Below are 72,089 nucleotides of genomic sequence, written 5' to 3'. Positions count from 1 at the left end.
AGATTTATTTTATTTTACCTGGGAGAAAAAAAAAATAGGCAGGTAAATGAAATTAGGAAAGAAACCATTATCTCCAAGGGAACAGTTTGTTATAGTGATTTGAGTCTAAGAATTTCAAACATAAAATTAAAATAGGAAATACAGTCTATCAATAGCTTCATGGCAATATTGTTTGCTCTCCTCATGAAGAATCTAACAACACCATATTCTGCTTTGTCTAATTGCCCATGTCATCTGAAGTAGATGAAAGCAAAGATATAGCAGAGGTAAATTTTTGGGCTTGAGTTCCAAATCAATAGGTTTATTTCATGGTAATGCAAAGAAACTTGAAAGGCAAGAATTTTCTTTAATTAGGACGATTAATGTTACAATTCAGAAAGTTAAGCCTTGAAGTCAGCTGTTTGTAAATCTAATATCATACTACAAAAACAAAAATCATAGAAGTACTGTGTTATGTAATCTGAACAACTAGATCTGAATTGACCAAATTAAAACTTTGACAAAATTACTGTTCTTTTCTCCAATTTCTAATTTTTTCCTTTTTATATATTCTTCTCTCACATCATTCATCCTGACAGCAGCCTCCATTTCTTCTCTTCCTCCAATCACACATGCATACCCACTTCAATCCATTGCTGCATCATTTTCCTTCATAAAAGTGCAGGCCTCCCAGAGATATCAGCCAAACAGGCATAACAATATTCAGTAAGACTATAAAGAAACTCTCATATCTAGGCAGGACAAAGCAACCCAATAGGAAAAAAGGTACTAGAGCAGACACAATAAGGTGCAATACCCCTTTATGAAGAGTAATTTGAAGCTTAAGATTTTTTTTCCTATTGGTTATTATTTATTTATTTATTTATTTATTTATTTATTTATTTATTTATTTAAACTCCAGATTTTATTCAACTACTGGTCCACCCTCTGACCATACCACCTCCCATATCTTCTCACTGTCCCACCTGTCTCCACAAGCATGTCCCTACCACCCACTCCCAACTCTACAAGTCCTCTAAACTCCTTGGAGCCTCCAGTCTCTGAAAGGTTAGGTCCATCTTCTCTGACTAAACTCAGACCCAGCAGTCCTCTGCTGTATATGTGTTGGGTGTCTCATAACAAGTGGTACACGCTGTTTGGTTGGTGGTCCAGTGTTGAAGGATCTTGGGGGTCCAGATAAATTGATACTCCTGGACCTCCTACAGGGCTGCCCTTCTCCTCAGCTTCTTCCAGCTTTTCCCTAATTCAACTACAGGGGTCAGCAGCTTCTGTCCATCGATTGGTGCAAAAATATAAATCTGAATCTTTTAGCTGCTTATTAAATTTTTTGGAAGCTTAACAAAATTTTCATGAGAGTAAAGAAAAAGAATCTTTTCTTTTACATTTAAAATATTAAAATTTTGGCATGTTAAATTGAATGTTGGTGTACAGACTCTATATGTTTATAAAAGTAACACAGAAGTAGTTTATAGAGGATGCACAATAGTTATCTTGGAAAATATCATTTAATTTGATGATTGTGATGAGGTACATTTTATCTACTTCATAACTTCATTTTGGCTGTGGTTGGGTTCCTTTGAGACACAATGGATTGTGTCATTAAAATGACTATATGTTTCCAGATGTGTGCAGGGGAACAAACAATAAGTTAGTATTCTAATGTTTTTCTTACAAACTGAAAAGTATTATTGCATATAAACTATAGTGGAGTGAGACCAAAGAATATCAAATGTATAGGGTCACCATAAGTATATTGAATAAAATGGTTCTCTGGTTTTATTTTTCTCTTGGTGTAACAAACACCATAAACCAAAATAATTTAGATGTGTAACACATGTTTGTGTGCTTTGTGGTGTTTTTATTCACTAAGTTTTATTCTCCTCTTTTACTCTTCTGTGTATCATTTCTGCTGAATTTTAAAATTTAGGATGATTTTATATTGAGGTTATTATTCTTCCACAAATAATGAAGAAAACAACATACTACTGTTTCTGTTTGTTTTGTTCATTTTATCTTGTACAGAAGTCTATACTAGATTTATACAATATTGAAAGTGTCATTCTCTCATCATTTTTATTCAAAAATGCTGGTCACAAGTAATATTATAATTTTACTTCTTATAGCATCATTATCTTTCCTGAAAGTGAGTTGTTCATGTCTGTTGTCCTTTTCAGAAGTGTCTTGGCTAATCTTTGAGTTTAATTTTTACATAAAATTTTATAACCAGCTTATAACCTACATAAAAATCCATTCAATCTCTGGTACAGTAGCATTAAATCTATGAATTAAGTTGGCAGAAAATTGTTACTATCATGATATTGTATCCTACTCAGGACAGGAATATGTTTCTCTTTTTAGATCCTCTTTAATAGATCAATAATGTTTTATTATTTCCTATATAGAATTGTTAAAAATAACGAGGTAAAATTTCAGCTGCCTTTAAATTCAAAGTTCCTTTTTATCGAACATTTTGTATACTCATAGTACTCTTATTTCAAAATGTAAGGCAGACTATAGGACAAGGTAATTAGCTGTGTTTTTGTTTTTGTTTTTGTTTTATTCTAAACCTGGGTATTTTTCACAATCATCACTGATTTTTTTTTCCCTACAGCATGCCAAGAATGAAGAAGGTTAAAACTCTATTATCCTCATTAACCTGTTCTGGTCAGACACTCCTCTAGAAAGCTGTTTATTTATTTAGTTTTTGAAAACACCACGTGAGTGCTTCATAATTATGATTATGATTATACAGAAATTCAGGTGAAGTACAGATGGCCTAACAGCAGAAACCTGTTCATCAACCTAAATTACAGTAATGCTTTAGATCCCATGACCTCTATACCATACTAGCCCCCACCTAAAGTGTCTATCTATGATTTTCATTTAGTTTATCATTGTGTTGCTGTCACAAATAGTTTTTAAGTAAAGGACAAATGTTTATTTTTACAGTATGACATACAGGCATATTTAGGAGAAGCTAGAGAATGGCAAAATTTCATTTCTTTATACTTTGTTTCATATTATTTAAGATAATTGCATTTTTTATTGTAAAACATATTAGTGGCAGAGACTTTTAATTTCCATGAGATTGAATCATAGATTTTATGCTTAAAACTCTGAGAGTTCAGTTTGTTTCTTATAATATTTCCTTCTAATGTCCTCTTTAAAACTCATGCTACATCCTTCAGAGGTCTCATTTTCCAGTGGTAAATAATGTGTCAGAGGCAATATAAGGTATAGAAATATTGACAATTTTTAAAATATTTTATACTAGGTATTATCTTCATTTACATTTCAAATGCTATCCCAAAGCACTCCATACCCTTAGCCCCCAATCCCCTACCCACCTATTCCCACTTCTTGGCCCTGGTGTTCCCCTCTACTGAAGCATAAAAAGTTTGCAAGACCAAGGGGCCTCTCTTCACAGTGATGACTGACTAGGCCATCTTCTGCTACATTTGCAGCTAGAAACACGAGCTCTGGGGTTGCTGGTTAGTTCATATTGTTGTTCCACCTATAGAGTTGCAGACACCTTTAGCTCCTTGGGTACATTCTCCAGCTCCTCCAATGGGGGCCCTGTGTTCCATCCAATAGCTGACTGTGAGAATCCACTTCTGTGTTTGGCAGGCACCAGCATAGCCTCAAAAGAGACAGCTATATCAGGGTCCTTTCAGCAAGATCTTGCTGGCATATGCGATGGTTTCTATGTTTGGAGGCTGATTACGGGATGAAACCCTGGGTGCTGTAGTCTCAAGATGGTCCATCCTTTCGTCTCAGGTCTAAACTTTGTCTCTGTTACTCCTTCCATGGATGCTTTGTTCCCAGTTCTAAGAAGGGGCAAAGTGACCACACTTTGGTCTTCGTTCTTCTTGAGTTTCATAATGTTTTGCAACTTGTAATTTGGGTATTCTAAGTTTCCGGGCTAATATCTACTTATAGTGAGTACACATCTTTTGAGTTCTTTTGTTATTGCATTACCTCACTCAGGATGATACCTTCCAGATCCATCCATTTGCCTAAGAATTTCATAAATTCATTTTTTTAATAGCTGAGTAGTACTCCATTGTGGAAATGTACCACATTTTCTGTATCCATTCCTTTGTTGAGTTCTTTCGAGATTCTGGCTATTATAAATAAGGCTGCTTATGAACATAGTGGAGAATGTGTCCTTATTGCCAATTGAAACATCTTCTGGATATATGCTCAGGAGAGGTATTGCTGGATCCTCCAGTAATACTATGTCCAAATTTCTGAGGAACCGCTAGACTGATTTCCAGAGTGGCTATACAAGCTTGCATTCCCAACAACAATGGAGGAGTGTTCCTCTTGCTCCACATCCTCACCAGTATCTGCTGTCAACTGAATTTTTTATCTTAGGCATTCTACAGATGTAAGGTGGTATCTCAGGGGTGATTTGGTTTGCATTTCCCTGATGATTAAGGATGCTGAACATTTTTTTTTCTGGTGCTTCTCAGCCATTCATTATTCCTCAGGTGAGAATTCTTTGTTTACCTCTGAGCCCCATTTTTTAATGGGGTTATTTGATTTTCTAGAGTTCACCTTCTTGAGTTATTTATATATATTGGATATTAGTCTCATATCTGATTTAGGATTGGTAAAGATACTTTCCCAATCTGTTGGTGGACTTTCTGTCTTATTGAAAGTGTGTTTTGCCTTACAGAAGCTTTGCAATTTTATGAGGTCCCATTTCTCGATTCTCGATCTTATAGCACAAGCCATGGCTGTACTATTCAGGAATTTTTTCCCTGTGCCAATATCTTCAAGTCTTTTCCCCAATTTTTCCTCTATAAGTTTCAGTGTCTCTGGTTTTATATGGAGTTCCTTGATGCACTTAGAGTTGCCTTAATACAAGGAGATAAGAATGGATCTATTCACATTCTTCTACATGATAACATTCAGTTGTGCCAGCACCATTTGTTGAAAATGCTATATTTCCACTGGATAGTTTTAGCTCCCTTGTCAAAGATCAAGTCACCATACGTGTGTAGGTTCATTTCTGCATCTTCAATTCTATTCCATTGGTCTACTTGTCTATCGCTAAACCAGTACCATGCAGTTTTTATCACAACTGCTTTGTTGTACAGCTTCAGTTCAGCCATAGTGATTCCACCAGAGGTTCTTATATCATAGAGAAGAGTTTTTGCTATCCTACATTTTTTTGTTGTTGTTTTGTTGTTGTTGTTGTTGTTATTCCAGATGAATTTGCATATCGCCCTTTCTAATTCTTTGAAGAATTGAGTTGGAATTTGATGGGTATTTCATTGAATCTGTAGATGACTTTTGGCAAGATACCAATTTTTACTATATTGATCCTGTCAATCCATGAGTATGGGAAATCTTTCCATCTTCTGAGATCTTCTTTGATTTCTTTCTTCAGACACTTGAAGTTCTTATCATACAGATCTTTCACATCCTTAGTTAGAGTAACACCAAGCAAGAAATTTTATATTATTTGTGACTATTGTGAAGGGTGTTCTTTCCGTAATATCTTTCTCAGCCTGTTTATCCTTTGTGTAGAGAAAGGCCATTGAATTGTTGAGTTAACTTTATGTCCAGGTACTTCACTGAAGCTGTTTATCAGGTTTAGGAGTTCTCTGGTGGAGTTTTTAGGGTTACTTATATATACTATTATATCATCTACAAATAGTGATATTTTGACTTTTTCCTTTCCAATTTGTATCCCCTTGATCTCCTTTTGTTGTCAAATTGCTCTGGCTAGGACTTCAAGTACTATATTGAATAGGTAGGGAGAAAGTGGACAATCTCGTCTAGTCCATGATTTTAGTAGAATTGCTTCCAGCTTCTCAATGTTTTCTTTGATTTTGGCTACTGGTTTGCTGTAGAGTGCTTTTGTCATATTTAGGTATGGGCCTTGAATTCCTGAACTTTCAAAGACTTTTCTCATGAATGGGTGTTGGATTTTGTCAAATGCTTTCTCTGCATCTGACAAGATGATCATGTGTTTTGTATTTTTTTTGAGTTTGTTTATATAGTGGATTCCTTTGATGGATTTCCATATATTAAACAATCCCTGCATCGCTGGAATAAAACCTACTTGTTCAGGATGGATAATTGTTTTGATGTGTTTTTGGATTCAGTTAGTGAGAATTTTATTAAGTATTATTGCATCATAAGGGATTATTAGTATTATTGCATTCATAGGGGAAATTGGTCTGAAATTCTCTATCTTTGTTGGGTCTTTATGTGGTTTAGGTATCAGAGGAACTGTTGCTTCACAGAATGAATTGGGTAGAGACCTTCTGTTTCAATTTTGTGGAATACTTTGAGGAGAGCTGTAATTAAATCTTCCTTGAAAGTCTGATAGAACTCTGCACCAAACCCATCTTGTCCTGGGATTTTTTGGTTGGAAGACTATTATTTACTGCTTCTATTTCTTTATGGGATATAGGACTGTTTAGGTCATTAATCTGATCCTCATTTAAAATATGCTATCTGGTATATGTCTAGAAACTTGTCCATTTCATTCAGGTTTTCCAGTTTTGTTGAGTATGGACCTTTGTAGAAGGATTTGATGGTGTTTTGGATTTCTTCAGGATATGCAGTTATGTCTCCCATTTCATTTCTGATTTTATAAATTAGGATGCTGTCCCTGTGCCTTGTAGTGAGACTGGCTAAGGGTTTATCTATCTTGTTTATTTTCTCAAAGAACCAGCTCCTCCTTTGGTTGATTCTTTGAATAGTTCTTTTTGTTTCTACTTGGTTGATTTCACCCTTGAGTTTGATTAATTCATGCTGTCTACTCCTCTTGGGTGAATTTTCTTCCTTTTTTTCTAAAGCTTTTAGATGTGTTGTCAAGCTGCTAGTATGTGCTCTCTCCAGTTTCTTTTTGGAGGCACTCAGAGATATGAGTTTTCCTCTTAAAAGTGCTTTCCATGTGTCCCATAAGTTTGGGCATGTTGTGGCTTCATTTTCATTAATCTCTAAAAAGACTTTAATTTCTTTGTTTATTCCTTCCTTGACAGCATTATCATTGAGGAGAGTATAGTTCAATTTCCAAGTGAATGTTGGCTTTCTATTATTTATGTTGTTGTTGAAGATCAGCCGTAGTCCGTTGTGGTCTGATAGGATGCATGGGATAATTTCAATATTTTTGTATCTGTTGAGGCTTGTTATGTGACCAATTATATGGTCAGTTTTGGAGAAAGTACCATGAGGTGCTGAGAAGAAGGTTTATCCTTTTGTTTTATGATAAAATGTTCTTTAGATATCTTTTAAATCCATTTATTTCATAACTTCTGTTAGTTTCACTGTGTCTCTGTTTAGTTTCTGTTTCCATGATCTGTCCATTGATGAAAGTGGTGTGTTGAAGTCTCCCACTATTATTGTGTGAGGTGCAATGTGTGCTTTGAGCTTTACTAAACTTTATTTAATGAATGTGGCTGCCCTTGCATTTGGAGCATAGATATTCAGAAATGAGCATTCCTCTTGGAAGATTTTAACTTTGATGAGTATGAAGTTCCCCTCCTTGTCTTTTTTTATAACTTTGGGTTGTAAATTGATTTTATTCGATATTAGAATGGCTACACCAAGTTGTTTCTTCACACCATTTGCTTGGAAAATTGTTTCCCAGCCTTTCACTCTGAGGTAGTGTCTGTCTTTTTCTCTGAGATGGGTTTCCTCTAAGTAGCAAAATGTTGGGTCCTGTTTGTGTAGCCAGTCTGTTAGTCTATATCGTTTTATTGGGGGATTGAGTCCATTGACATTAAGAGATTGAAGGAAAATTAATTCTGTCTTCCTATTATTTTTGTTGTTAGTGTTGGCATTCTGTTCTTCTGGCTGTCTTCTTTTAGGTTTTTTGAAGGATTACTTTCTTGCTTTTTATAGAAAGGGCGTAGTTTCTGTCCTTGTATTGTTTTTTTTTTTTTTTTTTTTCTGTTATTATCCTTTGATGGACTGAATTCATGTAAAGATATTGTGCGAATTTGATTTTGTCATGGAATAGTTTGTTTTCTCCATCTATGGTAATTGAGAAATTGTCTGGGTATAGTAGCCTGGGCTGGCATTTATGTTCTCTTATTATCTGTATAACATCTGTCCAGGATCTTCTGGCTTTCAAGGTCTCTGGTGAGAAGTCTGGACTAATTCTAATAGGCCTGTCTTTATATGTTACTTGACCTTTTTCCCTTGCTGCTTTTAATATTTTGTCTTTATTTAGTGCATTTGTTGTTTTGATTATTTTGTTTTGGGAGGAATTTCTTTTCTGGTCCAGTCTTTTTGGAGTTCTGTAGGAAACTTGTATGCTCATAGACATCTCTTTCTTTAGGTTTGGGAAGTTTTCTATAATTTTATTGAAGATATTTGCCGGGCCTTTAAGTTGAAAATCCTCATTCTCATCCACTCCAATTATCCATAGGTGTGGTCTTCTCATTGTATCCTGTATTTTCTGGATGTTTTGAGTTAGGATCTTTTGCATTTTCTTTTATTGTTGTGTCCCTGTTCCCTATGGACTCTTCTGCACCTGAGATTTTCTCTTCTATCTCTTGTATTCTGTTGCTGATGGAACCAGTCTGGTGGTTCCTCAGAAAACTGGACATAGTAGTACAGGAGGATCCTGCAATACCTCTCCTGGGCATATACCCAGAAGATGTCCCAACCGTTAAGAAGGACACATGCTCCACTATGTTCATAGCAGCCTTATTTATAATAGCGAGAAGCTGGAAAGAACCGAGATGCCCCACAACAGAGGAATGGATACAGAAAATGTGGTACATTTACACAATGGAGTACTACTCAGCTATTAAAAAGAATGAATTTATGAAATTCCTAAGCAAATGGATGGACCTGGAGGGCATCATCCTGAGTGAGGTAACCCAATCACAAAGGAACTCGCAAAATATGTACTCACTTATAAGTGGATATTAGCCCTGATACTTAGGATACCCAAGATATAAGATACAATTTGCTAAACACATGAAACTCAAGAAGAATGAAGACCAAACTGTGGACACTTTGCCCCTTCTTAGAAATGGGAACAAAACACCCATGGAAGGAGTTACAGAGACAAAATTTGGAGCTGTGACAAAAGGATCAACCATCTAGTGATTGCCATATGCAGGGATCCATCCCATAATCAGCTTCCCAACGCTGACACCATTGCATACTCTAGCAAGAGTTTGCTGAAAGGACCCAGATATAGCTGTCTCTTGTGAGACTATGCTGGGGCCTAGCAAACACAGAAGTGGATGCTCACAGTCAGCTATTGGATGGGTCACAGGGCCCCCAATGGAGGAGCCAGAGAAAGTACCCAAGGAGCTAAAGGGAACTGCAACCCTATAGGTGGAACAACAATATGAACTAACCAGTAGCCCGGAGCTCTTGTCTCTAGCTGCATATGTATCAAAAGATCGCCTAGTCAGCCATCACTGGAAAGAGAGTCCCTTTGGACTTGCAAACTTTATATGCCCCAGTACAGGGGAACAACAGGGTCAAAAAGGGGGAGTGGGTGGGTAGGGGGTTGGGGGGTGGGCATGGGGGACTTTTGGGATAGCATTGGAAATGTAAATGAGGAAAATACCTAATTAAAAAAAAGAGAAAAGAAATGGGGTACAGAACTAAATAAAGAATTCACAACTGAGGATTAGTGAATGCCTGAGAAGCACCTGAAAAAAAATGTTCAACATCCTTAAGCATAAGGAAAATGCAAATGAAAACAACCTTGAGATTCCACCTCACATGAGTCAGAATGGCTAAGATCAAAAATTCGGGTGACAGCAGATGCTGGCAAGGATGTGGAGAAATTGGAACTCTCCTCCCTTGTTGGTGGGATTGCAAGCTTGTACAACCACTCTGGAAATTGGTCTCGTGGTTCCTCAGAAAACTGGACATAGTACTACTGGCAGATCCAGCAATACCTCTCCTGGGCATATACCCAGAAGAAGTTCCAACTGATATTAAGAACACATGCTCCACTGTGTTCATAGCAGCCTTATTTATAATAGCCAGAAGCTGGAAAGCACCCAGATGTCTTTCAACAGAAGAATAGATATGCAGAATGTGACACATTTACACAATGGAGTACTACTCAGCTAATAAAAACAATGAATTTATGAAATTCTTGGACAAGTGAGTGTATCTGGAGGTTATCATCCTTAGTGAGGTAACCCAGTCACAAAAGAAGTCATTATATATGCACACACTGATAAGTGGATATTAGCCTAGAAACATAGAACACACAAGATACAATTTACAAAACAGAAGAAAATCAAGAAGAGGGAAGACCAACTAGTGGTTACTTCATTTTTCCTTAGAATATGGAACAAAATACCCATGAAAGGAGTTACAGAGACAATATTTGGAGCTAATATGAAAGGATGTACTGTCCAGAGACTACCCCACCCGGGGATCCATCCCATAATCAGCCACCAAACCAAGAAACTATTGCATGTGCCAGCAAGATTTTGCTGAAGGGACCCTGGTATCGCTGTCTCGAATGTGGCTATGCCAGGTTTGCCAGGTCCAGGCATAGCCTCACAAGAGACAACTATATTAGAATCCTTTCAGCAAAATCTTGCTGGTGTATGCAATGATGTCAGAGTTTGGAGGCTGACTTTGGGATGTATCCCTGGGTATGGCCGTCTCTAGATGGTCCATCCTTTCATCTCAGCTCCAAAGGAAGTTTTGAAAATAACAATAAGAATGTCTGTAAAAGGTTCAAGAGATCATACTATTAATTACTAACCTAAAAAGCACTTAACTCCATGTGTACACATTGATATATAGTTCTAATGATCTTCTCTCATATGGGTTGATAGTACTTTCTACAAGACCCAAATACCCCCTAATGAAAACCTCAGTGATAAGTTCCTGAGATGTTGGCCAGGATGTCTAAGATTTTCCCAAGACATACAATCTATTGTTATTGCAGTTCATTATCCTCAAAGGTAGAAACAATTGATAAAGTTATCATGCACTTCAGAAACATTACTTAGAATCCCTTGAGATATATTGTATCTTTTACAGATCTCTTGACCATAATGCTTCTTCCCTGAGGGATAGCTTTCACGGTACCAAAAACCATGAAAGCTGGCAAAAGACAAAAAGGATAACCATCTGTCCTATGAGCTATGACACCTATGAACCACATCAGTTACCAGCATAGCATGATATCCTTAGTGGTGCAACAGTGGCACAGTTACCTTCATGATAGCCAACAACCTCTAATTGGAATTAGGACCCAAGAGGGAAACTGTTTCTTGGACTGGAAACCTAGCTAACGATTCAATGTTCATGAAGTCAGGGTTACTGGCAGAAAATCTATAACTACCAACTTACTAAACGATAATAATCCATAATATAAATCTATATGCACTTGTTCTTTTTTTCTTTTTTTTCCATTTTTTATTAGGTATTTAGCTCATTTACATTTCCAATGCTATACCAAAAGTCCCCCATATCCTCCCACCCCCACTCCCCTGCCCACCCACTCCCCCTTTTTGGCCCTGGTGTTCCCCTGTACTGGGGCATATAAAGTTTGCAAGTCCAATGGGCCTCTCTGTCCAGTGATGGCCGACTAGGCCATTTTTTGATATATATGCAGCTAGAGTCAAGAGCTCCGGGGTACTGGTTAGTTCATAATGTTGTTCCACCTATAGGGTTGCAGATCCCTTTAGCTCCTTGGCTACTTTCTCTAGCTCCTCCATTGGGAGCCCTATGATCCATCCATTAGCTGACTGTGAGCATCCACTTCTGTGTTTGCTAGGCCCCGGCATAGTCTCACAAGAGACAGCTAAATCTGGGTCCTTTCAATAAAATCTTGCTAGTGTATGCAATGGTGTCAGCGTTTGGATGCTGATTATGGGGTGGATCCCTGGATATGGCAGTCTCTACATGGTCCATCCTTTCATCTCAGCTCCAAACTTTGTCTCTGTAACTCCTTCCATGGGTGTTTTGTTCCCAATTCTAAGGAGGGGCATAGTGTCCACACTTCAGTCTTCATTCTTCTTGAGTTTCATGTGTTTAGCAAATTATATCTTAATCGATCCATACTTATCTCCTTGTACTAAGGTCAAATCTAAGTGGATCAAGGAACTTCACATAAAACCAGAGACACTGAAACTTATAGAGGAGAAAGTGGGGAAAAGCCTTGAAGATATGGGCACAGGAGAAAAATTCCTGAACAGAAGAGCAATGGCTTGTGCTGTAAGATCGAGAATTGACAAATGGGACCTAATGAAACTCCAAAGTTTCTGCAAGGCAAAAGACACCGTCAATAAGACAAAAAGACCACCAACAGATTGGGAAAGGATCTTTACCTATCCTAAATCAGATAGGGGACTAATATCCAACATATATAAAGAACTCAAGAAGGTGGACTTCAGAAAATCAAATAACCCCATTAAAAAATGGGGCTCAGAACTGAACAAAGAATTCTCACCTGAGGAATACCGAATGGCAGAGAAACACCTGAAAAAATGTTCAACATCCTTAATCATCAGGGAAATGCAAATCAAAACAACCCTGAGATTCCACCTCACACCAGTTAGAATGGCTAAGATCAAAAATTCAGGTGACAGCAGATGCTGGCGTGGATGTGGAGAAAGAGGAACACTCCTCCATTGTTGGTGGGAGTGCAGGCTTGTACAACCACTCTGGAAATCAGTCTGGCAGTTCCTCAGAAAATTGGACATAGTACTACCGGAGGATCCAGCAATACCTCTCCTGGGCATATATCCAGAAGATGCCCCAACTGGTAAGAAGGACACATGCTCCACTATGTTCATAGCAGCCTTATTTATAATAGCCAGAAGCTGGAAAGAACCTAGATGCCCCTCAACAGAGGAATGGATACAGAAAATGTCGTACATCTACACAATGGAGTACTACTCAGCTATTAAAAAGAATGAATTTATGAAATTCCTAGCCAAATGGATGGACCTGGAGGGCATCATCCTGAGTGAGGTAACACATTCACAAAGAAACTCACACAATATGTACTCACTGATAATTGCATATTAGCCCCAAACCTAGGATACCCAAGATATAAGATATGCACTTGTTCTTAAACCCACAGATAAATTTAGCTTTTACCTCTCATCTATGTAACTACTCTTTGAAGCAGAGACCACTCTAGAAAAGTCCAACCAATCAAAGTGCAGACTCTTAGTAGATACATTTATAAAACACATTTACATAAAATGTTCAGGAATCATTGCAGAATGAAGGGGTGAATATATTATAAATCACGGAATTTTCTGTGAGAGTTTTTTTTCTCATGATATATATATATATACCAATAGGACTGCCCAAACATATACTGAACAAGGACAAAAGACATGTAATATTATATGAAGAAAAGGCCATGAGACTTCAACCCTACACTAAGAAATACAAGCAACTAAGTAAATCTGGCAGTAAGAGAGGTAAGGAATGAGTATACCAATTAGTTGTATAGTGTCAAATGGTCAGCACTGAAAACATACGTACAAGTAACATGTCTTAATTAGTGTTATGTTGGTGTGAAGAGACACCCTCATCATGTCGTTTCTTTTTTTTTCTTTTTTTTAAAATTTATTCATTTATTATATGTAAGTACACTGTAGCTGTCTTCAGATGCTCCAAAAGAGGGAACCAGATCTCGTTAGTGATGGTTGTGAGCCACCATATGGTTGCTGGGATTTGAAATCCAGACCTTCGGAAGAACAGTCGGGTGCTCTTACCGACTGAGCCATCTCACCAGCCCCCCTCTTTTGACTCTTATCTCAAATAATGTATTATTATTATTATTATTGAGACTACTCTATATTATGAAAAAGGACAAGGTCTTATATTTTACAAATAGGTAATATTCTTTTTTGTATGTATACCACAGTTTCTTTATTCATTTGTGCTTCAAAGAACATGGAAACTATTTTATTACTTTAAATATGTGTACAAAGCTGCAATGAACATGTATATGCAAGTATCATAAGAGGATAATCATTTTGTTTCCTTTGGGTACATCTAAGAATTATACATAGGTTATGCAGAAATCCTATTTCTAATAACTTCAGGTATTATCATACTGTTTTCATCAAGGCCAGTTGAAATCTCTATTTTTTTTTCCTTTTTTCCTTTTTTATTAGGTATTTTCCTCATTTACATTTCCCATGTGCTACGCTCTCCAGTTGAGTCAACTGGACAAGCCGAAAGGCTTAAAAGTCACTCGTGAGGCAAAAGAGTTTTAAGGAAACTCTCCTCCTGGAGTCTAGTGTTCTCTACCCATACATTAATTTTTCATTCCCAAGTTCCATTACCGCGCTAGTCTAGATTATGGATCCACGTGCTCTCTTTCAGTATTTTCCTATTATAAGTGCTCTGACATGGCTAAAGCCTTCTGCCAGTGTTCCAACAGTACAAGGGCGTCCTTGACCAAGATCAAGGGTTTAGAATTCAGCAAGATTGTAAAAGTTAAGTCACTCCCTTACACAGGAATTTACCATCACTTAGAAAGAAGGAAGTTTCAGACCAAAGGAGAAACCAGAATAGATACTATAGCAGAGTTACACCCATACACACGTATTTACAATGGCCTAAGGGGAAGGTGGACTATACAAGAGACTAAAATAGGAACTGTGGCAAGGATGCGAAGCCATTGACCCTGGCTTCTAAGATTAGTGAATTTTAGTTGGAGCCCTTGTTGATCCCAGCTGTTATCAATGTATTCTATCCTGGGTGGTTCCCATTAGACCTTTTGTGTTTGCATTCCTCTGTTTTATGTAAGATTCCGGTTACCTCAATTGTACCTTGCGAATATGTCACCCAACTTCCTTATTGTCCTCTGCATAAAAAGTCTGATGCTCGAGTTGTAAAATTACACTCAGATTCCACACGAACACTCCTGTGTGTGTGTCTGTTTGTCGCTCATCCACGCTTTGCCCACCTGCGTCAAGAGACCCCGTTCCACGCAGACACAGGGACCCAGAAGGTCTGCGGCACCCATGCTATCACAAAAAAACCCATACCCTTTCCCCACTCGCCTACCCACTCATTCCCACTTTTTGGCCCTGGCATTCCCCTGTATTGGCGCATATAAAGTTTGCAATTCCAATGGGCCTCTTTCCAGTGATGGCCAACTAGGCCATCTTTTGATACATATGCAGCTAGAGTCAAGAGCTCCGGGGTACTGGTTAGTTCATAATGATGTTCCACCTATAGGGTTGCAGTTCCCTTTAGCTCCTTGGATATTTTCTCTAGCTCCTCCATTGGGGACCCTGTGATCCATCCAATAACTGACTTTGAGCATCCACTTATGTGTTTGCTAGGCCCCGGCCTAGTCTCACAAGAGACAACTATATCAGGGTCCTATCAGCGAAATCTTGCTAGTGTATGCAATGGTGTCAGCGTTTGGAGGCTGATTATGGGATGGATCTCTGGATATGGCAGTCACTAGATAGTCCATCCTATTGTCTCAGCTCCAAAATTAGTCTCTGTAACTCCTTCCATGGGTATTTTGTTCCCAATTCTAAGAAGGGGCAAAGTGTCCAGACTTTGGTCTTCGTTCTTCTTGATTTTCATGTGTTTTGCAAATTGTATCTTATATCTTGGGCATTCTAAGTTTATGGGATAATATCCACTGATCAGAGAGTACATATCATTTGAGTTCTTTTGTGATTAAATTACCTCACTCAGGATGAGGCCCTCCAGGTCCAACCATTTGCCTAGGAATTTCATAAATTCATTCATTTTAATAGCTGAGTAGTACTCCAATGTGTAAAGGTACCACATTTTTTTGTATCCATTCCTCTGTTGAGGGGCATGTGGGTTCTTTTCAGCTTCTGGCTATTATAAATAAGGATGCTATGAACATAGTTGAACATGTGTTCTTCTTACTTGTTGGGACCTATTCTGGATATATGCCCAGGAGAGGTATTATGGGATCCTCTGGTAGTACTATGTCCAATTTTCTGAGGAACCGCCAGACTGATTTCCAGAGTGGTTGTACAAGCTTGTAATCCCACCAACAATGGAGGAGTGTTCATCTTTCTCCACATCAATGCCAGCATCTGCTGTCACCTGAATTTTTGAACTTAGCCATTCTGACTGGTGTGAAATGGAATCTCAGGCTTGTTTTGATTTGCATTTCCATGATGATTAAGGATGCTGAGCATTTTTTCAGGTGTTGCTCAGCCAGTCAGTATTCCTCAGATGAGAATTCTTTGTTTAGCTCTGAGACCCATTTTTTAGTGGGGTTATTTGATTTTCTGGAGTCCACCGTCTGGAGTTCTTTATATATTTTGGATATTAGTCTTCTATCTGAATTAGGATTGGATTAAGATCCTTTCACAATCTGTTGGTGGCCTTTTTGTCTTATTGACAGTGTCTTTTGCCTTACAGAAGCTTTGCAGTTTCATGACGTCCCATTTGTCGATTCTTGATCTTACAGCACAAGCCATTGCTGTTCTATTCAGGAATTTTTCCCCTGTGCCAATATCTTTGAGGCTTTTCCCCACTTTCGCCTCTATATGTTTCAGTGTCTCTGGTTTTATATGGAGTTCCTTGATGCACTTAGATTTGACCCTAGTACAAGGAGATAGGAATGGATCAATTTGCATTCTCCTACATGATAACCACCAGTTGTGCCAGCACCATTTTTTGAAAATGCTGTCTTTCTTCCACTGGATGGTTTTACCTTCCTTGTTGAAGATCAAGTGAACATAGGTGTGTGGGTTCATTTCTGGGTCTTCAATTCTTTTCCATTTGGTCTACTTGTCTGTCACTATACCAGTAGCATGCAGTTTTTATCACAATTTCTCTGTAGTAAAGCTTTAGGTCAGGCATGGTGATTCCACCAGAGGTTCTTTTATCCTTGAGAAGACTTTTTGCTATCCTAGGTTTTTTTGTTATTCCAGATAAATTTGCAGATTGCTCTTTCTAATTCATTGAAGAACTGAGTTGGAAATTTGATGGGTATTGCATTGAATATGTAGATTGCTTTTAGCAAGATAGCCATTTTTATAATATTGATCCTGCCAATCCATGAGCATGGCAGATCTTTCCATCTTCTAAGATCTTCTTTAATGTATATCTTCAGAGACATGAAGTTCTTATCATACAGACCTTTTACTTCATTAGTTAGAGTCACACCAAGATATTTTATAATATTTGTGACTATTGAGAAAGGTTTTTGCTTCCCTAATTTCTTTCTCAGCCTGTTTATTCTTTGTGTAGAGAAAAGCCATTGACTTGTTTGAGTTAATTTTATATTCAGCTATTTCACCGAAGCTGTTTATCAGGTTTAGGAGTTCTCTGGTGGAATTTTAAGGGTCACTTATATAAACTATCATATCATCTGCAAAAAGTGATATTTTGACTTCATTTTTTCCAATTTGTATCCCCTTTATCTCCTTTTGTTTTCAAATTGCTCTGGCTAGGACTTCAAGTACTATGTTGAAGAGGTAGTGAGAAAGTGGACAGCCTTGTCTAGTCCCTGATTTTAGTGGGATTGCTTCCAGCTTCTAACCATTTACTTTGATTTTGGCTACAGTTTACTGTAGATTGCTTTTATCATGTTTATGTATAAGCCTTGAATTCCTGAACTTTCCAAGACTTTTATCATGAATGGGTGTTTGATCTAGTCAAATGCTTTCTCTGCATCTAATGAGATGATCATGTGGTTTTTGTCTTTGAGTTTGTTTATATAATGGATTACGTTGATGGATTTCCATATATTAAACCATCCCTGCATCCCTGGGATGAAACCTACTTGGTCAGGATGGATGATTGCTTTAATGTGTTCTTGGATTCTGTTAGCAAGAATTTAATTGAGTATTTTTGCATCGATATTCATAAGGGAAATTGGTCTGAAGTTCTCTATCTTTGTTGGATATTTCTGTGGTTTAGGTATCAGAGAAATTGTGGCTTCATAGAATGAGTTGGGTAGAGTACCTTCTACTTCTATTTTGTGGAATAGTTTGTGCAGAACTGGAATTAGATCTTCTTTGAAGGTCTGATAGAACTCTGCACTAAACCCATCTGGTCCTGGGCTTTTTTTGGCTTGGAGAATATTAAGGACTGCTTCTATTTCTTTAGGGGATATGGGACTGTTTAGATCGTTAACTTGATCGTGATTTAAGTTTGGTACCTGGTATCTGTCTAGAAATATATCCATTTCGTCTAGGTTTTCCAGTTTTGTTGAGTATAGCCTTTTGTAGAATGATCTGATGGTGTTTTGGATTTCTTCAGGATCTGTTGTTATGTTTCCCTTTTCATTTCTGATTTTGTTAATTAGGATTTTGTCCCTGTGCCCTCTAGTGAGTCTAGCTAAGGGATTATCTATCTTGTTGATTTTCTCAAAGAACCAACTCCTCGTTTGGTTAATTCTTTGAATAGTTCTTCTTGTTTTCACTTGGTTTATTTTGCCATTGAGTTTGATTATTTCCTGCTGTCTACTCCTCTTGGGTGAATTTTCTTCCTTTATTTCTAGAGATTTTAGGAGTGTTGTCAAGCTGCTAGAGTGTGCTCTCCCTAGTATCTTTTTGGAGGCACTCAGAGCTATGAGTTTCCCTCTTAGAAATGCTTTCATTGTGTCCCAAAGGTTTGGGTACGTTGTGGCTTCATTTTCATTAAACTCTAAAAAGTCTTTAATTTCTTTCTTTATTCCTTCCTTGAGCAAGGTATCATTGAGAAGAGTGTTGTTCAGTTTCCACGTGAATGTTGACTTTCCTTCATTTATGTTGTTATTGAAGATCAGACTTAATCCTTGGTGGTCAGATAGGATGCGTGTGACAATTTCAATATTTTTGTTTCTGTTGAGACCTGTTTTGTGACCAATTATATGGTCAATTTTGGAGAAGGTCCTGTGAGGTGGTGAAAAGAAGGTATATCCTTCTGTTTTAGAATAAAATGTTCTATAGATATTTGTTAAGATCATTTGTTTCATAACTTCTGTTAGTTTCACTGTGCCCCTGTTTAGTTTCTGTTTCCATGATCTGTCTGATGAAAGTGGTGTGTTGAAGTCTCCCTCTATTATTGTGTGAGGTGCAATGTGTGCTTTGAGCTTTACTAAAGTGTCTTTAATTAATGTGACTGCCCTTGAATTTTGAGCATAGATAGTCAGAATTGAGAGTACCTCTTGAAGGATTTTACCTTTGATGAGTTTAAAGTTTTCCTCCCTGTCTTTTTTGATAACTTTGGGTAGGAAGTCGATTTTATTCGATATTAGAATGGCTACTCCAGTTTGTTTCTTCAGACCATTTGCTTGGAAAATTGTTTTCCAGCCTTTCACTTTGAGGTAGTGTCTGTCTTTTTCCCTGAGATGGGTTTTTGTAAGCAGCCGAATGTTGGGTCCTGTTTGTGTAGCCAGTCTGTTAGTCTATGTCTTTTTATTGGGTAATTGAGTCCATTGATATTAAGAGATATTAAGGAAAAGTAATTGTTGCTTCCTTTTATTTTTGTTGTTAGAGTTGGCATTCTGTTCTTGTGGCTGTCTTCTTTTTGGTTTGTTGAGGGATTACTTTCTTGCTTTTTCTAGGACGTGATTTCCGTCCTTGTATTGTTTGTTTCTGTTATTATCCTTTGAAGTGCTCTATTCCAGGAAAGATAACGTGTGAATTTGGTTTTGTCGTGGAGTACTTTGGTTTCTCCATCTATGGTAATTGAGAGTTTGGCCAGGTATTTGGCATTTGTGTTCTCTTAGTATCTGTATAACATCTGTCCAGGCTCTTCTGGCTTTCATAGTCTCTGGTGAAAATTCTGGTGTAATTCTGATAGGCTTGCTTTTATATGTTACTTGACCTTTCTCCCTTACTGCTTGTAATATTCTCTCTTTATTTAGCGAATTTGTTCTTATGATTATTATGTGTCGGGAGGAATTTCTTTTCTGGTCCATTCTATTTGGAGTTCTGTAGGCTTCTTGTATGTTCATGGGCATCTCTTTCTTTAGTTTTTGGGAAGTTTTCTTCTATAATTTTGTTGAAGATATTTGCCAGTCCTTTGAGTTGAAATTTTTTGTTCTCATCTACTCCTATTATCCATAGGTTTGGTCTTCTCATTGTGTCCTGGATTTCCTGGATGTTTTGAGTTAGGATCTTTTTGCGTTTTTTATTTTACTTGATTGTTGTGCCGATGTTCTCTATGGAATCTTCTGCACCTGAGATTCTCTCTTCCATCTCTTGTATTCTGTTGCTGATGCTTGCATCTATGGTTCCAGATTTCTTTCCTAGGGTTTCTATCTCCAGCATTGCCTCACTTTGGGTTTTCTTTATTGTGTCTACTTCCCTTTTTAGGTCTTGGATGGTTTTATTCAATTTCATCACCTGTTTGGTCCTGTTTTCCTGCAATTCTTTAAGGGATATTTTGTGCTTCCTCTTTAAGGTCTTCTACCTATTTAGCTGTGTTCTCCTGTATTTCTTTAAGTGAGTTATTAAAGTCCTTCTTGATGTTCTCTACCATCATCATGAGATATGCTTTTAAATCCGGGTTTAGCTTTTCGTTTGTGTTGGGGTGCCCAGGACTAGGTGGGGTGGGAGTGCTGCGTTCTGATGAAGGTGAGTGGTCTTGATTTCTGTTAGTAGGATTTTTACGTTTGCCTTTCACCATCTGGTGTTCTCTGAAGATAGTTTTTATAGTTGTCTTTGGTTAGAGCTTGTTCCTCAGGTGACTTTGTTAGCCTCTATCAGCAGACCTGTGAGACTAGATCTTTCCTTAGTTTCAGTGGTCAGAGTATTCTCTGCAGGCAAGTTCTCTTCTTGCAGGGAAGGTGCCCAGATATCTGGTGTTCAAACCTGCCTCCTGGCAGAAGTTGTGTTCCACTCACTAGAGGTCTTAAGATCCCATGGAGGGTCCTGTGAGGAATTTGGGGGTGTCTGGAACCTCCGCACACAAGGAACCCTGGTGCTGGAATGGACCGGAAGGGAATTGTGCCCCTGATCAGGCCGGGTTATCTGTTTCCCTAGTTAATGCAGTCTCAGGTCCCGAGCGATTGGTTTGGAGCAGATGCTGTGTTCCACTCACCAGAGGTCTTAGGATCCCATGGTGCATCCTGTGTGGGTCCTTGTGGATATCCGAAGACTCCACTGTCAAGGCACCCTGGTGCTGGAGTGGACCAGAAGGGACTTGTGCCCCTGATCAGGCCGGGTTATCTGCTACCCTAGTTAATGCAGTCTCAGGTCCCACGTGGTTGGATTGGAGAAGATACTGTGTTCCACTCACCAGAGGTCTTAGGATCCCATGGGTGATCCTGTGTCGGTCCTTGCGGGTATCTAGAGACTCCCTGGGTAGGGTACCTCAGTGCTGCAGTGGATGGGAAGGGATTTGTGCCCCTGATCAGGCAAGGTTTTCTGCTTCCCTCATGTCATTTCTTATAAGGAAAAGATTAAATTTAGGCTTTTAATTGAGGCTTCATAGGTTACAGTTTCATAGGTTTATACCATTATCCTCATAGCAGGAAAGATAGTGGAGCTCAGGAAGATGATAATTCTAAATTTAGATCTATAGGTAGAGGTATTGGTACTGTCTTGACCTTTTGAAACCCAAAAGCCCACACTAGTTTCACATTTCTTCAAAAAAGGTCACACCTACTCCAACTTCTTCCAAATCCCTCTTAAGAAGTGCCTAATGAAGGGGCAAAGTGTCAACACTTTGGTCTTCTTTCTTCAGTTTCATGTGTTTTACAAATTGTCTCTTATATCTTGGGTATTCTAAGTTTCTGGGCTAATATCCACTTATCAGTGAGTACATATCATTTGAGTTCTTTTGTGATTATGTTACCTCACTCAGGATGATGCCCTCCAAGTCCAACCATTTGCCTAGGAATTTCATAAATTCATTCTTTTTAATGGCTGAGTAGTACTCCATTGTGTAAATGTACCACATTTTTTGTATCCATTCCTCTGTTGAGGGGCATCTGGGTTCTTTCCGGCTTCTGGCTATTATAAATAAGGCTGCTATGAACATAGTTGAGCATGTGTCCTTCTTACCGGTTGGGACCTCTTTTGGATATATGCCCAGGAGAGGTATTATGGGATCCTCCAGTAGTACTATGTCCAATTTTCTGAGGAACTGCCAGACAGATTTCCAGAGTGGTTGTACAAGCTTGCAATCCCACCAACAATGAAGGAGTCTTCCTCTTTCTCCACATCCTCGCCAGCATTTGCTGTCACCTGAATTTTTGATCTTAGCCATTCTGACTGGGATGAAATGGAAACTCAGGGTTGTTTTGATTTGCATTTCTCTGATGATTAAGGATGCTGAGCATTTTTTCAGGTGCTTCTCAGCCATTCGGTATTCCTCAGGTGAGAATTCTTTGTTTAGCTCTGAGCCCCATTTTTTAATGTGGTTATTTGATTTTCTGGAGTCCACCTTCTTGAGTTCTTTATATATTTTGGATATTAGTCCCCTATCTGATTTAGGATAGGTAAAGATTGGAGTTACAGAGAAAAAGTTTGGAGCTGAGACAAAAGCATGGACCATCTAGAAACTGCCATATCCAGGGATCCATCTCATAATTAGCCTCCAAATGATGACACCAAAGGACGCTGATATATCTGTCTCTTGTGAGACTAGGCCGGAGCCTAGCCAACCCATAAGTGGATGCTCACAGTCAGCTATTGGATGGATCACAGGGCCCCTAATAGAGGAGATAGAGAAAGTAACCAAGGAGCTAAAGAGATCTGTAACCCTGTAGGTGCAACAACATTTTGAACTAACCAGTATCCCGGAGCTCTTGACTCTAGATGCATATGTATCAAAAGATAGCCTAGTAAGCCATCACTAGAAAGAGAGGCCCATTAGACAGGCAAAGTTTATATGCCCCAGTACAGGGGAATGCCAGGGCCAAAAAGTGGGAATGGGTGGGTAGGGGAGTGGTGGGGGGGAGGGTATGGGGGACTTTTGGGATAGCATTGGAATTGGAATTGAGGAAAATACGGAAAAAAAAATTGCCTGATGGAGATAAGCAGAAAACCCGGCCTGATCAGGGGCACAAGTCCCTTCCCGTCCCTAGCAGCACCTGGGTTGCTTGAGCACGGAGTCTACAGAAACCCGGGAGCTACCTCTAGGACCCTATCCAGGATCTTAAGACCACTGGTGAGTGGAACACAGCTGCTGCTCCAATCCAATTACAGAGGACCTGAGACTGCATTAATTAGGGAAGCAGAAAACCCGGCCTGATCAGGGGTACAAGTCTCTCTGGTCATGCCAGCACTGGGGTACCTTGGGCATGGAGTCTGGAGCAAACACATGCAAAGTACCCACAGGACACTCCACGGGATCTTAAGATCTCTGTGAGTGGATCACAACATCTGCCAGGAGGCAGGTTCGAACACTAGATATCTGGGTATCTTCCCTGCAAGAGGAGAGCTTGCCTGCTGGGAGTACTCTGAACAATGAAACTCAGGAGAGATCTAGTCTCCCAGATCTGCTGATAGAGGCTAACATAATCACCTGAGGATCAAGCTCTAAACAGAGACAACTACAACAACTAACTCCAGAGATTACCAGATGGTGCAATGCAAACGTAAGAATCTTACTAACAGAAAACAAGACACTCACCATCATCAGAATGCAGCATTCCCACCCCACCCAGTCCTGGGCCACCCCAACACACCTGAAAAGATAGTCCCTGAGTTAAAAGCATATCTCATGATGATGGTAGATGACATCAAGAAGGATGTTAATAACTCACTTAAAGAAATACAGGAGAACACTGCTAAACAGGTAGAAGACCTTAAAGAGGAAGCACAAAAATCCCTTAAAGAATTGCAGGAAAACACAACCAAACAGGGGATGGAATTGAATAAAGCCATCCAAGACCTAAAAAGGGAAGTAGACACAATAAAGAAAACCCAAAGTGAGGCAATGCTGGAGATAGAAACCCTAGGAAAGAAATCTGGAACCATAGATGCAAGCATCAGCAACAGAATACAAGAGATGGAAGAGAGAATCTCAGGTGCAGAAGATTCCATAGAGAACATCGGCACAACAATCAAGTAAAATAAAAAACGCAAAAAGATCCTAACTCAAAACATCCAGGAAATCCAGGACACAATGAGAAGACCAAACCTATGGATAATAGGAGTAGATGAGAACAAAAAATTTCAACTCAAAGGACTGGCAAATATCTTCAACAAAATTATAGAAGAAAACTTCCCAAAAACTAAAGAAAGAGATGCCCATGAACATACAAGAAGCCTACAGAACTCCAAATAGAATGGACCAGAAAAGAAATTCCTCCTGACACATAATAATCAGAACAACAAATGCACTAAATAAAGAGAGAATATCAAAAGCAGTAAGGGAAAAGGGTCACGTAACATATAAAGCAGGCCTATCAGAATTACACCAGATCCTTCTACAAAAGGCTATACTCAACAAAACTGGAAAACCTGGATGAAATGGACAAGTTTCTAGACATATACCAGGTACCAAAGCTAAATCAAGATCAGGTTAATGATCTAAACAGTCCTATATCCCCTAAAGAAATAGAAGCATTCATTAATAGTCTCCCAAACAAAAAAAGCCCAGGACCAGATGGGTTTAGTGCAGAGTTCTATCAGACCTTCAAAGAAGACCTAATTCCAGTTCTTCAAAAACTATTCCACAAAATAGAAATGGAAGGTACTCTACCCAACTCATTCTATGAAGCCACAAATACTCTGATACCTAAACTATACAAAGAACCAACAAAGATAGAGTACTTCAGACCAATTTCCCTTATGAATATCATGTAAAAATACTCCATAAAATTTTTGCTAACCAAATCCAAGAACACATTAAAACAATCATCCATGCTGACCAAGTAGGTTTTATTCCAGGGATGCAGGGATGGTTCAATATACATAAACCCATCAATGTAATTCATTATATAAACAAACACAAAGACAAAAACCACATGATCATCTCCTCTAGATGCTGAGAAAGCATTTGACAAAATCCAACACCCATTCATGATAAAAGTCATGGAAGGATCAGGAATTCAAGGCCCATACCTAAACATGATAAAAGCAATCTACAGCAAACCAGTAGCCAACATCAAAGTAAATGGTGAGAAGCTGGAAGCAATCCCACTAAAATCAAGGACTAGATAAGGCTGCCCACTTTCTCCCTGCCTCTTCAACATTGTACTTGAAGTACTAGCCAGAGCAATTTGAAAACAAAAGGAGATCAAGGGGATACAAATTGGAAAAGAAGAACTCAAAATATCACATTTTGCAGATGATATGATAGCATATATAAGTGATCCTAAAAATTCCACCAGAGAACTCCTAAACCTAATAAACAGCTTCGGTGAAGTAGCTGGATATAAAATTAATTCAAACAAGTCAATGGCCTTTCTCTACACAAAGAAAAAACCGGCTGAGATAGAAATTAGGGAAACAAAACCCTTCTCAATAGTCACAAACAATATAAAATACCTTGGCGTGACTCTAACTAAGGAAGTGAAAGATCTGTATGATAAGAACTTTAAGTCTCTGAAGAAAGAAATTGAAGAAGACATCAGAAGATGGAAAGATCTCCCATGTTCATGGATTGGCATGACCAACATTGTAATCATGGCTACCTTGTCAAAAGCAATCTACAGATTCAATGTAATCCCCATCAAAATCCAACTTAATTCTTCAAAGAATTTGAAAGAGCAATCTGCAAATTCATCTGGAATAACCAAAAACCTAGGATAGCAAAAACTCTTCTCAAGGATAAAAGAACCTCTGGTGGAATCACTATGCTGGACCTAAATCTTTACTACAGATCATATGTGACAAAACCGGCATGGTACAGGTATAGCAACAGAGAAGTAGACCAATTAAATAGAATTGAAGATGCAGAAATGAACCCACACACCTATGATCTTTGACAAGGGAGCTAAAACCATCCAGTGGAAAAAAGACAGCATTTTCAACAAATGGTGCTGGCACAACTTGTGGTTATCATGTAGAAGAATGAGAATTGATCCATTTCTATCTCCTTGTACTAAGGTCAAATCTAAGTGCATCAAGGAGCTCCACATAAAAGCAGAGATACTGAAATGTATAGAGGAGAAAGTGGGGAAAAGCCTCGAAGATATGGGCACAGGGGCAAAATTCCTGAATAGAACAGCAATAGCTTGTGCTGTAAGATCGAGAATTGACAAATGGGAACTCATGAAACTGCAAAGCTAAAGACACTGTCAATAAGACAAAAAGGCCACCAACGGATTGGGAAAGGATCTTTACCTATCCTAAATCACATATATGACTAATATCCAATATATATAAAGAACTCAAGGAGGTGGACTCCAGAAAACCAAATAACCCCATTTAAAAATGAGGCTCAGAGCTAAACAAAGAATTCTCACCTGAGGAATACTGAATGGCTGAGAAACATCTGAAAAAGTGTTCAGCATCCTTGATCATCAGGGAAATGCAAATCAAAACAACCCTGAGATTCCATATCACACCAGTCAGAATGGCTAAGATCAAAAACTCAGGGAACAGCAGATGCTGGTGTGAGGATATGGAGAAAGAGGAACACTACCCCATTTTTGGTGGGATTGCAAGCTTGTACAACCAGTTTGGAAATCGGTCTGACAGTTTCTCAGAAAATTGGACATGGTACTACTAGAGGATCCCCCAATACCTCTCCTGGCATATATCCAGAAGATGTTCCAACTAGTAAGAAAGAAACATGCTCCACTATGTTCATAGCAGCCTTATTTATAATAGCCAGAAGGTGGAAAGAACCCAGATGCCCCTCAACAGAAGAATGGATACAGAAAATGTGGTACATCTACACAATGGAGTACTACTCAGCTATTAAAAAGAATGAATTTATGAAACTCCTAGGCAAATGTTTGGACCTGGAGGGCATCATCCTGAGTGAGGTAATCCAATCACAAAAAAGAACTCAAATGATATGTACTCAGTGATAAGTGGATATTAGCCCAGAAACTTAGAATACTCAAGATATAAGTTATAATTTGCAAAACACATGAAATTCAAGAACAAAGACCAAAGCTTGGACACTTTGCCCCTTCTTAGAATTGGGAACAAAACACCCATGGAAGGAGTTACAGAGACAAAGATTGAAGCTGAGACAAAAAGATGGACCTTCTAGAGACTGCCATATCCAGGGATCCACCCAATAATCAGCTTCCAAATGCTGACACCATTGCATACATTAGCAAGATTTTTGCTGAAAGGACCCTGATATAGCTGTCTCTTGTGAGACTATGCTTGGGCCTAGCAAACACAGAAATGGATGCTCACAGTCAGCTATCGGATGGATCACAGGGCCCCCAATGGAGGAGCTAGAGAAAGTACCCAAGGAGCTAAAGGGATCTGCATCCTTATAGGGGGGACAACATTATGAACTAACCAGTACTCCTGAGCTCTTGACTCTAGCTGCATATGTATCAAAAGATGGCCTAGTTGGCCATCACTGGAAAGAGAGGCCCATTGGACTTGCAAACTTTATATGCCCCAGTACAGGGGAATGCCAGGGTCAAAAAGTGGGAGTGGGTGGGTAGGGGAGTGGGGGGGCGTTATGGAAGACTTTTGGGATAGCATTGGAAATGTAAATGAGGAAAATACCTATTAAAAATTTTTAAAAGTGCCTGATGACCATATAGGAATTCCAATATATGAATCTTAGTGTGTTGGGGGGAATATTCTTATTCAATCCACTACAAACTTGATAAGAACTCAAAATGTTATGTTTAGGATTATATTTGCATACAAATATATATTAAAAAAGAAAAAAACCTTGCTAAAGGATGCTTTCATCAGTCTTGTGTGTCAAGCTTCTTTCAAATGATTTTTGTTAATCATGTGTATGGATGGTTTCTTGCATGAACATATATACAGCACATTCATTCCTGCTATCAGATGTGAGCAACATACATGCCAAATAATCTGTAAGTTGAATTAAATTTGATCTTATGCTTTCATGCTGGTGCTAGAAACACAACCTTGATCCTCAGGAAGAACAGACTGTGTTCTTAAATTCAGAGACATCTTTCCATTACCAATTGCAATTTTCTAATCAAAATTCTATTAGTTTTAAAATATTCGTGCTATATAGACATTATTTAAATCTAGCCTTCGGTATTTTTTAAATTATTTATGAATAAATTATCACTACAGAGACAAAAGCAGAGGACCAAAGATAAGTAATGTATTAATAAATCTATCACACTTATGTTTTAAAGCCATAATACTAATTCTTTTGCCCATGCTTTTAAACACTTTTTGATATGTTCTTTCAGCAAACTTTAAGAAATATTTTTGAGGTATTAATGAATGACTGCAACCTTATTTTTTTCTTAGCAATTGTGTTGATTATTACAAAGGAAGAATTGTCAGGAAGGTACACTTGAAATTTTGAGTTGAATTTAAGATGCTTAACAAAATACAAGTAATATAACCAGTATTTCTGGATGTTACATTGGATTTTTTTTTTATAATGTATCTGTTTTGTCAGACTGCCAACTTTAAAAATTAATGATTTTGCTTCTCTTATTATATATGTTCTTTGCAGGCATTGGCAAATTTTGGAGAAGTGTCCTCTTGGGAGATTAGGCATAGAATTTTCTTCCATGTCTTAAAAAATTACTTGTACTTCAGAGCCATATATTTTTTAATCAATATGCTATCAAAGTCTTTAGGATCATGTGTCAGATACTAAATTAAAACACTTCTGCTTTACACACACACACACACACACACACACACACACACATATATATTACACTTTTCACTCTCCACTTATCATGTACCACTTATCAACTTATACCTCCTCTATGATAAATAGCTTCTCTCTATAGTGAAAGAAAATTTATATATTATATATAGAAACTTTAAGTGGATGCTATATGTACCCATGATGAATTTAATAATCTTTTATTTAATAAAAAGTTTTAATTTATGTCTTAAGTCTAACATTTATATTTAAGAATGAGAAGCTTGATGTTATTTGCATAATTTTCATTGTTTTATTTTAATTTTCATTAAGAATTTTTCATTTCTGAAAAAATATTCAGCACAAAATGCTAGCTGTATTTATTAATGGAACACATTTATTCTTAGATTTAATGGGAATTTATGGAATTCCTATATTAGTTCTAAGTGTCTTTGTGTGAATGCTTGAAATGATTAAATTTCCCCCATTAGACTTACAAAAATTAATTTTATTGAATTCTTTACTTATTCACGTTATGCCCATTCACTACCCCCACCCCATGGTCAACTCCTCCAACAATCATTTCCTCATCCCCCTCCACTTCTCCTTTGGATACCAGGTGGTTCACCTCGGTATCATCCCATCCCTGAAAATTCAATTTTCTTCAATGCTAATTGCTTCCTCTCCCACTGAGTCCAGATAAGGCAGCTCAATATGTAGAACAGATCCTACTTATACACAATAGCTTTTGGGATAGTCCCTACTCCAGTTGTTCAGGATCCACATGAAGGTCAAGCTTCACATTTGCTACACATGAGCTAGGAGGCTTAGGTCCAGCCTGTGTATTTTCTTTGGTTGGTGTTTTAGACAGTGAGATCCCCAAGGATACAGGTTAGTTGACTCTTTTGTTCTTCTTCTGGAGTCCCTATCCCCTTTGGAGTTCACAATCCTTCCTCCTATTCTTCCATGATTCCCTAAGCTCAATTTACTGTTTGGCTGTCGGTGTCTTCTCTGTCTGAGTCAGATGCAAGATGGAGCCTCTAAGAGGACAACATGTTCCTGTCTACAAGCATAACAGAATATCATTAATAGTGTTAGGAATTGGTACTTGCCCATGGAATAGGTCTCAAGTTGTGCTAGTTATTGATTGACCACTACCTCAGTGTCTATTCCATCCCCTGTGCCTGTGTTACTTGTAGACAGGATAAATTTTGTGTGGAAAATTTTGTAGGTAGGTTACTTTCTATATTGTCCCATTGGGGTTCATTTCTGGCTACAGGAGGTGAGCTCTTCATGTTCCATATCACTGCCAATGTAGTGAGTCAGAGGTAAAGTCACCTGCATTGATTCTTGGGCACCTCTCTTATCCCACATCTGTGTTTATTCCTAAATATGTCTCCTACCAGCCTTCTCACTCCTGACAGTTGCAGATTTTTATCATTTCCTAGCCATCTCACCTGTCATTTCCCATACCTGATTCTGAACCTCCTATTCCCCTCCCGCTCCCCTTCATTCCAAGCTCCCTCTCTCTATCTGCCTCTTATGACTATTATAATCGTTATTATAAGTAAGATTCAAGCATCCTCTCTTGGGCCTTCCTTCTTGTTTCATTTCTTTGGGTCTGTGGAATGTAACATGGTACCTGTATTTTATGGCTGATACCCACTTATAAGTGAGTACAAGCCATGCATGTAACTGTGGGACTAGGATCTCTGACTCAGAATGATATTCTCAAGTTAAATCTTTTTTACTGCAAAATTCAAGGTATCTTGGGTTTTGTTGGTGGTGGTGGTGGTTTTTTGTTTTGTTTTGTTCTAATAGCCAAATACTATTCCATTGTATAGATTACTGGAGTTGCTTTATCCATTCTTCAGTTGAGGGACATCTAGTTTGTTTCTAGTTTCTGGCTGTTATGAATAATGTGGCTGTCAACATATTTGATTAAGTGTCTTTGAGACATATTGGAACATCTTTTTGGATATATTCACAGGAGTATTATTGCTGACTCTGGAGGTATAACTATTCCAACAGTTCTGCGAAACTGCCAAATTGATTTCCAAAATAGTTATACAGGTTTATACTTCAACCAGCAAGGGAGGAGTGTTCCCCTTGCTATATATTCTTGCCAACATATGCTATCTCTTGAGTTTTTGATCTTAGCCACTCTGAGGTTTGTAATATGGATCATCAAAGTTGTTTTGATTTATGTTTCCCTGATCACTAAGGTCTTTTTTTTTATTTTTTTATTAGATTATTTTCTTTACTTACATTGCAAATTTGATTCCCTTTCCACATTTCCCTTTTGAAACACCCCATCCCCTCCCCCTGTTCAATAAACCACCCATTCCCAGTTCCCTGTCATGCCATTCCCCTACACTGGGACATTGAGTCATCACAAGGCCAAGGGCCTCTCTTCTCTTTGATGTCTCACAAGGCCATCCTCCACTACATATGTGGCTGAAGCCTTGAGTTTCTTTGTCTGTATTCTTTTTTGGGTGGTTTAGTCTCTGAGAGCTCTGGAATACTGGTTCATGTTGTTCCTCTTATGGGGCTGTAAATCCTTCACCTCCTTGGGACCTTTCTCTATCTCCTCAATTGGGGACCCTGTACTCAGTCCAATGGATGGCTTTAAGCCTCCACTTCTGTATTTGTCAGGTACTGGCAGAGCATCTCAGAAGACAGCTATATCAGGCTACTGACATCAAGCTGTTGCTGGGATCCACAAAAGTGTCTAGATTTGGTAGTCGTATATGGAATTGATCCCAAGGTAGGACAGTCACTGGATGATCTTTCCTTTAGTTGCTGCTCCAAGATTTGTCTCGGTATCTCCTCCCATGGGTATTTTGATACCCCTTCTAAGAAGGAACAAAATATCCACATTGTGGTCATCTTCATTCTTCTTAAGCTTCATGTGGTCTGTGAATTGTATCTTAGGTATTCCAAACTTTTGGGTTAATATCCACTTATCAATGAGTTTATACTATGTGTGTTCTTTTCTTATTTGGGTTACCTCACTGAGGATGATATTTTTCTAGTCCCATTCATTTGTCTAAGAACTTCATGAATTCATCCTTTTTAATAGATGAGTATTATGCCATTGTGTAAATCTACCACATTTTCTGTATATGTTGAAGAACATCTGTGTTCATAGCTGCTATGAACATAGTGGAGCATGTGTCCTTATTACATTTTGGAGCATCTTTTGGTTACATGCTCAGGAGTGGTATAGACTGCCTCTCAGGTAGAACTATTCCCAATTTTCTGAAGAATCAACAGACTGATTTCCAGAGGGGTTGACCAGTTTGGAATCCTACCAGCAATTGAGGACAGCTCAATTCTCCTTTCTCCACAACCTTGCCAGCTTTTGTTGTCACCAGAATTTTGGATCTTAGCTATTCTGACTGGTGCGAGGTGGAAGCTCAGTGTTGTTTTGATTTGCACTTCCCTGATGACTAAGGATGTTAAACATTTCTTTAGGTGCTTATCAGATATTTGGTATTCCTCAGTTGAGACTTATTTGTTTAGTTCTCTACCATATTTTTAATAGAGTTATTGGTTCTCTGGAGTCTAACTTCTTGACTTATTTCTGTATATTGGATATTAGCCCTCTAATGGATATAGGGTTGGTAAAAATCTTTTCCTAATCTGTTGGTTGCCATTTTATCCAATTGATGGTGTCCTTTCCCTTATAGAAGCTTTGCAATTTTATGAGGTCCTTTTTGTCAATTCTTGAGCTTACAGCATAAGCTATTGGTGTTCTGTTCAGGAAATTCTTCCCTGGGCCCAAGTGCTCGAGGCTCTAACTTTCTTTTCTATTAGTTTCAGTGTGTCTGGTTAGATGCTGAGAAAGCATTTGACAAAATCCAACACCACTTCAAGATAAAAGGATTAGAAAGATCAGGAATTTGAGGCCCATATCTATACATAGTAAAAGCAATATGCAGCAAACCAGTAACCAACATCAAACTAAATGGAGAGAAACTTGAAACACTCCTACTAAAATCAGAGACTAGACAAGGCTGTCCAATCTCTCTCCCTACATGTTCAATATAGTACTCAAAGTCATAGCCAGAGCACTTAGACAACAAAAGGAACCAAAGGGATACAAATTGGAAAGAAAGACATCAAAATATCACTATTTGCAGATGATAGGGCAGGATACGTAAGTGACACAAACAATTCAACCAGAGAACTCCTAAACCTGACAAATATATTCTCCAAAATGGCTGGATATAAAATTAACTCAAACAAACCAGTGGCCTTTATCTGCTTAAAAGATAAACAGGCTGAGAAAGAAATTATGGAAACAACACCTTTCACAATAGTCACAAATAATATAAAATATCTTGGTGTGGCTCTAACTAAGCAAGTGAAAGATCTGTATGACAAGAACTTGAAGTCTCTGAAGAAAGAAATCAAAGATCTCAGACTATGGAAAGTTCTCCCATACTCATGGATTGGCAGGATTAATATAGTAAAAATGGCCATTCAATTGAAAAAATATACAGTTTCAATGAAATCCCCATCAAAATTACAACTCAATTTTATAAAGGGTTAGAAAGAGTAATTTGTAAATTTATTTTGAATAACTTTTTTGTTATTCAAAATAACAAAAAAGCCAGTGCAGTGAAAACTGTTCTCAATATTAAAACCACTTCTGGGGGAATCACCATCCCTGATCTCAAGCTATACTACAGAGCAATCCTGATAAAAACTGCATGGTATTGTTACAGTAACAGGTACATAGGTCAATGGAATAGAATGGAGGACCCAGAGATGAACCCACATACCTATAGTCCCTTACTTGATCTTTAACAAAGGAGCTAAAACCATCCAGTGGAAAAAAAGACAGCATTTTCAGCAAATGGTGCAAACTGATCAATTCTTATTTCCTGGTACAAAGCTCAAGACTTTGGATATTTCTTTAAGTGTTTCTCAGCATTCTAGATTCCTCTGTTGAGAATTCTGCTTTGTTGTGTACTCCATTTTTCAGTTAGTTTATTCAGGTTGTTGGTGTCGAACTTCTTGTATTCTTAGTACATTTTGGATATTATTCCTCTGTCAGATATAGGGTTGGTGAAGATCCTTTGAACTGATTTGAGCAGATGTCCAATCTGTGGGCTGCCTCATTGTACTATTAACTGCATCATTTGCCTTACAGAAGCTTTGCGGTTTCATGAGTTCCATTTGTCAATTGTTGATCTCAGATCTTAGAGCCTGAGCTAAGGTGTTCTATGCAGGAACGTGTCCACAGATTCATTGCATTCAAGGATACTTCCCACTTTTTCTTCTGTGATTTTATATTGAGGTTCTTGATCCACTTACTTGGATTTGAGTTTTCTATTATCATTCTTCTACATGTGGACATCCAAATAGATCATAACCAGTTGTTGAAGAGGTTATCAATTTTCTATTTTATGGTTTTGGCTTCTTCATCAAAAATCAACTGTTCATAGATGTATGGGTTTATTTCTGTTTCTTCAATTCATTGACATTTATCAACATGTGTGTTTCTGATTCAATACCATGCAGCTTTTGTCACTATTGCTCTGTAGTACAGCCTGAGGACAGGGATATATGTTAATTCTTCCTAAAGTTCTTTTCTGGTTCAGGATTATTTTCCTGACCTAGGTTTTCCATTTTTCAATAGGAAATTAAGAATTCATCTTTCAAGTTCTATAAAAATTTGTGTTGGAATTTTGATGGAGATTGCAAAGAATCTGTAGATGGGTTTTGGTAAAACAGTTTTTTTCTCTATGTTAATCCTACCTATCCATGATCATGAGAAATCTCTTTCCATCTTCTCTTTAAAATATTATTTATTAATATTTTCTTCATTTACATTTCAAATGCTAACCCAAAAGTCCCCAATACACTGCCCCTGCCCTGCTCCCCAACACACCCACTCCTGCTTCCTGGACCTGGCATTCCCATGTACTTGGGCATATAATCTTTGCTAGACAAGGGCCTCTCCTCCCAATGATGGTGAACTAGGCCATCTTCTACTATATATGCAGCTAGAGACATGAGTCCAGGGGGTACTGGTTAGTTCATATTGTTGTTCCTCCTGTAGGATTACAGACCACTTCTGCTCCTTGGGTACATTCTCTAGCTCCTCCATTGGTGATCCTGTGTTTTATCCAATAGATGACTGTGAGCATCCACTTCTGTATTTGTCAGACACTGGCATAGCCTCACATGACTCTATATCAGAGTCATGTCAGCAAAATCTTGCTGGCATATACAATAGTGTCTGTGTTTGGTGGCTGATTATGGTATGGATCCCCTTGGAGGGGCAGTCTCTGGATGGTCCTTCCTTCCATCTCATCTTTCCATCTTTTGATATCTTCTGTAATTTCTTTCTTCAGGGACCTGAAGTTCTTGTCATACAAATATTTCACTTGCCCTTTAAGAGTTACACCAAGATTTTTTTATTATTTGTGGCTACTGTAAAGAGTGTTATTTCCCTAATTTCTTTCTCAGCCCATTTGTCATTTGTACAAAGGTGGTCCACTGATTTTTTTTTTTTTAGTTAATTTTATATCGAACCCCATTGCTGAAGGTGTTTATCAGCTTTAGTAGTTCTGCAGTAGAAGTTTTGGGGTCACTTACCATTCATCAGCAAGTAGAGGTATTTTGACTTTTTCTTTACAATTCCTATCCTTTTGATATCCTTTAGTTGTCTTATTGCTCTGGCTAAAATTTCAAGTACAATATTGAATAGCTAGGGAGAGTGGGAAGCCTTGTCTTACCAATAATTTTAGTAGAATGTTTAAGATTTTCTTCATTTAGATTGATGTTGGCTATTGGCTTGCTGTATATTGCTTTTATTATATTTATGTATGTGCCCTGTATCCCTGATTTCTCTTATACCTTTAACATGAAATCATATTGGATTTTTTCAAATGATTTTTCAGTGTCTAATGAGATATTCATATGATTTTTCTTTCAGTTTGTTTATATGCTGGATTATGTTAATGGTTCTTCATATATTAAACCATCACTTCATGTCACCTATGAAGTTTGCATGATCTTAATGGATGGTATCTTTGATATGTTGTTCCTGGATTCAGTTTGTGTATATTTTTGCAACAATGTTAAGAAGAAAAATAAATATGAAATTTTCTTTTTTGTTCAGTCATTGTGGTTATTGTGTGGTTTAGGTTTCAGGATGGCTGTAGCCTCATAGAATTAGTTTGATAGTGTTCATTCTGTTTCTGTTTGGGGGAAATAGAGGAGTATTGGAATTAGTTCTTCATTAAAAGTCTGATAAAATTCTGCACCAAATCCATCTGGCCCTGAGCTTGTTTAGGTTGGGAAAGATTTATGACTTTGTTGAGAATATTTTCTGGGCCTTGGAGCTTGAATTTCACCTCCTTCTAATTCTATTATTCTTAGGTTAGGTCTTTACTAAGTATCCCAGATTTGCTGGGTGTTTTGTTCCAGGATTTTTTTTTAAACTTTAGCATAGTCTTTAACTGATATATCAATTCCTTCCATTGGATCTTCTGGGCCTGAGATTGTCTTTTCCATCTCCTGTATTCTGTTGGTCTAGCATCTGATTTTCCTCTTTTCTTCCCTAGGTTTTCCATCTCCAGAATCTCCTTAGTTTGTTTTTTCTTCATTGATTTTATTTCCACTTTCATGTCTTGCACAGTTCTATGTACTGCATTCACCTGTTTAACTGCATTTTCCTGTATGTCTTTAAGGGATTTATTTGTTTTCCCTTCATGGATCTCTGTTTGTTTGATTGTATTTTTCTGTGTTTCTTTAAGGTATATATCCATTTCCACTTTAAAGTCTTCTCTCATCTTGATAAGATTGAATTTAAGGTCATTTTCTGGAGTTTCAGTTGATTTATGATATCCAGAGTTGCTCTAGTTGTGCCACTGTACTTTGGAGGTGTTAAATTCCCCTGGCTCTTATTGATTGTTTTATTTCTAGGGCCTATAGCCAACTAGATGGTTTCAGTCCCTGCATGTTCTTGTTGTAGCAGGTATTGGGAAGAGGTGTATCTCAATGGTCATGGTGTGGCAGGCCTCTGATGGATGTCCTTGGGATATGTTTTCCAAATCTATAGTTCTGTATGGTTCAGGAGCTTCAGGTCTGATGCAGGTGGGCAGAGAGGAATCAGGAGGATGGAGGTCCACCTGGGAGGACAGGCTGCTCAGTGCAGCTTGGCTTGTCCCAGAGAGCTTAGCCAGCAGGGAAGTTAGGTGGGTGAAGGAAGTTTACCTATATGGTTCAGGAGTCTAATGAAGGTAGAGGAGAGACAGTGGGAGAATGCAGGTTGACATGATATAGCAGGCTGATCAGGGCAGCCTGGCTTGGGCCAGAGAGCCCATAGAACAGGAAAAATGGATGGGAGAAGGGAAGCTTACCTGTATGGTGCAGGAACCTGATAGAGGTGCAAGAGAAGAAGTAGGAAAATAGGGTACCCCTGGGCTGACAGGCTGGTCAGGGCCCTCATTAGGCTTTTATGTATTCTGTATTTATTTTACATGTTTAACTTCTATTGCTAGAACTTCCAAGACTATGATGAATTAAAGTAAAAAAAAAATTGTGAAACTTTACCGTGAATCTGTCATGGGTGATAAAATCCTTGAGTTTTTGAAGATGAATATTTGAGATATGGGCTTTTATATAGCCTTTGTTAGAGCAGGTTTTAAACTTGTTCACTCTTCACTGTTTTTATCTCAGTAAAAATGTTTCCAAACATTTTATATATATATATATACATACATATATATATATATATATATATATATATATGTGTGTGTGTGTGTGTGTGTGTGTGTGTGTGTGTGTGTTTGTGTAGAATAATTATAAAAATAAAATATTTACTGTACCTAAAACGTTAGGCAATTCCTTTTCAAATAATTTTTTTATTTATACAATTATGGGTAAAACCAAATTTGTATACTAAAGAGAAGAATGTGTGTCTTTGTTAAGAATTCAATCGTGGTTAAATAGGTGAAACTGTAATATAGCACACTTAAAATGTTTTTTTTTGTTTCTATTCTTATTTAAATATTTGATTATCACATTAGTTATCTATAATTATGCATTTTACTGTGAAATTTTCATGGATATGAATAATTTATTCTAATCATTGTTGACCTGTTATATTCTCATATGACACTCAAAGGCTCACTAATCCCTTCTTCTCAACTTGTTTCCCCTTCTGTGTTTGTGTTCTTTTGTTATGACTCAATGAAAAAAAAGAAAGTAGATACAAGTATATTTTTATACTTACATGGCTACTTGTGACGAACATGTTGCAAGAATAAAATGGGTGGATGATGCTACTCTAAGAATCCATATTTAATTAGACAACAATCACAGTGCCTGAAATGGACTAACCCTCTTATATGTTGTTGACTAGAGAGAACCTAGAAGGCCTCTAAAACAATAAAGATAATTTTCATGGGTATTGTTTGTTAACAAGTTTGTGATAATAAGATCCTTTTGCTAATGTTGTTTTTTAACAGCTAGCCCATATAGATATGAAAGGTGTTATGTAGATTGAATGTCCATCAAATGTCATACTAAGCTGTTGACTCTGTGCTCAACAATTGCAAACAGGATATATAATTACATAGTTACAATAGTGACAAGTCTGATATCGATGTAACAAAACACTCTCTGTTTCTAGTCATCACTCCTAAAGAGGGAATTGGCATTTAGCATGGTAAACACAGTCAAAATCTTGTGAATGGGAAAGTCATAAGCTAAGTCCTACTAGGAAATTTACTGCTTTCCTTTTGCTAAATGGACATTATATAATGGCCATATTGTCTTCTCAGCAATAGTGTTCATGGTCCAGAATAATGTAGCTCTCAGTTTAATTCAGAAAGGCTTATTTGGGTTGTGGTCAATGATAAATGCAAAGACTCACAACTGATCAAAATACTGAGACTAATGATGAGTAAATCAATATTTAATATTTCATAGTTAATTTTGATTTTGATTTTAAATTGTCAATCAATTCTGAGAATGTTTTAGATATATAGATATAGATGTGTGTGTGTATGTGTGTGTGTAACAAAATGTGACAGAAATACTTTTAAGACCATTCCATAATTGTTTGGAAATTCATCCCTAATTATGATCCAGAATATACTTAAAGATTCTTTTTAATCATTACAAATGAAACTCAAATCAGTAACTGAAACAATTTTCAAAACAACACATCCCAAATATATGTTAATTGGATGCATAATTATGAACGTATGATAGTGGAAAATTATTGAAAGTCCTTTTGATCCATAATTATTATGTTTTTTAAAGTATCAGAAATCTTTATATATAATAAAAAATCAGCTGAAGTTTATAATACACTAGTCTTTGTATAGGCTGAGGTATTTTAGATAGCTCATGCTGGCAGTGTGTGATGTGATGGGAACACTCTTCAAAGAGTATGTGTCCTATGTTCAGAACAAATCTTGTAGTGAAGACTCATGATGAAACACAGGTGGGAATGTCCAGCAGCACGTCAGATTTACTACATATTTATTTTCCTTTTTAGAGAATTTTTATGGCTGCACATTTGGAAATTTCAGCTACTGGAAAGCCTTTTAGAAAATGTACTTTGTTAAGCAAACACATACAAAGCTGCAGCCCATAATTAAAAGGCTATATAGATTTTCTAAATTTTTTAAATAACAAAATGATCTGCAAATCAATCACATGCATTTTTTGTACCTACGAGTGACTGTGAATTTTTTTATTGTCAATTATGTTAATAGTGTACATTATAATTTTGCTGTTGTTACTATTTCCTTCTTTGAAATAAGGTTTCATTCTGTAGCTCGGGCTAACTCCTGGTTCATTATGTTATACAACCTGGCATAAAACTTGTAGTATTTCTTTCTCAGACCCTGAAATGCTTGGATTATGGATGTCAAGGTTAGTGTCAGGGTTGGGTTTGGGTTTGGGTTTGGGGTTGGCATTGGTGTTGGTGTTGGTGTTGGCATTAGTGTTGGTGTTGGTGTTGGTGTCGGGGTTAGGGTTAGGGTTAGAGTTAGTTGAGTAAAAATGGTGTTCTTGAATCCAAGGGATAAATATTATGTCATCATGGTGTATTATCCTTTTACTGTATAGTTGAATTCAATATATTTGTATTTTGTTGGAGATTTTTAAAATTTAAATTATCAGTACTAATTAGCCTTCCTTTTTTTCTTTTTGCAACACCTTTTTATTGTTACTACAGTAGCATTTGTCCTAGGAAATTATTTTAAAACATTTCCTCCTTTTTCAACTTTTGGAAAATAGTAAGATGGATTATGGTTAATCATTTAAGTGCTTGATATAATTCATCAGTGAAGACATCTGACCCAACTCTTTTATTTGTTGGAAAGTTTGCCATTGCTGTGATCAGACCATTTAAAATTTCTATTTCCTTATGTTTTATTCTTGGTGGTTTGAGAGTTCACACTTCTTTCCTTGGCGCCCATCAATTCAATTTCACTTTCAAATTTATTTCAGTCATCTTATTTGCTTGTTAGTGCAAATAAATATTTATACATTTTGTGGAGTTGATCAAAACTTATTTTATTAATATATTACTGTTATATTTATTTATAATCTAATCACTTTTTCTGGTGTTCCTAGTGGTTTACTTATTTAAAAAAAAATAGAACTCTATTATTACTGACAAGAGAAGAGAAAGTAAAAGAAGAACCCTAGAGGAACTTCCCTTTGAAAATCACGTGGGACTGAACTCTCAATGCTTGAAAAACTCAAGAAAGTGTCCCAGGTGCAGTATCAAGGGCTTATATTGTCGTGTCAGGTTGCTTTATGAAGACTGTATTATCATTCCTAATAGGCAAACATATGATGCTGGTGTAAAGACCACTATTCATCAACATGAAACATCTGTTCAGAGCAAATATCTAACAAACTGAAAGGGAAGCACGAAGGGGTGTCCTCAACAAACATCTATGAGCATTATCCCTCCTGTGCCCTATAGTTCTTTGGTCACTCCATTGTTTGTCCAAATGGCTCTCTGAAGACTAGTAGACAGGCTAGTGGATGAGGACTTCTGCTATGAATTGGTTTTTTACATTTCTACTGCCATGAGTTTCCAATTATTAGAAGAACATTAGTTGATGTGGGAGGAGAGGGGCTGGATTTCTTGAAGTAGGGGAAGTGGAGATTGTGACAAAGCTTCTCAATACTCCTACTTTCTGAGTGAACGGGTACTAAGAAGGATATACTTTTGCATATACCTATGTGGGGCAGAGTGAAAACATAAAGCTTCACTCTTTGTGAAAATGTTTTGTTTTGTTTTGTTTTGTTTTGTTTTGTTTTGTTTTGTTTTAACATGGAGGGCTAGACAGAACTGCTTTCATGGGCTCAATTGGCTTAGTGGAAGATATGTTACTAAACATCACATTCTGTGCTCTGCCACAGTTTGCTGAAACAAGCTGCATCACATGGAGAATTAGTATCTGGCTAAAAACACTCTTGCTGTTGGTTAGGTGTATTAGTCAGGGGTTTACTTCTGTGAACGGACATCATGACCAAGGCAATTCTTATAAAAAACAACATTTAATTGTGATTGGCTTACATGTTCAGAGGTTCAGTCTATTATCATCAAGGTGGGAGCATGTCAGTATCCAGACAGGCATGGCATAGGAGGAGCTGAGAGTTCTGTCTTCATCCAAAGGCTGCTAGTGGAAGACTGACTTCCAGGCAACTAGGGTGAGGATCTTATACCCACACCCACAGTGACACACCCATTCCAACCAGGTCACACCTATTCCAACAAGGCCACACCTTCAGATAGTGCCACTCCCTGGTCCAAGGATATACCAACCATCACATTAGGTTTATCCATATGTCGTCACAGTGCCTCAGATCTTCTCTAAAGACATCTAGGACAACTTCTTAATCATTGCCTCTTGTGGAACAAAATAGATGAGTGGTGAATTAATATGTTTTGTAAGCATCTCATCATGATTCAGGCACTAGTGCCTCAAAATAGTGATGTTGAAATGGTCACCAGGATTACAACATCAGCTCAGTATTATCTATTATCTTCTCACCAATATTCTCTCTTCTGCACTGAAGAAATAGGTAGTAAAGGGCTTCTTGGTGCTTCTTGTAATGAAGCAACTATAGGATATGGCAGTAGAAATCATGGTAACCAATTCTCAGTGGTTTATTATGTAGTTCAAAGAAATCTAACAGAAATGAAAAGATACTCTATTGTGGATTTGATCTAAGGCCACTTGTGCTGTATTAATCTGCTCCTCAAAATTGCAAGAGAATTCTCCTGTCTGCAAGTTAAAAACTGAAGAAAGCCTGCTGCCAGTTGGTTTTGATTGGAAAACAATTTTGACAGTTGCCAGTGTCTGTGTAGAGAAAGAGATTTAGGGACTTTTAGGATTCACAGTAAAGGGGCCAAGGTAGGAGAGGGATAGCTGCAACACTGGGGAAGAGTGAGAGAGACCAGGCCTATGAGGTGCAGAAAACTGAGAGATAGTCATCATGTAGATGCCAGGAAATGCAGCTGAGGAGGCTGTAGGTCTAGGTGGGGGAAAAATTTAGAATATAGATTTTAATAAGTAATAATTCAGGAATATCAGAGAAGGGTACATCAGCCACATAGAATTTAGGAAGTTGCCCAGCTGTTTAAGGCATATCCAAATATTTAGGGTGTGTGTGTGTGTGTGTGTGTGTGTGTGTGTGTGTGTGTGTGTGTGTGTTTGTGTCTTTCATTTGGGAACTCAGAACATTGGGGCAGGAACACATGCATACCACAACTGCAGCCATTTGGGTAGCATTAAATGATTTCAACTACATTACTCATGTCTTTTTACAACTTTTTCTAAAACATTAGGTAGAAAGTTGTCTCAAAGAAAAGGAAGAAAGAAAGAAAGAAAGAAAGAAAGAAAGAAAGAAAGAAAGAAAGAAAGAAAGAAAGAAAGAAAGAAAGAAAGGAAGGAAGGAAGAAAGAAAGCCAAACAAAAACAAAGAAGGAAACTCTACTCAGTCTTCTCCAGTATCTCCTCAGTGGCTCTTCAGATAAAATCTATCAAAAGAGAGCCGAAAAGAGTGCCTTTTGTCAGGAAGCAAGGATAGACAGCTACTTTTCAAAATGATCATTCTCCAAGACCTGATCCACGATTTCTGGCATCACCTCACAATGAATATTTATATCACTTCTCTTCTAGAGAACTTTGTCCATTAGATAATTATTGAATTCACCAAGATAAAGGTTGTTAACAGCTGGTTCATTTACAACTTTTTCTTGGAGAGACAAAGGAAACTCTCATTTACCATGCGACTGGAATTATCCTTGTCATCACTGAAGGCTGTCTCTACACTGTTGTATCATCTCTAGGCTATTTCTGACAGATGGTTATCAATTTCCATGGAATTGGTTCTTCAACTTTGATTCTGTGGGTGGAGATGATGAGATGCAGATTTCAGGAAATTTCCTTGGAAGCCTGCCTTACATCTCTTTATCTAATTTAAATCTGTCAATTTGCTGAGGAAATTTGGCTAAGACTTATTTCTCAAAAATATAGTTGAAAAAGAAAAGACATTGTCCTGCACATGACACTCCAATAATAGGTTTAAATTAGGAATAATGTGGCACATGAAGTACAATAGTGTGGCAGTGATGGCTGGATAAGGCTTCAGGGAATTATCTATGAACAGAATGACTGACTCTATGTTCATTATACTTATCTGGACTTAAGTACAGCCAATAGTCATTTTCAAAATCCCAGTTGTCAGTCCTAAACACATATATGAATGACCAACACCAAATTAATTAGCAAGTTATATGTATAAATATATTATACACATGTAAAAATAATTAAATAATAAGTGTACATAAAGTTGAGGATGGGGAGTGGGACACAATGTTAGAGGGAGAAGAAAGAATGAATGATGTTAGTAAAGTACTTTTACATGAAACTCTCAAAAATTAAAATATAAATATAAATAAAATTTAAAAACAGAAAGAACAGCCAGTAGTAAAACAAACCCAGTTTCGCATTACAAGCAGCAATTTTGGATGAGTGTGCTGTCAGGAATTATCCAGTTTCATCATTGGTTTCAAAGGAAATCTACCACACATTGGACTCACCTGAGTTGAGAGTATTTACTGAATAAAACCTTGATTGCCTTCATTGATGTGGGGAGAATCACCTCGATTTTTGGCAGAATCTTCTAGCAACAGCTCACATTAAGAGATGGTAGAAGTAAAAGCATTTAATTTTCATTTTTCATTTTTTTTTGCATTAGATTGGGACTAATAAGGCACCTCACCTTGTGGCTGGAATAAGTACTGGTTCTTATCAAAGAGTGAGTGACAGCTATTGTGGGACTAATCTATTGATGCAACATTTAGCCTTAAAGATCTAGTAACTATTGGGTTCACAGGTTTTCTGGTGTGGCTAGGCTGTTACTATTCTAAATAAATTTTTATTTTTATCGCCTTGCTTTTTTTCCTCTAGATAAACCTGACTAAAATAGTCAATGATAGCTCATCAGGAAAAAATAGATGAACTAAGAAGTTCATTAGAAGAGTGGACAACTGCAGAAATATAGATTGTGAAGACAGTGCAGAGATTTTTTGATAGGTGCTGGCACTAGAAAGAATTGTGGCATTTCCTTTGTTAGACAAACTCTCTTGGATATTATTAAGTGGAACTTCCTTTACATTTTGGGGATGAGAGGCAAGAAATTTGTGGAGATTTCTTGATTAAAGTAGCTATAATAAACTTATAATCCAAGGGCTCATGACTTGACAGTAATGCATCATATCTTTCCAAAAGAGTTTAAATTCTTGTATCATAGCAACATTCTGAAGTAGAGTGAGTCACAAGGCCCTATGTGACTATCATACATTCTATGAACTATTTCCATAGCAATGAGAAACAGAAATCAACTTTCTTCTGCTGATGAACCAAGAGTTAAGTGGCACTTAATGGTGGTACATAATGAGTTGAAATATACAATTTGCAAAACACAAGAAAATCAAGAAGAGGAAAGACCAACATGTGGATACTTCATTCCTCATTAGAATAGGGAACAAAATATCCACGAAAGGAGTTACAGAGAGAACGTTTGGAGCTAAGACAAAAGGATGGACCATCCAGAGACTGCCCCACCTGGGGATCCATCCCATAATCAGCCATCAAACCCAGACACTATTGCATATGCCAGCAAGATTTTGCTGAAGGGACCCTGATATAGCTGTCTCGTATGAGGCTATGCCAGTGCCTAGCAAATACAGAACTGGATGCTCATAGTCATCTATAGGATGGAACACAGGGCCCACAATGGAGAAGCTAGAGACAGCACTGAAGGAGCTGAAGGGGTCTGCAACCCTATAGGTGGAACAACAATATGAACTATCCAGTACCCCTAGAGCTCGTGTCTCTAGCTGCATATGTAGCAGAAGGTGGCCTAGTCATCCATCATTGGGAAGAGAGGCCCATTGGTATTGCAAACTTTATATGCCCCAATACAGGGGATTGCCAGGGCCAAGAAGTGGGAGTGGGTGGGGAGGGGAGCAGGGAGGGGGGGAGGGTATAGGGAACTTTTGGGATAGCATTTGAAATGTAGTTAAACAAAAGATCTAGTAAAAGAAAAAAGAAAAACAAACATGTAACTGATGATCTTTTTCTGTTTCAATTTCCTGTGCTCTGTCAAGATATTTAGAATAATTTGTGCCAATCAGATATTTTCAGCTATAATATCTACAACCAGTTTCCTTGATGTCAGGCAAACACCATCAGCTTCCAGACTCCCACTTATCAATATTTCCTATAGCAATTACACCTACAGAATATAGTAGCAATCTTGAAAATGAAAATACTTTACTATACGTTGCTGGTAGATTTTATCTGTGAAAATGATCATGCCATTATGGCTCAACAGAGTCATCTGGAAAACACTTTTAGGCTTGGGCATAGTCAGTGAGAACAGTGAGCAAAAAGGCTTAGGTAAATGTTGTCAAGCTGAGATCATAGGTTCCTATGCGTACATATGTATTGAGGGTATATTTTCTTCTCAGAGACTTAAGCCATCATGGCACAACAATCCTCTCTCATCCTTGTCATCTAATTTAGTTGGAAATAGCAGTGTACTCAACCTCCTTTGCCTTCACTTCATGAAGCTCCTGGTGGAGCTATCGTTGCTGCCTCCTTTCCCTCTTATAGCTTAATTGCTCTGCCCAGGAATACGTCAAGGGAGTGAGTGGGTGAAAATTTTGGAAACTGAGAATTCTGTAACTAAGGAAAAGCAAGAAAAACAAGTGGTAAGGGAGGGAGAGGGGGCTTAGCCTATTTCTGGTTCAGGACTGTGCACGTCTCTTTTCTCTCATGTGGAGAGAAAGAAAACTAAAAGGGACCATCTTAGGTGTTACCTCTAGAGTGGCCTTGCTGAGGGAAGCTATTATCTTTGAAGATAGACTAAAAGTCTGAATGTGCCATTTGAGAATGAAACCACCATTGCCACTCTTATGAAAGTGGTAGGAAAATTCTAGGTTTTAAAAGATTCTGGAGTGGGGGTCAAATTTCTACTTTAGGGGTGTAAATGAGTCTGAGTACTGACAAGAGGAGTAGGAAAACTTGTTGGCTGGCATCTTAGGCATTGAGTGACAGGGCTATTTTGACTCAGACACCTCACTGGTAATAATGAGACAAGACAAAAAGGAGCTTCTCCCTACACCATCCAGAAGCAATGACATCCAGATTGGTGGGTTGAGTCGAAAAGCTACTAAGTAGACAGGAAAATGCTTATATTCTAAACTTTATATCCTTCCTTCTAGGTTTAGTCATATTTCTTTGTTTGCCTTATTCTAGTTCCTTAAGATATAAAGGAAAACTAATTATTGGAACATCCAGTTTTATTTTCATGAAATTTCTAATTAATACTTTCTTGATACACCCAATAATTCTTTGTAGACTAATAAATTTCTGTAAGTTGTGACATACCTTATATAATTTTTGGATATACTGTTCATTAAGAAACATTTAATTGCAAACTATTGGGAATTTTTTAGCTTTTCTTTGTGTTGATTTCTTGTTTCATACTAAGAAATAGATAGCATTATTCCAATGTTCTCCCATCTTTACATAATTTTAATGAGACGCAACTCACATAATCTGCTTCAAAAAATGAGGTGAGAATATTTGAGATAATGGAAGTTCTGATTCAGTAACATGAATTCTTCAGTGATTTATTTATAACTAGCTAGTATAGTTTGTAAACTCAGTTTTACTTATTATTCAAGATGAAGTATTAAATAATTAAATATAATATTGATGCATATACCTCCATCAAATTTTCTAATAATTTCTATGTGTATAAATACTTTGATGTTGAGTATGTTCTTTATATCTTTCTAGTAGAACTTACTGTTATATAATTATTTTTCCTTATCACTCTACTATTTTGAGTGGCACATGCCTGTGTGATAGAAGACTTGCTTTTGCTATTGTCTCTTATTTTCTATTTTGTAGAGTGTTTCTTATCTTTAGCCTACATTTGTTCTTAAAGCTGAAGTGAAACCCTTGTTAGCATACTTTGATTAGATCTTGATTTTAATCTTTCAATCAGTTAAAATCTTTTTGATATTTTAGATTAACCCATTTATAGCTTAATTAATTGCTGATATGGATGGTTTTAATTTTTTTCATTTTGTTAATATTTTTCTTTTTATTATTATTCCTTATTCTTTTTTTACAGTCTAGTCATTTTCCCCCTCCCAGTGTGCCCTCTAACTTTTCCTCATCCCATTCTTCCCCCTTTCCAAGATTATATCTAGCCCCCCCTCCCCTACCCCCCCAGATGTCCCTACTTTCTGGGGCCTCAGGGAGTTAGATGCATCTTCACTCACTGAGGCCTGACTAGGGAGTCCTCTCCTGTATATGTGTCAAGGGCCTCAGGGCAGATCATGATGTATGTTGCCTGGTTGGTAACCCATTGTCAGAGAGATCTTGGGGATCCAGGTTAGTTGAGAATGCTGGTTTTCCTATGAGTTCACCCTCTTCCTCAACATCTTCCAGCTTTCCCCTAATTCAACCACAGGGTTCCCTGGTTTCTGTCCACTGGTTGGGTTTAAGTATCTGCATCTGATTCTTTCAGCTGCTTGTTGGGCCTCTTAGAGGGCAGCCATGCAATGCTCCTGTTTGTAATAGTGCATCCATCTGTAAGAGTGTCAGGCTTTGGAACCTCCCCTTGAGATGGATCCCAGTTTGCGCCTGTCACTGAAGTTCCTTTCCCTCAGTCTCTTATCCATTTTGTTCCTGCATTTCATTTAGACAAGAACAAGTCTGTGTCAGAGATTTTGACTGTGGGATGGAAACCCCATCCCTCCACTTGATGACTCATCTTTCTATTGCAGATTGATTCTACAAGTTTTCTCTCCCCACAATAGAGCATTTCATCTAAGGTCCCTCACTGTGAGTCCTGAGAATCTCTTACTTCCCAGGTCCCTGGTACATCCTAGAGGATTCCTGCAACTCCTACCTCCTGAAGTTGCTGGTCACCATTATTTCTGCTGTCCCTCAGGCCTTCACTCCTGTTCCCTGCTTCCTCCCATACCTGATTATGTTCCTCTCCCTCTCCCTTCTCAGACCCAGGTCCCACCCTCACTCTGGCCCTTTGATTGATTTCTTCTACCTTCCAAGTTGGGTTGAGACATCCTTACTTGTGTTCTTTGATTTGTAGATCTTCTTCATTTCTGTTGATTATATCCTGAGTATTTTATACATTTTCAGCTAATATCCACTGAATACAAACTATGCGTTTCTTTTTGAGCCTGAGTCACACCAAGGTATTTTATATTATTTGTGATTATTGAAAAGGGTTTCATTTCCCTAAATTCTTTCTCAGCCCATTTATCCTTTGAGAAGAGAAAGGCTACTGATTTGTTTGAGTTAATTTTATATCTAGCCAATTTGCTGAAGTTTTTATCACATTTAGAATTTCTCTGGTGAAATTTTCCTGGACACTTAAGTATACTATCATATCTTCTGCAAATAGAGATATTTTCACTTCTTCCTTTTATCAATTTGTATCTCTTTGACTTCCTTTTTTTTCTCAATTGCTCGGGTAGGACTTCAAGTACAATGTTGAATAGGTAGGGAGAGAGTGGTCAGCCTTGTCTAGTCCCTGATTTTAGTGGGTATGCATCAAGTTTCTCTCACTTAGTTTGATGTTGGCTACTTGTTTGGTGTATATTGCTTTTACTATGTTTAGGTGTGGGTCTTGAATTCCTGATCTTTACAAATCTTTTACCATGAAGGAGTATTGATTTCTCAGCATACAATGATATGATAATGTTTTTTATTTTCCATTGTATTTGTTTATATATGGTGGATTATGTTGATGGATTTCAGTATATTGAACTATCCCTGCATCCCTGAGATGAAGCCTATTTCATCATGATGGATTATCATTTTGATATGTTCTTGGATTTGGTTTGCAAGAATTTAATTGGGTATTTTTGCATAGATATTGATAATGGAAATTAGTCTGAAGTTCTCTTTCTTTGTTTGCTAAAATCAGAGACTAGGCACTGTTGCCCACTCTGCATACATATTCAATATAGTGCTTGAGAACCATGCAGAGACTGCTCCATCCGGGGATCCATACCATAATCAACCACCAAACACAAACACAGTTGCATATGTCAGCAAAATTTTGCTGACATGACCCTGCTATAGCTGACTCTTGTGAGGCTATGCCAGTGCCTGACAAATACAGAAGTGGATGCTCACAGACATCTATTGGATGGAACACATGCCCCCCAATGAAGGAGCTAGAGAAAGTACCCAAGGAGCTGAGGGTTCTGTAACCCAAGAGGAGGAACAGCAATATGAATTAACCAGTACCCTCTGAGCTCCTGTCTCTAGCTGCATATGTAGCAGAAGATGGCCTAGTTGGCCATCATTGGGAGGAGAGGCCCTTTGTCTTGCAAAGATTATATGCCCTAATACAGGGGAATACCAGGGACAGGAAGCAGGAGTGGGAGGGTTGGAGAGCAGGGTGGGGGGAGGGTATAAGGGACTTTTGGGATAGCATTTGAAATGTAAATGAAGAAAATATCTAATAAAAATATTGTAAAAAAAATCCTACCCAGAGCAATTAGACAACAAAGGGAGATCAAAGAGCTATAAATTGGATAGGAAGAAGTCAAAATATCACTATTTGCAGATGATATGATAGTATATTTAAGTGATCCCAAAAGTTCTCTTTGTTTGCTGTTTGTATAGTTTAAATATAAGCATAATTGTGTCCTAATAGAATGAATGTGGTAGTGTTCTTTCTGTTTCTATTTTGTGGAAAAATTTAAAGAATATTTGTATTATGTCTTCCTTGAAGGCATGACAGAATTCTGCACTAAAACTATCTGGTCCTGGGCTTCTTTTGTTTGGGAGACTTTTAATGACTGCTTCTATTTGTTTAGTGGTTATGGGACTGTTTAGATGGTTTATCTGAGTTTGATTTAACTTTAATCCCTGGTATCTGTCTAGAAAATTGTCCATTTCATCCAGATTTTCCAGATTTGTTCAATATAGACTTTTGCAGTAAAATCTGATGACTTTTTCAATTTCCTCAGTTTCTGTTGTTATTGTCACCCTTTTCATTTCTGGTTTTGTTAATTTTGATAGTGTCTCTGTGCCCTCTGGTTTGTCTGGCTAAATGTTTGTCCACCTTGTTGATTTTCCCAAAGAACAAGCTCCTAGTTTTTGTTTCAAATTGGTTGAATTCAGCCATAAGTTTGATTATTTCCTGGCATTTGTTCCTCTTCAGTGTATTTGCTCCTTGTTCTAGAGCTTTCATGTGTGCTGTCAAGCTGCTAATGTATGCTCTCTCCAGTTTATCTTGGAGGCAAAAAGAGCCATGAATTTTTCTCTTAGCACTACTTTCATTATTTTCCATAATTTTTTGTGTTTTGTGCCCTCATTTTCATTAGATTCTAAAAAGTCTTTAATTTCTTTCTTCATTTTTTTTAAACCAAATTACTACTGAGTAGAGATTTGTTCGGCTTCCATGTGTATGTGGGCTTTCTATTATTTGTATTGTTATTGAAGAGCAACCATAGTCTGTGGTGATCTGAAGGGATGCATGAGATTATATATATATATATATATATATATATATATATATATATATATATAGAGAGAGAGAGAGAGAGAGAGAGGCTATTTTGTGACCAATTATATGGTCAGTTTTGGAGAAGGTACTATGAGGTGCTGAAAAGAATGTATATTCTTTTGTTTTAGAATAAAATGTTATATAGATATCTGATAAATCCATTTGTTCCAGAACTTCTGTTAGTTTCACTGTGTTTCTGTTAAGTTTCTGTTTTAGTGATTTGTCCATTGATGACAGTGGGCTGTTGAAGTTCCCACTATTATTGTGTGAGGTGCAATGTGTGCTTTGAGCATTACTAAAGTTTCTTTAATGAATGTGGATGCCCTTGCATTTGGAGCATAGATGTTCAGAATTGAGAATTCATTTTGGTAGATTTTTCCCTTGTTGAGTATGAAGTTTTCTTCCTTATCTTTTTTGATAACTTTTGGTTAAAATTTGATTTTATTTGATATTAGAATGGCTACTTCAGCTTTTTCTTGGGACCATTTGCTTGGAAAAATTTTTCCAGCCTTTTACTCTGTAGTGTCTGCCTTTATCACTCAGGCATGTTTCCTGTATGCAGCTAATGCTGGGTCCTGTTTTCATATCCTGTTTGTTAGTCTATGCCTTTTTATTGGGGTAATGAGTCCATTGATATTAAGAGATATTAAAGAAAAGTTACTGTTGCTTCCTGTTTTGTTTTTTGTGGTTTTTTGTTGTTTTTGTTGTTGTTATTAGAAGTGGAATTATGCTTGTGTGGCTATCTTCTTTTGGGTTTGTTGAAAGAAGATTTCTTGCTTTTTCTAAGGTGTAGTTTCCCTCCCTGTTTTGGAATTTTTCATCTATTATCCTTTGTAGGACTGGAGTTGTGGAATGATATTGTGTAATTGTTTTTTTGTTATGGAATATCTTGGGTTCTCTATCTATGTTAATCGAGAGTTTTGCTGTATGTAGTTGCTTAGGCTGGCATTTGTGTTCTCTTTGGGCCTATTCTCTTAGGGAATACTCTTAAGGTCTTCCCAGGATTTTCTTGCTTTTATAGTCTCTGGAGAGAAGTCTGGTGTAATTCTGATGGATCTGCCTTTGTATGTTACTTGACATATTTTCCTTACTGCATTTAATATTCTTTGTTTTGTGCATTTGGTTTTTTGATTATTATGTGATGCGAGTAACTTTTTTTCTGGTCCAGTCTATTTGTAGTTCTGCAGGCTTCTTGTATGTTCATGAACATCTCTTCCTTTAGGTTAGGGAAGTTTTCTTTTATAATTTTGTTGAAGATATTTTCTGGCTGTTTTTGTTGGGAATCTTTATTGTTTTCTATACCTATTATCTTTAGGTTTAGTCTTCTCATTTTGTCCTGGATGTTCTGGATGTTTTGGTTTAGGAGCTATTTGCATTTTGTGTTTTCTTTGACTGTTGTGTCAATCTTTTCTATGATATTTTCTGCACTTGTGATTCTTTCCTCTATCTCTTATATTGTGTTCATGAATCTTGCATCTATGACTTCTGTTCTCTTTCCTGGGATTTCTATCTCCAGGGTTGTCTCCCTCTGTGATTTCCTTACTTTTTCTATTTCCAGTTTTCCATCCTGGATGATTTGGTTCAATTCCTTCACCTGTTTGTGTTTTTCTCTAATTCTTTAAGGGATTTTTGTGGTTCCTCTTTAAGGGCCTCAAGCTATTTACCTGTGTTCTCCTGTATTTCTTTAAGGGAGTTATTTATGTTCTTCTTAAGTCTTCTGTCATCATCATGAGATACGATTTTAAATCTTAATCTTGCTTTTCCTGTTTGATGGGGAATCCAGAACTTATAGTGAGAGAACTGGTTTTTGATGATTCCAGTAGCCTTGGTTTCTATTGCTTATGTTCTTGGGCTTGCCTCTCACCATCTGATTATCTCTGGTGCTACCTAACTTTCCTGTTTCTGACTGGAGCATATTCTTCCTGTGATCCTGGTTGTGTCAGATCTCCTGCGAATAAAGCTACCTCTGGTATCCTGAAATCCTGGTGTGACCAAGGTCCTAGGATTCTGTTGTGTCAGAGTTCCTGGTAGTCAAGCTTTTGCTGGGTGTTGCAGGAGCGAGTGGGGAGCTTGAGCCTTGGGTCTGTTCTGGGCCTAGGTGCAAGCTGGAAGAAACATGTGCCTCTGGCTGGGCACAGGTTTGTGTTTCCCTGGTTACTGTGGGGTTTCTATTTATGCTGGTTGTTGGGCAAGATGTTGTGGCCTGAACTGTGATCTTGAGTGTGTCAGAGATCTAGTGATCCTGGGTGTGCCAGATTGCCTGGGAATCAAGTTTCTTCTGCAATCCTGTGATTCTGGGATTGTCACAGCCCATTATGATCCTTGAGTTTCAAAGCTTCTGGGAGTAAGGCTCCCTCTGGCTGTTGAAGGAGTGTGTACAGAGACAGCTCCCCAGGACTGCTTCAGGCACAGGTTTAAACCAGGATTTTTCCCTGTTTTCTCTTCTATTTTATTTAGTGTACCTTCTGTTATGTTAAGATCGTTGATCCACTTGAACTTAAGCTTTGTGCAAGCTGACAAATATGGATCTATTTTTATTTTTCTACATATAGGCAGCAAGTCAACCAGTGACCATTTATTGGAAGTGCTTTCTTTTTTCCATTTATTTATTTATTTATTTATTTATTTATTTATTGGCTTTTTTTGTCAAAGATCAAGTGTCCATAAATGTGTGGTTTTATTTCTGGGTCTTCAATTCCATTCCATTGATCATCCTGTCTGTCTCTGTAAAGTTCTGTTATTTTTCTATTTTTAACATTTGTCGAGTTTACTTATTTTCATCTCTAAGTGAGGTGTTTTAAATAAAAAGGGCCCCTGTAGGCTCATATGTCTGAATGCTTAGTCACCAGGAATTAGTACTATTTGTAAGGATTAGGAATTGTGGCCTTGTTGGACTAGGTGTGGCCTTTGCTGAAGAAGTTTGTCACTGGTTCTGAGTTTTAGGGATTTCAAAATACCAGAGACCCTGTGGCTCTTTTCTGCCTGCTGCCTTCAGATTCAGATAACTCTCAGTTTCTGTGTCTGCCTGCCTGCTGCCTTGTTCTTCACCATGACAAATAGCTAAACCTCAGAAACTGTTAGGCATCTCCAATTAAATGCTTTCTTTTATAAAAGTTTCAGTGGCCATGGTGTCTTTTCACTGCAATGAAACACTAAAACTTAGTTTCTCTTTCTCTTTAATTTTGGTTTAACCACCATAGATATACTACTACAGAGTTATACTTTTGTTTCATCTACATGAGGTCCATTTAGGATATGATACTGTAATGAATGTATTATGTAGATAGAATTATTTAATTTTTATTAATTTGGAAAAGTGTCTTTCTGTAAATTATACAGGACAATTTTCATCAGTGATAAATTCTTGACAGGTTTTTATTTCTTTTTATAGATATCATCTAACTAATTAATAGATATCATCTAACACTTTGGTTTACAAAATTTCTGCTGATAAAGCATTTTAAAGAAAGTATTACGGGGTTCTTTTTACACTTAGTAATCTGCTTACTGTTCTGCTTTGCATTATTCTTTCTATTTTCATTTTAAGTTATAGTATATGAAATTTCAAAATTTGCCTAATCTTGTTGCATTTGGCTTCTAGAACTTGAATATTGATTTCTGAGTTTGCATATTTGAATTTTTTGTCATACTTAAGGAGGAAGAAAATTAAAGTATCGAATCACCGAAAAGTACCATTAAAAATTTTAAAAAAAGATACAACAGGGTACTCAATATATAATTAGAAGAATCAAAGGAAGTGATCACTGAATCATTAAGAAGTCAATTAAAAATAGTTATACCAGTAAGAGAGGAGAGAGAGAGAGAGAGAGAGAGAGAGAGAGAGAGAGAGAGAAAATCAAAATATAATGAACTTTTTGGATATCATTAAACAGACCTAATATATGCATAGAAGGAGAAGCATGGGGAACTGGGCATTATACCCTGGTTATATGCCTCTTTATTTGTACTTTTAGAAATGAAGGATGAATATATATTGAAAGGAAGATTTATTGGGTGACTTTGAAAATATGGTCTGTGAATTCCAACTGTGGCTATGTTTATGCTGCAGAGAATAAAAACATGATAACTTCTCAGTCTATGATGCTATATTCCTGGAAAGATTAAGAGGCTAGTTCTGATGGTAGTGAAGGATGGCAGCAGTACCAGTAGAAGCAGTGGCAACAATAGTGTACATAGCAGGAACAGCAGGGATAGAGGTTAACAGGCAATAAGTGAATCTCCTTATATCTACTTACTGGATATTGTTAGTCACTGTGGAGGGAAAACATAGAAAATCATGTCTATCTTGATTTCAGAGATAATAAAATTGACAACTAGAGCTAATCAGTCACAATTAGTATATATATATATATATATATATATATATATATATATATATATATATATAATATGTTTTTTTTTTTGGGATAATGGACTATGCACAAACAAGCTGGTCTCCAGTCAAGCTGAGGTCTGAACCCCGGTAGAACCCAATGGGTGGGAATTCCCACCTACATTGGACAGAAAGTGTTCTCTCATGTCTCCTGGATCCCTGGCTCCTGTCAAAGTTACTGTCCCCACAGCCCCCACAGGAGAAGCTTGTGGCTATTAGTCAGGTAGACAATGTCCCAAGCTTCTGACCTTCAGGCTAGACTCCTCCCAGTGACCAAGCAGCAACAAGATAACAAACCCACTATAAGAGGGGCTGCTTGGCCCTACCTCACTCCCTCCCTCTTACTCTCTAAGCTTTTACCTCTCTCACTTTAACCTCTCTTACTCTCTAGCCTTTCTTCTCTCTCTCTCTCTCCTTTCCCCCCTTCTCTTCTCTTAGCCATGGTTGGTCTCTATCTCTACCTTTTCTCTCTCCTACTACCTTTCTACAGTAAATCTCTGAAACCATAGAATGTCTCTGTTCATCAAGGCCTGATGTGCTTGGACGATGGGATAGGCTTTCTCCTAAGGAGCTGTGCCTAATCTCCCATAAGAAGGCCTTACTGTACTCTAGCTATAGACTGAAATAAGGACTCTCACCTGCATGGGAATCTCTCTCCCTCTGCCCTCTTCCTGTATCTCCAGTGGTGAGAGTATTGCTTCTGGGCCCCTATTACTGGGGGCTAACCCTTGTTCACCCCCTTCCATGTGGGGTCAGTGGCTTCATACAGCCAGATGCCCACCCAGGGACTCATGTAAAGCATCCAGCAGTCCTCCTGTGTCCACCTGCCCAGAGCACAGGAACTCTGGCTGGGTGTGGGCCCTCTCCCTCCCTGCTCCTCCCGTACACTCCCATGCCCCACAATTTTTCTAAATATTTTTCGGTTATAAGTATAGGAAATACATAGAAGAATGTATGTTTTAGATGAAATATAATAGCAAGATTAACTTATTTTAACTGGCCTATATCAGACATTTAGAATAGTAAATGGAACTTTAAGAACCATTTTATTTATCATATCGATAGACTCTTGAATATTCTGACACATATATGTACATAAATATTTCTTAATTATAACTAATTACATAATTATATTATTATAATTGATTGTATAAATAATTATAATATATATAATTATTTTTATTGTTCTACAACATGATTTGATTATATTCAAGTTCCTCTTTGCCAACTTGTTCCTGATCTTTTCTACTTTCTTACATACCTAAATTTGTGTCTTTTTCTTAACTCATGAAGAACTTGTACTACCAAATAATCTTGGATTTGTTGTCTTCCAGTAGGGCATGATATATATTATAACAGAAATAAAAGCAATTCTTTTTATAATATCTATATAATTTAGGGATATTTTGTAAATCAAAAATATTTGTACATTTATTACAATTCTTTAAATATTCAGTAATAGATAAAATAAGTGTTTCTTTCAAATATAAAATAAACAAAGACCTTACATTTGTTCAACTATTAGATAATTATTTCATATTAAAAAGCTTTTACTTCATTTACCTGATATTTATATCATCATAATATTGAGGGAAATGGAGTTTAATTAATATCTGCATTTTACAAATTAATATATTTTCTCATTATTATGCATTCTCTATGCTAAAAGCAAGATTAGTTTTAGAAGTACTGGTGCTGGATATTAATATACTTAACATCTAAGTATTTCACAGCACTGAAAATATGAAAATAGCCTTGAAGGCACAAAACAAAACCTGGCCATATAAGAATGTGGTAAAGAATATTTTTCTTTATTTTTCATGATATGATATTTTCAACTAAAACAAGTGTCTTAGTCAGGATTTCTATTCCTGCACAAACATCATGACCAAGAAGCAAGTTGGGGAGGAAAGGGTTTATTCAGCTTAAGCTGCCATACTGCTGTTCCATCACCAAGGAGGTCAGGACTGGAACTCAAACAGGTCAGGAAGCAGGAGCTGATGCAGAGGCCATGGAGGGATGTTCTTTACTGGCTTGCTTCCCCTGGCTTGCTCAGCTGACTCTCTTATAGAACCAAGACTACCAGCCCAGAGATGGTCTCACCCACAAGGAGCCTTTCCCCCTTGATCACTAATTGAAAAAATACCCCACAGCTGGATCTCATGGAGGCACTTCCCCAACTGAAGCTCCTTTCTCTGTAATAACTCCAGCCTATGTCAATTTGATAGAAAAAAAGCCAGTACAATTGACCCCTTGTCAAGTTGATACACAAACACATCACTAGTAAGCCTCCACTCTTAGTTCTTATTCATCCCCAAGATCTTAAATAACTTTAAAAGTCTCACAGTCTTTACATATTAAAAGTTCAATACCTTTAAAATATCCAGTCTCTTTTAAAATCCAAAATCTTTTTACAATTAAAAGTCTCTTAACTGTGGGCTTCATTAAAATACATTCTTCCTTCAAGAGGGAAAAATATCAGGGCACAGACACAATCAAAAGCAAAATCAGTCTCCAACTGTCCAATATCTGAGATGCAACTCGCGATTTTCTGGGCTCCTCCAAGGGCTTGGGTCACTTCTCCAGTCCTGTCCTTTGTAGCACACAGCTTGTCTTCTAGGCTCCAGCTGCCTGTACTCCACTGCTGCTGCTGTTCTTGGAGGTCATCTCATGGTACTGGTGTCTTCAAAATCTGCTGTCTTCCACTGTAACTAGGCTTCACCAACAGCCTCTCATAGGCTCTCTTCATGGTGCCAAGCCTCAACTCCTTCACATGCACCATTCAGTCCTGGGCATCAATTGCAACTGAGGCTGCACCTTCACCAATGGCCTTCCATGGCCTCTCACAGTATCGAGCCTCAGCTGCTCTGTGTGACCCCTTCATGCTTTCAAAACCAGTATTACCTGGGTAACTCTTACACATTACCAAGTCCAGCCACAACACAAGGTACAACCTTGGCTATCTCTGGAACACAGCCTCTGTGCTCTCAGAAAACACTTTCCAGAAGATATCACCTCAATGATGCTGGTCTCCTCTTAATCACTGCTAATTTCTTAGCTCTAGCTAACTACCATCAATAGTACCAGTAATGTAAAGTTTTTGCTTTAGTAGTTCTGGTATCTTGTTAATCACAGCTGATTCTTCAGCCCCAGCTAACCAGAACCACAGAATCTTCACAATCAAACTAGCAATGGCTCTGAAAAAAGTCTTTGATCTTCCCTCTGAAATTTCACAAGCCAGCCCTCCATCTTCTGCACTGTTCTCAACATTATCTTCCAAGCTCCTGCACAACATTTGTCAGAGCTCTTAACACCAAATTGATCTTCTGACCCAAAGTTTCAAAGTCCTTCCACAAAACATAGTCAGGCTGTCACAAGAATACCCCACTATGGTGGTACCAATTTGTCTTAGTCAGGGTTTCTATTCCTGTACAAACACCATGACGAATTAGCAAGTTGGGGAGGAAAGGGTTTATTCAGCTTACACTTCCATACTGCTGTTCATCACCAAGGAAGTCAGGACTGAAACTCAAGCAGGTCAGGAAGCAGGAGCTGACGCAGAGGCCATGGAGAGATGTTCTTTACTGGCTTGCCTCTCCTGGCTTGCTCAGCCAGCTCTCTTATAGAACCAAGACTACCAGTCCAGAGATGGTACCAACCACAAGGGACCTTTCCCCCTTGATCACAAATTGAAAAAATACCCCACAGCTGGATCTCATATAGGCACTTTCCCAACTAAAGCTCCTTTCTCTGTGATAACCCCAGCCTGTGTCAAGTAGTTACATAAAACCAGCCAGTACAACAAGCTTCCAGTAAGACACATTGTGGATAAAGACAATGGTTCTTTAGAAATGCTATAAAAGAGGTTAAGATGGTAGAATAATTTCAAATAAAGATAAAGAGGAAAATTCCTTCTAAATATGACTGCTGAAGGATGATAGAAGTGAGGCATCAGCAAGAAGAATGAACTTATGACAACACAGTGGAGCAAAGTCAAAACTTTATTTTATAAACTGTTTTTTGTTGTGTTTTTGTTTTTGTTTTTTGTTTTTTTTTGTTTTGTTTTTTTTAAAACAATTGTACATGCTTGATCTGAGAAAACTTTGGTATGTGAGACATCCAGAGAGAAATAACTGGTAAAATGTAAGACATACAAAAAGGAATCATGTTGTATGCCTAGTTATTAAAAGAGTCCAGGTAACAAAACAAATGGCAGTACTTATCACTGAGGTAAGCGACAGGCTTTGTGATTGTAGATAGGAAAAACATACTTAAAATACTAAAGGAAGTAATTTTTTTTTTCTCCAGGGGCTCAGCTACCACCTTTCCAAAGTTAACAGGCACCACTTACCAAAGAACTACAGCAAATAAATATTCATATACATTGTAGATTCTTATTCTGTATCTATGAAAAGCATGCTAACATTTCAGACTTTCCTGCTACATTTATATATCATGTAAATGTGCTCCAAACTGCAGGATCCCTATTGATGTTGACCTTCTCTTTTTTGAACTTGACATTTTGGTCACTATAGGTGTACCAATGGTATTAAATACAGCTCTACAAGGACAAAGTAAATATCTGTATCACTGATGTCGGATTTAGAAAGAGTGACCTAGTCTACTCACAATGCATCAGAACTTCTATAGTTTAATAGGTAACAATATTCCATACTTTACCAGCATTGACCCAGTGTTCATAATTCAATATCAGTTACCAAAATTATCACTTACATATACTAGTTCACATATTGATAACAAGAACTCTGTAACTCAGTTTTGATGGTACAGACCTCACACATACTATGATTATTCCACGTATATCTCCACTTCACAAAATGCAGTGAAGATATATGTGATCAATATACTTGTACCCTAGCCATATTTCATAGAGGTCTTTCATTCATACAGTACTCTATGGTGCCTTTGTAGGGGGTATAGATCAGTGTCACTACTTCTTGAATGTTCCTATAGTCTAGAAATATGGCAAAAATAATTTCCCTTTCCCTTTATGACCCCAGGGAAAAATGAGATTGAAGGAATCCTAGGTATCTTCAGCAACACTATAAATCATCACATCATCAGTTGTTGTGGATATTTGGAAAATAAATCCCACTCTAGGCTCATAGGGAGTGGCAATACTTTAAAGGATTAGGACAAATGGTCTTGTTGGGGTATGTATGGCCTCATTGGAAGAAATGAAAAACCCTAGGGGTGGGCTTTGAAGTTTCTGATGTTCAAGCCAGACATAGTGTCACTCTCATTTCCTGCTGCCTATGTATCCAGATTTAGAATTCTCAGCTTCTATAGTAACTGCCTTCCTTCTTGCCACCAAACTTCCTACCGTGACAAGAATGGACTGAACCTCTGAAGTAATAAACCCTCAAACAGTAAGCAGACCCAATTAAGTGCTTTTCATTACCAACAGAATACAAGAGATAGAAATGAAAAATCTCAGGTATAAAAGATACAATATAAGAAATCTATACATTTGTCAGAGAAAATATTAAATATAAAATGTTCCTGACACAAATAATCCAGGAAATCTGGGAAGCTATTAAAACATTAAACCTATGAAGAAGAAAAGTAGAAGTTCCAGAAAATATTTCACCACAATTATAGAAGAAAAATGCCCCAACCTAAAGAGATGCCTATAAACATATAAGACACTCACAGGATGTGAAATAGATTGGACCAAAAAAATAAAATTATTCCACCATGTAATAATCAAAACACTAAATATACAGAAAAAAGAAAGAATATTAAAAACCCCAATGGAAAAAGGCCAAGTAACATAAAGACAGACTTATCAGAATTCCACCCAACTTTTCAACAGAGATGCTAAAACTCAGAGGGTTTGGTAGATGTCTTGCAGTCTCTAAGAGACCACAGAAGCCAGACCAAACTACTATGCCCAGCAATCACTATAGATGGAGAAAGCAAGATATTCCATAAGAAGACCAAATTTAAACAAGATCTATCCACAAAAATATCTGTTGGAGTAAATATCCTTTCAAATAAGCCCCAGCAAATGAAAACACAGCACAGTTAATATGATTACAGGCTGTGTGCCTAGATTGGGCAGATCTACTCCTATACTACCATCTTCCACAGCTTATGAGACCCCTTAGAACTTGCAGTTTCTCCAGGCAATGTACTTCTGCTCTCTTTTTTTCCTTCTTCCTCCTTGTCTGCATCCTCTCCCTCTTCCATTTTTTCCTTCTTCTCTCCCTTACCTTCCACTCCACCTTCCCTTTAATCTGCCCAATCATCAACTCTCCTTTATGTTACAAATTAAGGTGGGAAGCAGATTTACAGGAAATCACCTGAGTGTTGACTCATTCCTTCTTCACAACCACTCACAGAAGAAAAGACTTAACATCTATAAATATAATGAGCCATAGGGCTATCCACATTTTCCCCCTTTCTGTTCAATTAAAAGACTATTTTATCTCAGATATAATTGAATACAACTATTAATATTTTTTTTAATTTATAAAGTACAGGAGACCTAGCACCCTAACAAATATCATGTTTGTTAAACAGAACCTCGTCATCTATCCTTATTTAAAAGACTTATAATTCTACATCTGCTATGTCTTGACTTTAGATTAAATGCCATCTGAAAACCAGCCTCTCAAAACTTTTCCTCTCAAAATAAAAAGCCTGCGTTGGCTAGGAAACTACGTAGTTTGTCAACCCCTTTTGAAATCCAAGAATGACTGATATTAACTGAAAATATATAGAAAGCCTAAAACAGCTTCCAAAACTTAGCTAATCCATAGAAACTGCTGATCACCTCGACAATCCCTTATTTCAGCATGTTGGAGCTTCGGTCTTCAGCCTACTGCCCAGGGTCATCTGACAGACTTAGAGAAACAGGAATATTAAGGACTACCCTACTCTGTCTCAGCAGAATCAAGCTGTCCTAACCTGTAATTGTGTCCCTTCTTTGGACAGTATTATGTCTGTAGTGTTTCGCCACAAATTGAATATCTCAAAGATGCTCAGTTTCTTCTTTGTATCCAAGACAGGAAAAACTGGCAGGAGCAGACTCATCTCAACAAAAAATTAATAAATAACATTAAACATCACATTCTGTGGACTTCTGACATTTTTTGAAAACCAACTATGTGAAGTAATCTAGACTGTTGTCTGTTAACTACTTTCAGCCACTTCAAGTTAAAATAACTGAAAATACCCTAACAATAAACTCAGAGCCATGAATTTCCTATTTGGCCCTTAACTCAAAGGCTTTCACAACGCAAATCTGTTTATAATAACAGCAATAGAAGACTGGGTCTAAGCCCTGTACTTCAAAATTTTAAGTACCAAAGACAACCTATAATAACCACCTCCAGCCCCAAAGCTTAGGGAACTGGGGCAATGACTCTTCATAACTTTTTTTCAAGCTGAATATGGGTGTTGAGACATTTTTGAAGGGAGGGGGAAGGATAGGGAAATGGGGGATTTGGTTGACCTTAAGAAGGCCACACCAATGATTGTATTAGTCTCTGATGTCTGTGTCCTGACTGGATCCAGATGAAAAACCAAGACATCAGGAGTTCAGGCAGGTCAGTTCAGCATGTCTGATTACGAAATTCACCAAGGCTGTATATTCTGTAAAATATAAATCTCAAAACAAAATTTTAGTATCATCAAGATAAACTTTTTGTTTCATTCTCTGGAATCTAGTTCTCAGGGGGTCTCCCACTATCTAATGTGATCCATAAAACTCTGGAAGTTGTAAATATGTTAATCACCTTTTCCAGAAACACAAAGACAAAACCTTTCCCCAAATCAGCAGATCCTTCAGCTGGTAACCATGAAAACCTGTAGCTTGCCCCCTGTCCCAGAGAACAATAAAACCATAATACTCAAAATCACACACATTTTAACCTATTTAGGCCTTTCTAATTTGTCATGACAGAATTTAAACCCAAAATTCCTGTGGAGCCCACATTATACAGAATATGAGTCACCTGCAGATTTTATTATACTATCTTTAAAACAGTTCATTCACACTTCTGTTTTCCTCCCCTCCCCTCCCCTCTCCTCCCCTCCCCTCCCCTCCCCTCCCATTCCCTCCCCTCCTTTCCTTTCTATACCTGCTTATTAGAAGCACCTTGTCAAACCAGGATTTAAACCCAAAATTCCTGTGGAGCCCATGTTAGACAGAATATGAGTATCCTGTAAAACTTATTAGGGTGCTCTCTACCTTGAACCACAGACATTTATTTAATTAATCCCCATTATAATATCTATCTGTTATGCTCTCTACCTGGACATACAGATTTCTCTTCATTAATACCTGTTCATAGCAGGCGATTATAACTGCCCTCTCTACTTGGAGTTGGTGACAAATATTCCCTATCTAATGCTGAACATTAAATTTCTCATAATTACTAAGCTCTCTGCCTAGAGCAGCCAACCTGTCTGTTGTGCTCTCTACCAGGAGCCACAGACATTTACTTAATTAATACCTATTATAATATCTGTGGTGCTCTTTACCTAGATCCATAGACTTCTCTTCAGCAATACCTGTTCATAGCAGGTGATTATCAGTGATCTCTCTACTTGGAGTCAGTGACTAATATTCCCTATCTGGCTCTGTACCACAGGTGAAATTTCCCATCTTTAGGTACTACACCTACTTATAAGAGGAAGCTGGTCAAACCAGGATTTAAACCCAAAATTCCTGGGGAGCCCACTTTAGACAGAATATGAGTATGCTGTAAGACTTGTTTGAGCAATATATTTTTATACTATCTTTAAAGCCTTGCCTCAGCCTTGTTTAGTTTCAGAACATCTGTTTTTGAAGCAGTGATATTTAATTGTTCTGAAGAAGATAACTCTCACTGCCTGGCATTGGGGCCTGAGAGAGATCCCCCCCCCAGGGGGGGGAGATTTTTTGGCAGGATATTGCCCAATTTTGGTATTACTTTGATTTTACCTGCAGTTAGTTTTGAGATGACCTCATTCATCACAATTAAAATATCTGAAATCTTTGGTAATTACTAGGTGTCTAGTGGCAGCTTCTCCTATTACAGTCTTATCAGGTGAGTGAGACCCAACACCAGTTGTATATCTAATCCACTCTTCTATCAATGCTGACCTTACCCTCAATGGTCTGATTACTTCCTTGCATTTAGCATTTGCATTTTCAAAAGACTTAAAGGCCTTAAAGGCTGACAATTGACACAATGCCAGAGTTTCTTCATCCAATACAGCCTGTACCTCTACCTCAGCAAAGCAACCTTCATCAAGCATTTGGTCTGTGGAAATCTCTCTACCCCTAGCTTTATTTTGTTGTGATATCTCCTTCACCTCGTCTCTCTACCATACAAACCATTGTAAATTTGTAGCAGGTCCTAGTATTTCTTTTGCCATATCCATCCAGTCTTGGGGGATTATTCTGTTTTTAATAGCCCCAGAAGTCAGAATTTGTTTTACAAATGGTGAATGCATTCCAAAATTAGTGACATTTTTTTCTTAAATTTTCGCAGATCTAACACATACACAGGTTGCCATTCAAATTCTTAATACCCTGTGGATAATCATCATCTGGAGGTCTTTCTTGTATATTAACTGGATAGACTAAAGTTTGTTTTCTAATAAACTTTGGTTTTCTCTAATTTTATCTTCTGTCTTTACCTGAGCATTTTTCTTAATTGAAAATTTAAATTCCTCCCTTAAGGTCTGTGTCAAAGCTTCATATCTTTCCTTTTGTTGCTCCTCCTATTCCATTTGCTCCTTCTCTCTTCCCCAACTTCTGCTCCACCTTCTCTTTTATCTGCCAAATTATCAGCTCTCCTTTATTTTACAAATTAAGGTCTGAAGCAGGTTTACAGGAAATCACCTGACTGCTGACTCATTACATCTTCGAAGCCACTCACTGGAGAATAGAATTAACATAAAATATAATTAGATACAAGGCTACCCACAACACTATCCTTACAAAAGATACTACAAGGAAAACTTTAACCCAAGGAGGTTAACTGAACCAAAGAAAACAAGGAAATAAATAATTCTGAATCAGCAAAACCAAAACAAATCACACAGGAACGCATGTGTATATACATACACACAACACATACACACACACACACACACACACACACACACACTCACTCACACACACGCAATCACCACCAGAATCAAAATAACAGGAATTAACAATCATTTATCACTGATATCTCCCAACATCAGTGAATGCAATTTCCCTAGTAAAATGCACAGGATAAATAAACAGAATCCCTCATTCTGTTGTGTAGAAGAAACATACCTCTGCTTCAAAGATAGATATTACCTCAGAGTAAAGGGCTAGAAAAAGATTTTCAAAGCAAATCAACCTATGAAGCAAGCTAGAGTAGCCATTCTAATATCTAGTATATAGACTGTCAACCAAAATTAATTAAAGAGATGGGAATGGCTATTTCAAACGTATCAAAGGTAAAATCCAACAAGATGACATCTCAATTTTGAAAAATCTATAAGCCAAATGCAAGGACATTCACATTTGTAAAAGGAACATTACTAAAGCTCCAATCATGCCTTGAGCTCCATACATTAATAGTAGGATATTTCAACACCTGACTCTCATCAATGGACAGATAATGCAGACAGAAACATAGCACAGAAATGTTGAAACTAACAGATATTATGAATCAAACAACTAGAAGATATCTACAAAGCATTTTATGAAAAAACACAAAACAGAAAACATCAGTACATAAGTAATCTCTCTATAAGCCATAATTATTCACTAGCCTAGAAATGAATTCAATTTACAAGTTCATCAGCATGTGAATGAATGAAAAAATATGATACAAAAAAGGACAAATAGTATTCCAAAAGAAGAAAATTTACCATTTGTGACAATACAGAAAAATATGGAAATTATTACATTTAAACCAGCCAGTGTCAATGCAGGTGATCTTAGCAGAAATGGAAGTAGAAGAGACCACCTCCAGCAGACAAACAGTACCAAATTGGAAGGGTGGGAACAGCAACTGACCTACAAATATTTTGACCCATAATTGTTCCTGTCTAAAAGAAATGCAGGGACAAAGATGGATCAGAGACTGAAGGAATGGCTGAACACTGATCATCCCTTTTGAGACATATCCCATGGGCTGTCATCACTCCTTCACATTATTAATGATGCTGTGTTGTGCTTGCAGTCAGCAGCCTAGCATAGCAGCCCTCTGAAATGATCTACCCAGCATCTGACTGATATTGATACAAATATGCACAGACAAACATTGAACGGAGGTTGTGGGACCCTTTGAAGAGTTAGGAGAAAGACTGAAGGTCCTGACAGATGGAGATGGCAAACCCACAGCAAGGTCAACAATCTCAACTATCATGGACCACGGAGAGCTCTCAGAGACTGAGCCACCAACCAGAGCATACGTGGCTTGTCGGAGGCCCCTGACATATAGAAAATAGAGAAGTATTATGCCTGACTTCAGTTGGAGAGGATGTATCTTATCCTGTAGAGACTTGATGCACAATAGCTGGAAGAAATTGAGGAGGCTGTGTCTCAGAGGTAAAAGGGAACAAAGATATGGGGAGGAACTTTTTAGAGGGATACCAGAATGAAGGGGCAACAACTGGGATGCAATTAATTAATTGATTTTAAAAAGTATGGCTATTGTACATTATTTTTCATCCTGGATAGTACTCTACTTTTAAAAGGTTAAGGGGTATTTTGCCCTTTGTTTGATAATTGTCCATATATAGTCTCATATATGAATTAAGAGTTTCAAAGTTCTCTTAAAATATTTATCTTTATTCCCTTAGAGTTGCAGAACTCTCAGTCCTCATCAGAGAAATTTATCTCTTCAGAATACAGTGATTAATATAAAGATTCAAAACAGGTCGAATTGCCAAGAGCAAGTAAATATAGAGTGTTTCACAAATCTAGAAAATTTTCAATTTTTTTTTTATTTCCTTGAATAAACACCCTGTCCCTCTCTCTTGTGTTTTCTCCTACTACACTAAAGACAATTCTCTTGGTACTCAACTATGAACCTGTGGGGTTTGCTTCCATTTAATTTCTTCAGCCTTTGCCTGGTACAAGTACTTGAACTCATCCATGTAGCATACAATGTAAAAACCTCCACTGGATGATTCAAATTACATACAATGCTAAATTCTAAACAAATTTCATTTTCTTACATGTCTTAAAGCCTTACTATTTCCTACAGGAGTTTCTCTGTCCCTGGGGATTTTTTTTTTTTTTTTTTGATCTTTTTTGATTTTTTTTTTTTTTTTTTTTTTTTTTTTTACTTTGGGGCCATTTAAAAAAAAATAATCATTGTATTTGTTTACATTTCAAATGATATCCTACTTCCCACTTACCCCTCCAACAAACCCCCATCCCACACCCCCCCTCCCCTTTGCCTGTATGAGGGAGCCCCCCCCTCCCCCAGCCAGCTCCAGTGCTCCAGCATTCCCTTACTCTGGGGCATCAAACCTTCTTGGGATCAAGGGCCTCCCCTCCCACTTCTGTTAGACCAGGCCATCCTCTACTACAAGTGTAGCTGGAGCCATGGATCCTGCCTGGTTCACTCCTTGGTTGGTGGTCTATTGTCTGGGAGAACTGGGTGCTAATCCCAGTTTATGTTGTTCTTTCAGTGGGGATGCAATCTGCTCCTGCAGTCCTTCTGCCAGTTTGCTCTCCAGGTTCCCTGAACTCACTCTGATAGTTGTCTCTAATTGTTCAGTTGCTGGCTGGACCTGCCAAGGAAGCACTACACTAAATCCCTTTCAGCAAGTGCCTCCTGACTAACACTTTGTGGCCATTTTCAAATACAATGAATGTTACCTAAACAAAAAACAAACAAACAAACACTTCAATACTATGACATCTTTGGAAAAATTTGAGTGACCTAAGTTACTGTACAATAGGTATTGTATCTAATGCGGATGGTATGCAAAAATTGATTAATCTACCAAGTATGAGGGAGTGTAAGGGAGATAGGAGGAATGATAAAATAGTGCCTGATACCACTCAGAATAGTCACAGCGTTCAAAATGATGATTTCTGTATTTGTGAAATTTTAGATTTAATAATTTTAATTCCAAACTGACTACATGTAAGTGAAAATATAAAGTCAAACCAAAATAAGCAAGACTAATACGTGTTTTCAATAATTTATATTTAATTTTCAAGGTTTCCTTTTCTGATTGTTAAACTGTAAACTTAATTAATAGAATATCTGAATCTCCTTTGTTTTCTATATACTTTCTTGATTTAGTGACTCATTTATATCTCTCATTCTTCCATATATTTTTTTAATTATCCTCTTCCCACCTCCCAAGTCAAGCCCTGATCATTTTACCCTTTTCCATTTCATAGCTTTTATATTCTACTACAGTATCCTTGCAAGAGCTTCTCCCCAACACCTCACATTATCCTTTGCTATTTCCCTGGCTTCTTCAGTTCCTCTAAGTTTTATCCTCAAATCTAAAGAGGTGCAGCTTATGTTTTCTTTTTTAAAAGATCTTTTCTGGGCTTCCTTAAAAAAATAATTTGTGTTATTTGTTAGACAAATTATAGTATTCTTTACTCAGGGTTAGTTTCAAGAAAAGTATTACTTTATTAGAAATGCTATATTTACTTTAATTTTATATTTTGTTCTTCCTGAATTTACATCTGCATTTTAAATATATAGCATTTTATTAAGGTTTTATTAAGAAATTTAATTGGATATAATTGCATCATTTCCCCCATCTCTGTCCACCACCCAATCACTCCCAGTTCCCACCCCCTGAACTCTTCCATCAGAAATTAATGACCTCTTTTTGGTTAATATTTTTGCAGATGTGTAGAAATAAATAAATATATAAATACAACCTGTATTTTACAAGTTATATATACAAATCTGTTTATTGTGGCTTATGTGTACCTAATTTTGAGGCTGACTAGTTTTTAATTAGATAATAATTAAAAGATCATCACTGGGAAGGCTAATTCTTAGTCCCTCAGCAGCTATTAATTACATGTAGTTATTTATCTAAAATTGGGCCTTCTTGAGATCTCTCCATCTTACATTATCATGAGAATTTATATCATCACTGTTCAGTATTTTTAAAAATATAATGAATGAAGATTCCTTGACATTTTTAGGAGATGTATTATGAAGCAGAATCTCTTGTCCTTTACTCTTACAATCCTTTCATCTATTCTTCAAAGCTATTCCCTAAGCACTAAGTGGACAAGATGTCTGGTAGAAGTATCTATAGGAATGTTTTCTACCCAACAGTCTGATCTTTGAATTATGGCCTGCTTTGGTTTTCTGTAATAGTCTCCATTTGGTGTAAATAAAAGCTACTTTGATGTGGGTATGAGCTAAATATATCTGTGGCTATAAGAATGCTCTACAAGTTGAAAGCCTCCTTCCTGTGGTCTAGGTTTACCAGAAAGTACTATGAAAACTGCCAAGAGAGGGAAGAAATAAATAATACTATCTAACTGTGACACCTATAAACTAAAGCTATTACTAACATGGCAAGGTATCTCTAAAAGTGCAGTAGTAGCACTAAAATCTGGTTAGTAACCAAAAGCTATCTTGTTGCACTTAAGACCCACGCCATAGGAAACAAATCATGCATGCTACTAGGAACCTGGACAACTATTCAAGGCTAGTGAAAACTTGGATCATAGAAAACAGACTACCATCACTTTAATACATCTGTATTTTAATGAAATAATTAGCTATTTTTTCCCATATCTTTCAGACTGTTTTTGATTGCAGATTTTTCCCCCTGTGGGTGAATATAAGAATACATTTTTTTCGGAAGTGTAGTATATCTAGCTGTAATAACAGGGCACTACAATCGTCTCTGTGAAGTTCTGTAAGCTGAGGAAAGTATTGCAAGATAATTGATGAAATATTTAATGTCTGTATTAGTTAGACTTTTTTATTGCTGTTAAAAGACATCATTACCATGGCAACTCTTTATTTTAACTAATTAACTTACTTATTTACTTTATATTCTGATTGCAGTTTTCCTCTACCTCCTGTTCAGACAGGCCCTCTCTTTTACCTCACCTCCCTATTCTACCTTCCCATGGATATAAATCCACCTTGGCATATCAAGTTGCAATGGTCCTAGTAACATCTTCTCCTATTGAAGCTATACAAGGCAGACCAATTAGAACAAAAGGAATCAAAGGTAGGTATGAGCTGTTGCTTGAAATTTTTGATCTGGTATAAAATGGAATCTCAGAGTTGTTTTGATTTGCATTTCCCTGATGATTAAAGTTGCTCAACCTTCCTTTAGTTCTTCTCAGCCAACAGAGATTCTTCTTTTAAAAATTCAGTTTATTCACCCCATTCTTAACTGGGTTATGTGATTTCTTGGTGTCTAATTTGTTGAATTCTTTACATATTTTGTATATCAGCTCTCTGTTGGATGTAGAGATATTGAAGATATTTGCATATTCTGTAGGTTCCCATTTTGTCCCTTTGACATTTTCCTGTGGCTTACAGAATCTCTACCATTACATGAGGTCTTATTTATTAACTGTTGATCCTAGTGCCTGAGCTGTTAGTGTTCTGTTCAGAAAGTTGTCTCTTGAGCTAATATGTTCAAGATTATTCTCCCCTTTTTCTTCTACTACATATAACTTATCTAGTTTTATGTTGAGATCTTTGATAAACTTGGACTTGAATTTTGTATAGAGTGATAGAAATGGATCTGTTCATAGTCTTCTACATAGGGACATTGAGTTAGGTCAGGAACATTTGTTGAAGATGACTTTTCCCTCACCATTGTATAATTTTGGCTTCTTTGTCAGAATAAGTGTCTCTAGGTGTGTGTGATTATGTTTGGGCCTTTAATTTGATTTCATTGATGATATTGTCTATCTTCATGCCAATATTATGCACTTTTTATTACTATTTCTCTGTAGTAGATCTAGAAATGGTGAATTGTGATACTCATAGAAGTTCTTTTATTGTACATAATTGTTTTAGCTATCCTCTGTTTTTGTTTATCTATAAAGTTGCTTATTGTTCTTTCAATGTCTGTAATTTTGTTGGAATTTTGATAGGAATTGCATTGAATCTGTATTTTTGTAAGATGGACATTTTTTTAAAATACTAATTCTATGGATCCATGATCATGATATATCTTTCCATCTTCAGATATCTTCCTCACTTTCTTTCTTCAATTACTTGAAATACTTATCATATGGAACTTTCACATTCTCGGTTAAAATTACATTAAGATGTTTTATATCATTTGTGACTATTATGAATGGTATTGTTTCTCTAGTTTCTTTCTCAGCCCACTTTTTGTTTATATAATGAACTGCTACTGATAGTTTTTAGTTAACTTTGTATCTAGCTCCATTGCAGAAGGCATTTGTCAGATGTAGGAGTTTTCTTGTAGAACTTTGAGGTCATGAATATATACTACATGATTATATACAAATAGAAATACTTCTTCCATTTCAGTTTGTCTCCCGTTGATATTCTTTACTTATCTTATTGCTCTATCAAAATCTTCAAGTACTATATTGCTTAAATAGGGAGAGGGTAGACAGCATTGTTTTATCCCTGATTTTAGTTGGTTTATTTATTTTTCTCTGTATTTAATTTGATGTTGTCTATCATCATGTTGTATATGGTCTTTATTATGTTTAAGCATATACCTTATATCGTGGATCAGTCTTTAGACTTTTATCATGAAGAGGTACTGGATTTTGCCAAATGCTTTTCGGCATTGAGATGATCATATGATTTTTATTCAGTTTGTTTCCAGGGTGGAATATATTGATAGATTTTTGAATTTTGAATCATGCATGCATCTCTAGAATGAATCATACTTGACCAAGGTGTATGATAGTTTTGATGCGTTCCTGGATTTGGTTTGTCAGTATATATTGAGTATTTTTGTGTAAATGTTCATAAGAGAATTCGTCCTTAAATTGTTTTAT

At 37.3% G+C, this 72,089-nt stretch overlaps 1 pseudogene; it reads right to left on the bottom strand.

Annotated features, from left to right (window-relative positions):
* Gm14943 (predicted gene 14943) lies at window positions 41,455-45,728 on the bottom strand (annotated as a pseudogene).

This window comes from Mus musculus, chromosome X (assembly GCF_000001635.26).
Source record: "Mus musculus strain C57BL/6J chromosome X, GRCm38.p6 C57BL/6J".
NCBI lineage: Eukaryota > Metazoa > Chordata > Mammalia > Rodentia > Muridae > Mus > Mus musculus.
Note: the sequence above shows the minus strand (reverse complement) of the source record. Positions and strands in the feature narration are given on the sequence as shown.